The following is a 60,000-nucleotide window of genomic DNA, read 5'->3' on the forward strand; positions in this document are numbered from 1 at the left end:
TATTTTTCTCTTCTCACATATGCATCCCCTGCATTTAGGGGGTGATTGGTAGGCCGAACTAGGCCGTCCACGCACGGTTTACATGGTTGTCCTCATTCCAGCGCTGTGTTTGGTTCCCTCCTCACACCTTTTGTCTGCTCGGTCTCATCCCTCCGCCCTCCTCCATCCCGCACACCTCCATCTTCTTGATTTCCACTTCCCTCTTGATGCAGGACGCCTCGATGCTTAGCTGGAACGATTTGGGCGAGCACGGGAGATGCCATTGTTCGGGCGATAAAAGGGCGCGCACGGTTGTCGACTAGGGTTACCACCCCCCCTCCCATTTTGCGCCTCTTGTTCCTCCATAGCTCTGGTGCGCCCTTTTCTCTTGCTCCCCCTCGATCTTGGTTCACCGCCCGAGTCGACCTCCACCGGCGGATTTGTGGTGGTCCTCCAATGCCGCGACAATACATCTCACCTACACCTATCTCCTCTTCCCTCTCAGTGCGGTGCTTTTCTTGATTTATGTGCAGATTTTGTTTCCGTTGTGCTATGATTTTAGGGTTCTTGTTCTTACATACTTAGATCTATGAGCTGCTATTGCTGATCTACTTGTTTCTAGTTGTTTCCCTCTTGTTCCATGCTCAGATAGGTGGTACGGCTAACTTTTTGTTGTTGTACATATGTGGTTTACTCTAGATCTTGCACATGATGATGTCTATTTTGATTTATAATCTGAGCATAGTGCCTAGGTCGATGATTTTGATTTTGTAACCCTAGGCGCTGAAGGAGCACCCTTGGGTGTGGCAGCCGCGTCTAGTCTAAGATAGTAGGTCTGAATTTTTGCTTGCTCCTTAGTACACACCGCAAATGCATGATCCCTATCTAATGTTACCCTCCAACCTGTTGGTAGGGATGGACTTCCAAGCTAGGCATAGGGCAGCCGCTGCTGTGGTAGTTGCAGTGGTTGCGTGGTTTTTCATGTGGTTTAGGAGATGAGCTGAAGATGCCTACTCAGTGACCTATGGACCCATGGCAGAGAGGGACCAATAGAGGATGAATAACCTGAGATACATTTATGAGTCTGATGATACTCATTGTGTCAACCTGCTTAGGATGAAGAGGGTACCTTTTTCCAACTGTGTGACCTTTTTTGTAGTAGACAATTGGTCACTGACAGCAAACATGCATCTATCAGAGAACAAGTTGCAATGTTCTTGCATGTTGTTGGTCACAATGAGAGGTTTAGGGTTGTTGACCTGAGTTTTAGGAGGTCAAGAGAGACTATTAGTAGGTTTTTTTAGAGAGTGTTGTATGCAGTAGGGTAGCTGAGGAATGAATTGATTATCTCTCCTCCTACCAATGTCCATCCTAGGATCCTTGGGAGAAAAACATGGTACCCCTATTTCAAGGTTGGTGTCCCATAACTTTTAATGAGGTCATCATTAATTATCCCATATGTTAGTGACAATATTCACTATCACTGATGTGTTTGTTCATCTAGGACTGCATAGGAGCAATTGATGGGACACATATATTAGCTAGAGTGCCTATGAAGATGCACGCTATCTTTAGAGGCAGGAAGCACACCATCACACAAAATGTGCTGGCAGCAGTGGACTTTGACCTGAGGTTCACCTATGTTCTTGCTGGTTGGGAGGGATCTACACATGATGCTCTTATCTTGTCTGATGCTCTGGAAAGAGCTGATGGCCTTAGAGTCCCACCAGGTATCATCCAAACCACACATAGCCATTGCACATTAAATGATCCTAAAACAAACTACTAAATCATGTCCATATCTTAAAATTTCTAGGCAAATTCTATCTTGTGGATGCTGGATATGCAGTGAGGCCTAGTTTCTTGCCTCCATTTCATGCCAGCAGGTACCATTTGAGGGATTTTGGTTCAAACAAACCTCAAAACCAAAGAGAGTTGTTCAATCTGAGGCATTCCTCTCTTAGAGTGGCAGAAGAGAGGGCTTTTGGAGCATTGAAGAATAGGTTCAGAATTCTGGACAACAAACCTTTTCACCCAAACAAAACCCAAGTAAAGCTTGTTCTTGCCTGTTGTATTATGCACAATTAGATCCTCAGGCATGGGCAGGATGAACATGTGCCTGCTGAATCTTCCTAGACTCCTAACAACAATGGCAATGCCATAGAACCAGATCATGTCCCTGACAATGGTACCTGGGCACAATAGAGGGATGCATGGGCTGCCCAAATGTAACAAAATAGGGGAAATTCTAGAGTGTAGTCCCTATCTATGAACTATGTTTGCATTTGTGGTATGTGTATTGAGGCTGTAGCATTGATGGAACTTGTAATAATTTCTGAGACCTAAGGCACTTGGCAGTGATGTCATTCCTACTTGTTTGTTCCTGCTACTATTTTTATGCATATGTTTGTTCCCTTCAATTTGTTAATTGCATGTTCCTGCCATGGTATGTTAAATGTTTGGTTGGTTGTGGATAGGAAATGGAGAACTTGGGTGACCAGGTTGTTGACATTGAGGATGGTGAGGAGGTTGTGGTGGGAAATCATGGTGGGCTACCTGTTGCTGAGGATGCCTTTCCTGCAGCCCCTCTACCCAATAGCTCAATGCAATGGACTCCTGTCTAGTCTAGGTTCATGCTAAGGAGGTTCCATGACCTAGTTGGGCAGGGGGTGAAAACTGACAAAGGCTTCAAGGAGGTCCATGTTAGGCAGGTTGCTAGCATGGTATCTGAGTTTCCTCAAGTCAATGTGACCACCCAGCAGATTTACAATCACTTGCGCAAATGGAGGACAAGGTGGGTTAAGATTGTTAGGTTGAAGGACCTCAGTGGTGCTCTCTGGGATGAGGACCACCACATGATAGTCCTTGATGATGAACACCTTATTGGCCACACCAAGGTTAGGCCATGTCTGCCTACCACATCCCTGCTTGTCTTTTGCTTCTCTTTGTCTAATAGTTCTATCTATTTCACTACCTAGGACCACCTAGCTGATGCTAAGTTCTTAAACACACCTTTAGAGAACTATGTTGAGATGGAGGCTATATTTGGTGGTAACCAGGCCACTAGCAGGTTTGCAATGGGCTCAAATGAGCCATTGGGCATAGCAGCTGACCTTGGGCAAGGTGATGTAGATGGTAAGGAGGACATCACTGAGTTGGGTGGGACTGAGGCTAATTCTAGCAAGGGAACTGACACTGGTATGTAGAGCTCTAAGGGATCTGATGATAAGAACAATGAGGGAAGAGGTGGGAAGAGGAGGAAGCTAACCCAGGAGGAAATTGACCTCATGAGTAGCATGACAGAGGCTGTAAAATCTGTTGCTGAGGCCTTGAAGGCTCCTCAGCACAATGAGGTCCATGAGGATCTCTATGGCTGTGTCATGAGTTGCCCTAGCTATGCACAGGAGGCACTCATGTTTGCTCTTGTCTATCTGCTAAATAACAAAGCAAAAGGGTAGTGCTTTGTTCAAATGACAGAGGCTCATAGGATCTTATAGCTCAGGACCTACTTGAGCACTACCTACTTTGCTTAGATGCAGCTGAGCTTGCCTCTCCACTTTTGGAAATAGCCATGCTAACTATCTTATGCTATAGTTTATTTTTGTGGTGTAGCACTAACCTATGTTGGTGATGACAGACCCCATTTGATGCCTGACCAAGGCAACTGATATTTTTGTATAGCATAGGGAACATGGTGATGGATGTGAGGCAATTTAATGTGTATGGTGTAGACATGAACACCTGATATTGTGGGCCTATGTAGTTGTCAGTGCGGGACCCATGGGATATCCCGCAAGGAAGAGAGAAGACCTAGTCTGATTAGGATTTTTCTCTCTTGTAATCTTAGTAGCAGTATTACTCTGTAATCCTACTAGGAACTCTCATTGTAAACCGACTAGGACTCTGACCTCCTGACTATATAAAGGAGGGCAGGGCTCCTTAGATCGGGAGTTCAGACAACAATTGTACAACACAACACTTTACAATCAATCCAACACAAAGGCTAGTGCTGACTGGACGTAGGGCTATTACTCGATCTATGATCGAGGGCCCGAACTAGGATAAATCGACTGTCTCTTGCGTTAACCGTCGAGTTCTGCATATGCTGAAGCCTGAACATACTGCCCTGGGTACCCCCATGGCAGGCTATTGGTGGTCAAACATCGACAGCTGGCGTGCCAGGTAGGGGCTTTCGGCGACTTTGCATCCGAGAGCTCGATGGACCTCGACGACATGATCTTCTCGGAAGGATCGACCTTCATCTTTGGTTCATGGATCTATGAGGCAGACGACGATGGCAAGCTCCAAGGCCATCTCCTCGAAGATTCAGATCATCATCAAGACTATCCTATTTTGGTGACAACGACAAATCAGCTTGCCAGAAGATTCGCACAGCTCGTAATGTCCAATCCGACTCAGTTTTTGTGACTTCATGCATCCGATCCAAACTCTAGTTCCACTTCCGAAACGAAGTCTTATCTGAGTTCTTTCGGAAAACTGAGTTCTTTTCTGACAAAGCTCCGGAACATGACATCAACCTATCAAGAGTACTACTCGGAGTACACCCAGAGTACTTCAAAGAAGTCAGGTCCTTTCCCATTTGGACTCCACAACATGGCAACATCTTATCAGACATGGCACGAAGGATCCACTATTCCCATGCTTAGAATGCCGCCGAGGGGAGCCCAGGAAGGTCTCGTTTTAACCATCACATCTCAAGACAGCATCACTCACTGGCCAGGTACCGTTCCTGAGGATGACAGCACTCAACTAGTCGATGATACGACAATAGCAATTCTACCCTACCAAGAAGGAGATTCCATATTTGACTTTGAAACCTCTACTGAAGTTATCAACAACTTTGGCAGCACGGAAATCAACGACGATGGCAGAACAACTCACGCTAGAGAAGTATTCATGATTCGCCGTCCTCGATCACCCTTGATCCCCCTGGAAGTACCTGACGTGAGGTCTTCAGATGAGTCCGAATCCAACATATCACCATTTATCCAGGGGCACGATGGTGAGACTGAGAGTCAGAGGCAAGCGAGAGAAAGAAAGAACAAATTGAAACAAGGACGACAACGCCGTGCAAAATAGCGAAATGACACTTGGATAAAATATGAATCAGACCTAGCCAAGTACAAAAGAAGGAAATCAGAACGAGAGGTTGAAGAAGGACGAGCAGCGAATACACCCTACGATAAGATCCGAGAAGCACTAGAAGAACTCAGGGCGACCTCATATCCCAATGAAAAACAAGAACAGCTCCGAGATTTTCTCCGATCAACAGTCTTTAGAACAAACGACGGAAGGGTGACATCTCATGAATAGGAAGATCAAAATCAAAGAAAGTCCGCTTTTGAAAGACTTGGACCAAGTGGAAGTCACAACAGAGAGAGCCAAAGAAATCACAGTCAAAACAACCGAGTCGAGCAACCAAGAAAGGCCAGAAGAAGAGCACCTACTCGGACAGCCACATAGAACTACTCTCACCAAGACGACAGTTGGCAAGAAGGGGGCGCAGAATCAGAATATATAGAAGCCAGAACGCACGATAGATTCCCATGTTTTGCAAACAGACTTGCTTCAATACGACTACCTCACAAGTTCAAACCATCCAACCACTCCAAGTACGATGGCAAGACCAAACCAAAGCAACGGCTCAAGATTTACTCACAATCGAATGAATTAGCTGGGGGAGACGATGACATCAAAACCTTATTCTTTCCCATGGCCCTAGAAACCATGCCGCTTCAATGGTTTGACAAATTGAATCTAGGATCAATCAGAAATTAGGAAGACTTGCAAAGAGCTTTCTGTGAAAATTTCATGGGAATTATTACACACCCAATCACCCACGTAGAATTAAAAGGACTCAAGCAAAAAGGAGGTGAAAGTCTCAAAAATTACTATCGATGATTTGGCGAACTACGAGCGCAAGTACATGACATCACACAACGAGAAGTAATCGAAGCTTTCTCTCACGGAATTATGGCTAGGTGGCAATTTCAAGACTTCTACAAAGAAAACCCAAGAAACAATGAAGAATTCAGAAGAACAGTAGAAAAGATGATTACTATAGAGGAAAAAACAAGAGAAAGATTCCCGGATAGAAATAATAGAGACAACCCGGATAGGCAAAATCCTCGAAACAACAGACATCAGGAGAGAAAGCGAGGTCCAGACAATACAGTAGCAATGGCTGACAAATCAAAGAAATTTGCCAAGCCTAGAAGATATGACGACATTGAGAACATACGTTGCCCCTTGCACCCCAACGGAAAGCACACCATCAGAAATTGCTACACCTTCAACGAAAGATACACTAGAAAAGATAGCAAGGGAAACAATAAAGAAGACAATCAGAAAAAAAGAAGACAATCATGAAGACAAGGGATTCCAAAAATCTAGAGGGACAGTGGCAGTAATCTTTGCCGGGGTTCCAAACTCCAGAAGCAAACATCAAGAAAAACTAGCGTTACGAACCATCATGGCAGCAGAACCTGCTACACCAATATATCTCAACTGGTCAGAGTATCCAATCCAATTTTCAAGAGAAGACCAATGGACCAGCGTAGGAAACGCAGGCCATTACCCATTGGTTTTAGATCCAACCATTGCCGGTATAACTGTTACGAAAGTACTAATCGACGGAGGAGCTGGACTCAACATCATTTTTTCACAAACTCTAAGGAAGATGGGACTACAATTCGCCGGGATGATCACACCAACGAGCACACCTTTTATGGCATAGTACCCGACAAGGCAGCAATGCCACTTGGACAAATCACTCTACCGGTTACATTTGGGACCCCTCGAACTACCGCACAGAGTTCATCAAGTTTGAAGTTGCAGATTTCGATTCATCATATCACGCAATCCTCGGACGCCCAGCACTAGCAAAATTTATGGCAATACCGCATTATCCATACCTGTTGCTTAAGATGCCAGGGCCTAACGGTGTTCTTTCTCTTCAGAGTGATTTAAAGCGTGCATTTGACTATGACATACAGGCAATCCAAATTGCAGCAAAGGCACCGACAAACGATGGAAGAAAAGAAATAGCCACTATCGCCGTAGCAATAAGCCAAGAAGAACTAGAGATACCGGCTAAAAGACCAAGCATCCTAGCACCACCAAAAGAAGCCGACGTCAAACAAATCGATCTAGGCACCGGTGATCCCTCAAAAACGGCAACAATCAGTGCCCACCTATCAGCAAAATAGGAACTCGCACTCACCAACTTTCTTTAGGACAATAAGGATATCTTCGCTTGGAAGTTGGCTGACATGCCAGGGGTCCCAAGAGAGTTAGCTGAGCATAGAATTGATGTTAATGAAGGCTCCAAGCCTGTAAAACAACGACTACGACGATTCTCTCCTGACAAGAAGGCATCAATTAAAAAGGAAATTACAAAACTAATGGCGACTGGATTCATCAAGGAAATTCTCCATCCAGATTGGCTAGCAAATCCAGTTCTGGTATAGAAAAAGAACACGGACGAGTGGAGCATGTGTGTTGACTACACAGATCTCAACAAACACTGCCCAAAGGATCTGTTTGGGCTATCACGCATAGATCAGATAGTTGATTCAATAGCAGGATCTGCCCTATTATCCTTTCTTGATTGCTATTCCAGATATCACCAGATCGCATTAAAAGAACAGGACCAAAGCAAGACATCTTTCATCACTCCGTTCGGCGCCTACTGCTACAGGACCATGTCGTTTGGACTTAAGAATGCTGGAGCCACTTACCAAAGAGCCATCCAAACATGCCTTGGTGATCAGATCGGTGAAAACATAGAAGCATACGTGGATGACGTGGTTGTAAAAACAAAGAACCTGGATACACTAATTGAAGACTTAAAACAAACCTTTGAGAATCTAAAAAGGTGGAGGTGGAAATTAAACCCAAACAAGTGTGTATTCGGAGTTCCTTCAGGACAACTACTCGGATTCTTGGTCAGTCATCGCGGAATTGAAGCAAGCGCCAAGCAAATTTGAGCCATAACAGAGATGGGCCCTCCTCGAAATGTCAAAGATGTACAAAAACTAACAGGCTGCATAGCGGCACTCAACTGTTTCATATCAAGACTCGGCAAAAAAGGGTTGCCTTTCTTTAAACTACTAAAGAAGACAAATAAGTTCGAGTGGACAGAAGAAGCCAATGAAGCTTTCAATAAACTCAAGGCATACCTCACCTCCTCGCCAGTCCTCACACCTCCAAAGAAAGATGAAGACATGATGTTATACATTGCAGCAACTTCTACTATAGTCAGCACGGCGATAGTAGTGGAAAGGGAAGAAGAAGGGCGCGTGCATAAAGTACAACGTCCAGTATACTACATCAGCGAAGTACTATCAGAATCAAAAATCCGATACCCGCATGTGCAAAAACTACTCTACGCCCTACTGATCACTTCACGCAAGCTTCGTCACTATTTTGAAAGCCACAAGATTACCATGGTGATAGATTTCCCACTAGGAGACATCTTACACAACAAAGACGCAACAGGACGCATATCCAAGTGGGCGGTTGAACTTGGTGCTCTCATCATCGATTTCACCCTACGGAAAGCAATTAAATCTCAAGCCCTTGCTGATTTTGTTGCCGAATGGACAAAAATTCAACAACCCGTGTCAAGCGCCATCCTTGATCATTGGAAGATGTACTTTGATGGATCACTCAAGGCAGAGCCGGTGCAGGCGTCCTCCTAATTTCTCCGGACAGAAAACAGCTAAAGTACGTCCTTCAGATATTATGGCAAGCTACCAACAATGAAGCAGAATATGAAGCTCTCATACACGGGCTAAGAGTGGCTATTACCCTCAGAATCAAGCGACTACTCGTATACGGCGATTTGGCAGTAGTCATCAACCAAGTCAACAAAGATTGGGATTGTACCAAAGAAAACATGGGTGCTTACTATGCTGAAATCCGAAAACTCAAAAAACATTTCCAAGGATTAGAAATTCTACATGTCCTGCGGGATTCCAACATTGCAGCAGATGTTCTTGCCAAGCTTGGATCTAACAGGGCAAAGGTCCCACCTGGCGTATTCATAGAGGAGTTATCAGCTCCTTCTATCAAACAACCTAGTGAGACAACCACTGAACTCACAGCCAAAGGCAACCAGATTCTGGTGATCAACACTTCATGGACACAGGTTTTTATTGATTACATCAAAGAGAATAAGTTGCTAGCGGAAAAACAGGAAGCCACATGAGTCGTTCGTAGAAGCAAGAATTATGTCCTAGTAGGAGACAAGCTATACAGAAGAGCCGCATCATCAGGAGTACTCCTAAAATGCGTCTCATTTGAAGAAGGCAAACAAATCCTAGACGAAATACACTCAGGTTGATGTGGAAATCATGCCGCTTCAAGAACACTAGTCGGCAAAGCATTTCGCACTGGTTTCTACTGGCCAACGGCTTTGAAAGACGTAGAAGAACTCATTAGAAGATGCAAAAGTTGTTAGATGTTCGCAAGACAGGCTCATGTGCCAGCCCACAACCTCATCTGCATCCCACCCGCTTGGCCTTTCTCCTGCTGGGGGCTGGATCAAGTAGGACCTCTCAAGAAAGCAAAGGGCGGTTTTGAGTACATCTTTGTAGCAATTGACAAGTTCACCAAGTGGATCGAATACAAACCACTCGCAAAATATAGCGCAGCCAAAGCAGTCGAGTTCATCCAAGACATTATGCACCGCTTCGGCATGCCCAATCGAATCATCACAGACTTGGGTTCTCCCTTCACAGCTACAGAATTCAAAAGTAGGGCACAGGATTGTGGCTTTAGCATTGATTACGCATCAGTCGCACATCCAGAAGCCAACGGACAGGTAGAAAGGGCTAATGGACTCATACTAGCTGGATTGAAACCAAGACTGTATGAAGAACTAGTAGACTATGGATCAAAATGGATTGAAGAATTACCCAAGGTTGTATGGGGGCTACGAACTCAAATAAGCAGAGCCATCAGATACTTACCTTTCTTCCTAGTATATGGATCAGAAGCCGTACTACCCGCAGACTTGATCTGGACATCACCAAGGATAGAGCAATACGACGAAGGAGAAGCTAAACACACACGAAGATTAGAACTCGATAGTACAGAAGAAGTCAGAGTAAACACTACCCTACAATTAACAAGATACCTCAGAGGACTAAGGCGCCACTACAACAAGAATACCTAGTCTCGATCATTACAAGTTGGAGACCTAGTACTAAGAAGAGTACAAAAAACCGACGGACACCACAAACTACTCAGTCCATGGGAAGGACCTTTTATAGTCACAAAAGTCATCGGACCAGGCACATACAAGCTCATAACTGAAGATGGAAAAGAAGTCAACAATACATGGCACAGCCAGCTACGAAGATTCTACGCATAAAAACAACTCAAGGGAAAATATGTATACAAGACACAAGAGATCAACGTTCATGATCAACAAAGATAGCGCTATGTATCATTGTAACACATCAATATTCATGATCAATAAATATGATTATCTCTCGACAAACATATGTCTCATGGCTCTCCCCGAGTTGTTTCTTAAATGCAAAATGGCTGAAAAGACGCCTGAGCATCCCGGCCGAGAGCAAAATAGCTTAAAAGACGCTTGAGCCCGCCGATGAGGGTAGCTAACAAGCTAACACCCAAAATAAAATGCAAAATGGCTGAAAAGACGCCTGAGCATCCCGACCGAGAGCAAAATAGTTGAAAAGACGCTTGAGCCCACCGATGAGGGTAGCTAACAAGCTAACACCCAAAATAAAATGCAAAATGGCTAAAAAGATGCCTGAGCATCCCGGCCGAGAGCAAAATAGCTGAAAAGATGCTTGAGCCCGCTGATGAGGGTAGCTAACAAGCTAACACCCGAAATAAAATGCAAAAATGGCTGAAAAGATGCCTGAGCATCCCGGCCGAGAGCAAAATAGCTGAAAAGACGCTTGAGCCCACCGATGAGGGTAGCTAACAAGCTAACACCCGAAATAAAATGCAAAATGGCTGAAAAGACGCCTGAGCATCCTGGTCGAGAGCAAAATAGCTGAAAAGACGCTTGAGCCCGCCAATAAGGGTAGCTAACAAACTAACACCCAAAATAAAATGCAAAATGGCTGAAAATACGCCTGAGCATCTCGGTCGAAGCAAAATAGCTGAAAAGATGCTTGAGCACGCCGATGAGGGTAGCTAACAAGCTAACACCCAAAACAGAAAAGTACTCGACAAAACTAAGCCTGAGCATAGACTAGAGCAATTTCAAGACAAGACCCTCCAGCTAATTGTTCCAAATAGCAAGAGGCTCGGGGGCTACACTGGAGATACCCAAGAACACAAAGACCTACATATAACGAGTTGTTTACATGGCACGGAAGAAGGCCAGACAAGCACTCGATAGATCATGAAAGGTTGTCAGCACAAAGATCTATATATATAATGAGTTGTTTACATGGGACAGAAAAGTACTCGACAAATCAAGAAAGTTTGTCAAAATAGCGCGTAGAGTTGTTTACGAGGCAAAGATGAAAGCAAGACAAAGTACTCGGCAAGTCAAGTAACTCTGACCAATCGGACAAATTATCCAAGGAATAAACAAGGCATCCAGGCAGAGAAGACATCAACAAAAATCTTCATTCAAAAGAAGCATAATGTCATGTTACAAGGCATGGGCATAAAGGTCAAATACAGCAAGCCTCATTATCAGGAGGAGAGATAACAATATTAAGATTATCTACTATTCTACCAGCTAAGTCTTCAACCTCAGGCTCCATCCTCTCAACGGCATCAATGTATTCTTGACTATCAGCTTCCTCTGTTATCTTGGACAAAGGAGCCGCTGGAGCAAGAACCCGGACCTGGGCCAGGACATTATTGGTACACAGTTGAGCGCACCTCTTCACAAACTCTTGGAAACGAGTCGGAATTCGAGGAATCAACTGAGCCCAAGATTGCCCATCATCCGCTGGAGTTCGAAGAATGTCGGCTACTAAACGAAAGGATTTCCACAAAGCCTTCTAGTTTTCAGTAGCCGTCGCCAACTTGCCAGACAAGTCTTCAATAGTCTTTTGGGCCTGCACAAGATCTCTATCAGCTCCACGCCTAATCAACTTAGCAAGCGTGAGTTCCTCCTCAGCATGAGTAATTACCTCCTGAGCCTTGTTGTGACTTGTACGAACAAGAGTCTTCATTTCTTCAACGCCCTCTGAGAGCTTCTGCTTTTCAACCCAGAGAGCTAGACAAGATAGCAAACAACAAGTTAGCAGAAAGGAGAATTTGAATGCAGAAAGAAACAAAAAGAACCCTCAATACCGTTGCACTCCTTCACGGCCTCTAAGTTCTTCATGGCCTCTAAGTTCTTTTGAGCCTCCTGAAAAGTAGCATCCCTCTACTTCTCGGTCTCAACAACCCAGGCACGAAGAGATTTCTCCTCATCCTGATGCATTTGACGCTCAGCCTCCATCTCGGCCCGGAGGAGGTCAAGATTAGCTTTCAGGGCGCTCACTTCGGAAGACAACTTTTTCTCGTTTTCGGATGAGAAAAAGAAGCCGGTATGATCGTGAGAAAAGGACTGAGCAGAAAGAGACAAAGAAAAACAAAGCATAAGGACAGAAGAAAAGCAAACATCCAAAGAAGGAACGGCGGAAAAACTTACCTAGAGCTTTTCTCCAAAAGAAGTCTCAAAGGACGATAAGCTTCTCCAGGCAGCAGTTAACTCCGATAGCCGATGAGTAGCATCAAACTGCTGCACCACATCATCGGCAAAAGGTGGACCATCGGAGGCAAGAGAAGGAGAAGGAGAAGCCGGCCGAGGCGAAGAAGGCATGACCAGAGCAATCTCCCGGGAAGTCGAGGCCAATCCTTCAGAAGGACCCGCCATAATGGCCACGGTCACCTCTGGGCCAACCAAGTCAGCAGCGGCATCACTGCCAGAAAGCCTTGTTGCCCCCACAACCACTTCACCAATAGTGTGCTGCGAGTCCTGAGGCTCAGTACTCAGTGGCACAACGGAGGGCTAAGAAGAAGTCGACGGGGGGACGAGAGAAGACGAAGGCCTAAAATTTGATAAAAGAACTCGCCAATGAGAACAAGAGAAAAGGAAAACAGAAGCAAAGAGACAAAATAGAATCCACTCACCCAGCTATCTTCTTCTTCGCAAAACAAAAAGAGGACCTCACAGGGGGGACCACGGCGGCAAAAACGTCCCCGCCACTTAGCGGCAGCAGCGGTATAGCCGGTACCGAAGCCCCGGAAGAAGCTGGTACCGGAGCTCCGGAAGAACTCGGTACCAGAGCTACCAAAGAACTCAACACCAGAGTGATCAAAGAAACCGGCGTAGGAGCTTCAGAAGAACCCATACCCGACGTCCGATTACTACAAAAAGATCAAGACTAAAGTCAAAACAAAGAGGAGGAATTCAACGGCAGGAGAATATGAAAACAACTCACCGCCGCATGATAAGGGGTACTTCATCATCCTCTTCCTCCTCGGTCTCGACCAAGGCCACCAGGGCACCCACTGAAAAAAGAGCAAAAGTACTCGGTTCAAGATAAAAACAAGAAAAGAAAGGGACAGAGAGTATTAATATGCTCACCTAAGAGCATACTAGCTACAACTGGAGTACCTGGGCGAGTACTTGGTTTGTGAGACTTCTTGGAAGCAGGCAGACCAGATGAAGAGCCATCTGTTCGCCCTCTCTTCGGGACACTACGAGGACCTCGAGGGACTGGACGAGGAACATATTCTTCATATACATCAACAACTCCAGAAGAAACTCCAGGAAACGATGTGGTGATTTGGAACTTACTAATTACAGAAGCCCCAGCAGGATCCTCCCCAGTATTCACCACAGCAGGGAGGACATCAAGGGGGATTGGGTCAACAAAGTTGTGCCCCAATTCCTACAAAGAAGAGTAAAACACCCAGATGAGAAAGATTAAACAAAGGTGGAGACCACAAAGGAAATTCAAAAAGTACTCGAATAAAGAAAAACAACTCACAGCAGGAGGAGGGTTCTTAGCACAATACTCAACAACAGCGTAAGGAACGACGTTCACCCCTTTCAGCATCTTCCGAAGACGTTCGAGCACCTCCTCGTCGGTCAACTCAAGGGCAGGGACCATACGAGAAGGATCCTCTGCCCCAGAGTACTCAAAACCAAAGTTTTCTCGCTCCTTAAGAGGTTGGACTCAATGGCGAAGAAAACTAGAAATAATACCAAGGCCGGTCAAACCTTGTTGTTTCAGAGTACTTATCCTCTCAACAAGCGGCTTGATCGCCTGGTTCTCATAATCCGTCAAGAGTTTCTTTTCCCATCGATCGTTAACTGTGGGACCAGAAGAAGAATGAACGGAAAGAGGAGGAATCATGTTGGCGAAATAAAACCACTAGGAACGCCAATCCTTCACAGAGTCAACTAAGTCATAATCAAAAAAATTAATTTTGAGACCCTGACGGAACTGAATCCCACACCCACCAAGAACAGAAGTGTCATCACGGCGGGGTTGTGGTTTCAGATGAAAGAAGAAACGGAAGAGGGAAAGAGAAGGAGGAATTCCAAGAAAGGTTTCGCAAAGATGAACAAAGACAGAAAGATGAAGGACAACATTGGGGGTAAGATGGTTCAAAGTAACCCCAAAATAATTAAGGAATCGATGGAGGAAGGTAGAAGCGAGAAGGCAGAGTCCAGCACGGACAAAGGAGACAAAGAGGACGATCTCACCAGGACCAGGAGCAGGGACCCGATACTCGCTTGGAGCTCTCCATTCAACAAAGTCCTTGCTCTGGATCAAGCCGTCGCTGACAAGCTTGTGAAGCTGCTCTTCGGTTGTTGTCGGAGCTGGCCAAACCTTCTAAGCAGCCCTCATGGCCACAAACTCTTGGTTCTCGATCAAAGAAAGTGATGATTCCTCGTCCATGAAAGTTGACTGGGACTTGCTCATGGTCTTCTTCTTACCCATGTACTAACAGAGGCAAGAAAGAACTAGGGGAAGAGAGGGTTTGGACGGCGGCGCTAAGATGGCGATGGCAATGGCAATGGCGGATTTCTGAGAGCTAGGTTTCAAGGCAAGAGAAGGGCAGTAAAGAAAAAGAAGATGAAAGGTCTTTAAATAGATTTTACAGCGATAAAAACGGCCCACCAGGCCCGTTAAAGCACCGTGTGAGAACGCAACGGTCCATTTAGTGACGTAGCTAAAATGACGGAGGGCACAAATCCACACAACGGTACAATTCAACGGGTAGATTTCAGACTTATCCATCCAGCACTACTGCGGAGTTATCAGATTACTACAAAAACAACCTATCAAGAAAAGAAGGGCTGCCTCACAAGGAACATAAGAACTCAGTTCTTACGGAAAGAACTCGGGAATCTCATGAACAACCGGAACTACAACAGAAAAATAAATGACAACTCAGAAGACAAGATTTCTTTCCATTACAAGCGACTTCAAAAATAGAAGATTACAAATCTTACAAGACCCAATGAACTTGGTACCACGAAAAGCAAAGTAGCAAAGAGGGACACAGACACGGCTAGGCTCTGGAATGACTACGTGTCCCAAATTGCTACTCGGAAGGACAAACCGCCGTCAGCTACACTGTTTTCTTCAAAGGACGGACGCAGTGCATCCAAGGCAGAAATCAGCAGCACGACAGGACAACATGGAGCAGAGAAGGCTGATAGGCATCTGTCTACCCAAGACCGATGTGATGCTAGATATGGTCTTCATCTGCACCGAACAGTCTCAAGACAGGCGACGAGGATCAACCCAGAACTACCAGATGAAGGAACGAAGCCCATATCATAAGACTTCCTCCAACTACCACCTTGTACATCCTGGTACATTGCTGCTGCGGGATTAGCCTACCCCTAATCCCTATCACAAGACTTCCTCCAGCTACTATAAGACACACAGGAACTACAAAACACGCCCGGGGGCTGCTCTACTCACAAACTACCATGTTCATGACCATGAAGGTTTTAACAGAATGTTCAATGGATGAAAACAAGCACTCCGGGAGGGTATTTATAGATCAAAGGAGCAGTGCACATGGACTAGGAGTACCAACAAAATAAGCCTGACAAAGGACACAGTGAAAAGATAGGACTCAATAATGGAAGACTTAGGCGAGAGGGAACAGTACTCGAAGACGAGCATATTCGGAAGAATATACCAACACAGTACAACCCGTGAACAAAAGGCATTCACACTCAACCACCACCATACAACTACATCTGACAACAACAGACTACCAGAGAATACGCCAAGACTCTGCATCCGAGTTCTTCCTGAACAAAACAACCCGGATATATGCTCGGGGGCTGCAAAAGGAGAGGTATACAGTTCTATCGAACAACTCAGATTCAAGACCCTCCAACTTTTTGTTCCAAATAGCAAAAGGCTCGGGGGCTACACTCAGTGAGTACAATTTTTACAAAAAATTGCACCCACCGAAAAGGAACTCGGAGCAACCAAGACGACCCTCTAGCTTCTTATCCCAACAAGCAAGAGGCTCGGGGGCTACACTCAGTGAGTGCACTTTTTTCTTCAAAAAAGCGCACGTCACCTAGAACACTTCTTCAAGACAGATGACTTCAAGGCCACAAGATAAAAAGAACCCGGACATAGCTATATCCGAGCTCTTTCTAACAAAAAGAACTCAAACACAGCTAAATCAGAGCTCTTTTCAACAAGGAAGTCGGGGAACCTTTCAACATTGAATCAGGAAGATTTCAAGAAAAGACCCTCAAGCTCCTTGTGCCAAACAGCAAGAGGCTCGGGGGCTACATCCAAATGGGGGTACTTTTTTCTTCAAAAAGGTACACACCACGCAAAGATCTCATGAAGCGCTACACGGTTTCGCTCAAGAGAGCACTCGAACGACGCTTGTTCCCGCTCGACGAGACTTGAAGGAACAAGATGAGGCTTCCAAAACTCAACCATGAAGAGCTCGGGGGCTTGTCGGTGTGGGACCCATGGGATATCCCGCAAGGAAGAGAGAAGACCTAGTCTGATTAGGATTCTTCTCTCTTGTAATCTTAGTAGCAGTATTACTCTGTAATCCTACTAGGAACTCTCATTGTAAACCGACTAGGACTCTGACCTCCTGACTATATAAAGGAGGGCAGGGCTCCTTAGATCGGGAGTTCAGACAACAATTGTACAACACAACACTTTACAATCAATCCAACGCAAAGGCTAGCGCCTACTGGACGTAGGGCTATTACTCGATCTACGATCGAGGGCCCGAACCAGGATAAATCAACTATCTCTTGCGTTAACCGTCGAGTTCTGCATACGCTGAAGCCCGAACATATTGCCCCGGGTACCCCTGTGGTAGGCTATCGGTGGTCAAACATCGATAGTAGTGGCCAGGGAACATGGTGATGGATGGTACTCTCTGTTTATTGATTTTAGTTGCCTAACTTGATTCCCATACCTGATATTATTTTGTGTTGCTGGATTGTTTGGGTTCCTATTTGGCCAATGATGCTATCTTAAAACAAAACTCTAAGGTGGCTAGTTTTTCTGTCATGTTCTTGTTTCTCGGGACTTACATTCTTTTGCCTGTGATGTCAGAACTTGTGATATTTTGATGATGAAGCACCTTATTGGTGAGACATTGTGGATCATCGATTTGGTTTCATTCAAACTGAAGATCTTTAATGTTGTACTCATGTGATGTTTCTAGTTCTATGATAGACTGAGGTTACTGAACTTTGCTATTCTTGTCATGCCTATGATGATAACAAAATTGCCATGTCTACTGGATTACAAAGACCTTATGACCTTGAGTTTGTGAGGTACTAGAACTTTGCTCTTATTCTTTTGGTTTCCCAGTTGCTATATCTTGTCAGGTGTTTGGTTTGTTGTTTGTTGGTTTATTGGTTTCTTATGCTCCAAGCTCAAGGTCAGGTGGGGAAGCAAATTTATCTAAGGCCAATGTATTCCATAATATTTCATTTACTAAATAGTTTATACTTGGTTTTTCTATGTTATTTGCAAAGGCACATGGCATGGTATGTTGTATACCACGGCAGGGATCCTGGGGTGTATGCAACCTAGGCTACATGCCATGCATATGTAACTAGTTTTCCAAATTGCTGCTATAAAAGCTTCCCCACCAAGGAAGAGGCAGTAGCATCATACATGGAGTTCAAGGGTTCTGAAGATGAAAAAGTGTTTGTGAAGCCTCCTACAGCGATCGTTAGCAAAACACATTGGTTATTTCTTCTTTGTATGGTTCAGTCTTTTGTGTTGGTGGTACTCCTCTTTTTCATTGTTTACCGTGGGAAGAAATGGCCGTGATGAGTCCCAATTGCCATGTACTCAGCTGATGTGCTTGACCTCGTGAGGTACTGTGAACCTTTGGGGTTCACAACTAGGAGCTTGTACTGTTGTATCGTGTTTATTTTTGCTGGTGCTCCAAGGTCAAGTGCAATGACTAGGCAATTTGATCTGAGGCTACAATGTGCTTTCTCTAGTTTGCTACAAACGGTGGTAAGCTCACCAAACTCATACATGGGTACTTAGACCTAGGGCAATGCGGCCAACAAAACAAGACCTAGAATCACTAGTTCATACACCAAAACGGTGCAAACGGGGAACCAAACACGATGCAGGTCATCTGGTATCCTGTACTCAGATGCAACCAAACACACCCACTTGCATGCTTCCATCATGGCTGGGAAGAGCCTGCACAGGGCCCTCATCCTGGATCACCAATGCCAGAGCAACCAATCACGCCCTTACAGTAGTACGCTTCCTGCCCTTCTATCCAGGTTGTATTTTTTATGTCATAGAATTGATGGTGATTCTTCGTTTGTTCCAGAACATGATTCATGTCTGGATTTGAATAGATTATTGAATAATATAATGGATTCAGCTTTGAAGAGAAAGAAAAATAGAACAGTTAGCAATAGAAAAAGATGGTGGCGGTTTATATCAAAGCAGTTTTTTGGTGCATACATGTTCAACATGTAATATCCTCACCGTCCAACACTGCATCGAGATATGTGCAATCCAAATCAGGAATGTGAAGTAGTTGGGGAGTGTGAAGCAGCACGAATCTCAAAGCAGTATTCAACGGTGCAGATAGCACATGCTGAGCATGTACATGTTGCAATGTGTTTCTGGGTTTATATGTACATGGGCAATTGAATGAATGCATGTTCTTTACATTCTTTGACTTGGTAGTGAATTGAATGGCTTGGAGATACTACGTAAGTGTGGTAAGTAAACACAGATATTCTACTCCATGATTTAAGGAAGAAGTGACTGACAAATTTTAAATCCTGTGTCAGTTTCACGCCTGTCCGCACCATCGCCCACCATCCGTGCTGCCGCCGCTGAGCTCGCCGCTCGTTGTCGTCGGATCCAGGTTGATCTAGGCTACTGGCACCGCCCTCGCGCAGATCTGAGCTAAGGCGCCATGCTCTCATCCACAACCATCACGCCTCACCCTAGGCTATGCCGGATTTGCCTTGCCTGCCTGTGTAGAATGAGGGGCCGACGATGGGGAGGAAGAGGAGGGGCGGTGGTAGGGGAGGAGGGGCAGAGAACAAGAGAGAGAGAGAGAGAGAAAGAGCCGACGTGGCTGGTTGTGGGTGGAGAGAGAGTCATCGAGTGTGGGTGAGGGAGAGACAGAGGCGGCTACAGTTTAGGCCATACTTGAGGACGGTTTATATATTGAACTGGCGGTGAAAACTAAGTCGGTTTTCACTACCGGTTCAATCCACATAGCAGCGGTGAAAATCATTATCACTGTTGGTTCTATTGTAAACTGCCAATTCATAATGAACTGGTATTGAAATAGCATTGGTAAAAACTATTTCTGTAGTTGTGTAAGAAAAAAAACTAATGTGGCAAGAGAGTTAATGAGCAAAGAGAAGAAAACAAGAATGAATCATTTCTCAACTAAGACTGTCTCCAATAAGGAGATCCAAACCCAAACCCAAAATGGGTAGCAAGAGATCCAAAATCAGCCTCCAACAGAGTACCTATACGGGAGACTTATTTTGGGTTGTCTGAGAGGCACAACCAAAATATGAGTATCCTCTCTCCTGGAAACCCATTTGCAGAAAGGATTCTCTTTTGGGTCTTGTTGTTGGAGATGATGCCGAATAAGTATTGAACATTTTGCCTATAGCGCTACCCAAAGGACGAATAGATCTTGTATTTTAGATGTTGTTGTTGGAGATAGCCTAAGAAATAAAGTCGACTCTCTGTCCCACGAAGGAAGAAACCACATGTTTTGTATTGGGAGGAAACAGGCAGTTTTTTCGACGTGGGGCCTGCAATTCGACTGCTCATGCCTGCACTGTGCACCAATTGTCGGCAGCGCCCAGCGCTAGGCAATCGCACTGGCTTCCACTTGCTATAGCCATGTCGAGCGCCTGCACCACCCTCCGTGTTGCCACTTCTAACCTAGCCAGCGCCTGCATGCGCTTCTCGCAGTAGCTCCCCAACATCATCCTTGTGCCTAGCCACACCCGCCGTGCCGGCAGTACGTGCTTGCAACGTGGCGACGCGGTTGCAACATGCTGGCCGCTGCCCCACCCCTGGCACCTGGCACCACCATTGCATAGCGATAGACACACCACTGCACGCCGACACTGGAATTGCCGTCAAGCCGCGCCCACATGCCAGCAGGCTGCTTTGTCGTGCCACGCGTCAGCCCTGCAGCGCAACGTGGATCCGCCCACTCGTGCCACTACCACACTCTCGTTGCTCTCTGTGCCGTTCATTGCCCGCTCTCCAACCTTTACACCGCTGCGACGTGCTGTGCGGGGTCGTCGAGCTTGAGACGCCGGCGGTCGTGTGCCTGTGATGTGAATAGGACAAGAAGAAGATGTGGTGAGACCATGGGAGAGACAACGTGAATGAATGACAAAAATTTATTAGGAGCAGACAACAACATTGTATGTAGCAGTTTCTAGCTGCAGTGTCTTGCTGATGTGGCAGCTATAGAGACAATCTGATGGTTTCTGGCTTTGGACTATCGTCACAGGTGCTTTGTATAAAACAAGACTTAGACACTACTTCCGTCAAGAAAGGAACGCAATTCTAGTACTCTACCAAATTAGAGTGTCTTGGGTTTGATTAACTATATATAAAAAAAAATATCAATATTTGCGATATCGAATAAATATTATTATATTTGTCATGAGATATCTTTTTATAGTATATGCATTTGGTATCACAAACATTAATATTTGTATCTACATATTTGGCCAAATTTTAGATACTTTTGTTAACAAAGAATGCATCTGAAACTGCATATTTTTTGGGACGGAGGTACAAAACATTATGTACAAGAAGATTCCATAGATGTTTGGGAAGAATGAGCGCGGGAACTACAGCTGGGCATAAGTGGGCTAGACAGTTCTCTTGGGTAACAAGGAAAGGTTAGATGCACGTACGAGGGATGGATGTGTTGTCTCCGCCGGTAAGCAGCAACAAGGTTCCATGACAATATAATGTGTGGGAGAAGAAAGAAACGCCCAAAGCTGTGCCGCGCTCAGTCTGTGCGTGGGATCGTCATTGATCTACCGTGTTCATCGAGGTAGATAGCGTGCGTGTGTGTTCCTTCTTAACCAAAAAAAAAAAATGTCGTCGTTCAACGACGATGAAGAGCCTCTTCGGAAGCCTGGGCCGGCGGTGAGTCTGACGCAGCGAGTGCAGCTGATCAAGTACCACAGCCCGCACGCGCCTCTGGCCCCTAACAACCAGAAGGTGGTGCTGGATCTCAAGGGCGCCTCCTCCGCCGCCTCCAGGGCACCCCTGGACCTCGTCACGGTCATCGATGTCAGCGGCAGCATGGATTACGAAGGCAGGCTCGACAGCGCGAAGAAAGCCCTCCGCTTCATCATCCGCAAGCTCACCGACGACGACCGCCTCAGCATCGTCATGTTCGACCACGAAGCCACCCGCATCTGTCCGCTGCGCTGCGCCACCGAGGCCGCCAAGGTTGACCTGGAGGCCCTCGTCGGCAGGCTCGTGACCCGTGGCGCCACCAACATCCAGGCCGGCCTATACACCGGACTCAGCGTCCTCAGCCAACGCAGGTTCACCGCCGGCCGCGCCGCCAACATCATGCTCTTGTCCGACGGCGGTGAGAACATTGGCGACGCCAGAAGAGTCGATCCCGGCGACGTGCCCGTCCACACCTTCGGTTTCGGCTCAGACCACGACTCCACGTTGATGGGCGCTATCTCAAGGAGGAGCCTCGGCGGGGTGTACAACTTCGTGGATGAGAGCAACAAGCCCACCATCCTGTCGGAGACGTTCTCCCAGATCCTGGCCGGCCTCGTCACCATCGTCGCGCAGGACCTCGAGCTCACCGTCACGCCGTTCCTGGACGAGGCCACCATCAAGGCGGTGGAAGCCGGGACCTACCCACGGAAAGCCGCCACCGACGGCTCCTCCTCCGTCGCCATCCAGTTCGGCACCCTCTACAGCACGGAGGAGCGCAAGGTCGTCGTCGAGCTCGCTCTCAGAGACCACTCCTCCTTCCGCCCGTACAACGCCGACGTCGCCAAGGTGCAGTACAGGTTCAGCTTCGAGGGCCAGCAGTTCACCTCTAACACCGAGCTGATCACCATACACCGCAGCAAAAGAGCGCCGGCCGGCACGGCTGGCGCACCGCCGCCGCAGGTGCAGGCAGAAGTGGCCCGGCTGAAGCACGCGGACTCCATCAAGGCGGCGATGGACAAGGCCGACGGCGACAAACTGGAGGAGGCACGGAACGTACTGGCGGAGGCGCTGAAAGCGCTGGAGCGCTTGGTCGTCGACCCCATGGTGGACATGCTCCGGAAGGAGCTGGAGAAGCTGCTGGAGCTCTTCAGGACCAAGGAGATCTACCAGAGGCAGGGCCGCCCCGCCGCCATCTCCTCGATCGCCTCCCACGACCGACAGCGCTTCACGGCCAGGGGCGACGCCGAGGACATTCGCATCTTCGCCACGCAACGCATGGATACCTACCTCGAGCAGGCCAAGCAGGGCGAAGATAAGCCAATTCCGACCGCCGATGACGACATCAAGGAAGAGCTGGAGCCGGAGGCGGAGGCCGAGGCGGTACCGAGGCCGGAGCCCGTACCGCAAGACGTGCCAGCTGCGCCCAAGCCCAAGGCCTGGGAGGGGAGGACGCTGTCGCTGGGGCTTCGATCCGTCACGGCGGTGCTCAGCCTGGTGGCCTTCTCGGTTATGCTCAGCGCAATGACGTCCACGTGGGACGGCGATAGCTACGGCCCCTACGAACCGTACAGGTTAGTGACCACTTTGCCTGCACGCTGGCCTTTTCCTTTTTCTTTTGCACCCGCCTCGCCTACCTCACTCAACATCGGGCAGGACGTCATGCATATGCTGGTCCATGTCTCTAAGAGCATTTCCAGCAGCCCCCAACAAGCCACCAAACCAGCGGCGGATCAAAAAAAAATTTAAGGGACTAAACAACACATACCTCCGACTGCTGCTTAATCTTAAGTCTCAGTCCCCCACACTATAAAAATTTATCTAAAAATTCATAAAGGCTCCACAAAAATTCCACTGCTGTAGTACAGGTAGGGGGCTCGAGCCCCCCTGCACCACCGTTGCATCCGTCCCTGCCCCAAACTAAAATTTAAGGTCCGGAGCCAAAAACACAGCTACAACAGAGCCCCTAGTCAGGCCCCGAAATTTGGGTGGCCCAAAAACCAGACCCCTCGGCCCCCATTCTCGCTGGCGTCCTCCACGGCCCCATCCGGTAGTTGGCCGGTATCTTCCGCGTGGGCTTTTCTTCTTCCTCCTCGTCACGGTGCAAGGACTTCCACCGGCGGCGCCTTCTCTTCCCCAGATCCGGCAAGGCCCCTCCCCGTCGCGGGCAGGCGAGGCCGGATCCGGCGGCGCCCCTGCCATCTCTTCCACCGGCGACCTCGGCCAGGGAAGAAGCCACCCCCAGATCTCACGCCATATCTCCACCTCCTCGCGGTCACCGGAGAAGCCCGTGACCTCCTCTCCACCTCCTCACGGCCACCAGAGAAGCCGCCCCCAAATCTCGCGCGGCTGTCGCTCGTGGAGGAGAAGATGGGTCTTGGCAGTCGCGGTCTTCCCTAGATCGACCCTCGTTGCTCTTCCCCAGCCGTGGTCTCGGCAGCTCCTCCTAGCCACGACCCCTGTTGCCGCTCGTGGAGACCACCGCTGCCGCACGTGGAGAGGACGTGGAGGAGAGAAATTTCGCTCGTGGGGAAGACGGGGAGGAGAGGAAGGGAGGTGCGAGCGGCTCTGCTCGTGCCCGCTCATGCTCGTCAGTACAGATAAGATTGAGGATGAGAAAAAGGAGAATGATAGGTGGGTTCCTCCTGTCAGTGTCTATTAAAAAGAACACGAGGGCTTATTTGGGGGCTTGTGTTGGAGTAGATGCCAAAAAAAATTAGGCCCTAAAAAATGAGGAAGAGCTCCCAAATCAAAAGTAAAGGAAGCCGTGTCGTCGGAGAGCTACGGCATACTCGGCTTGCTACTACGGTTCAGGACAACCATACCTTGTCAATCTCATGCTTTAGTCCACTATATGTAAAAAAAATCAGTTAGGGTCCATTTGGCCGAGCTCTCGCTGGCTCTGGCTCTGGCACTGTGTCGGGTACCGCGAGAAGGGGTACCCCAAGCAAGACCCAAAAAAGCAACTGCTTACACTTCGTAAAGATCGAAACCAGCTAAACGCTGCCGGCCTCGGCCGATTCTCCGACTCGCCCGAGGCTCCAAGGGCCTCGGCCGATTCTCCGACTCGCCCGAGGCCCATCGCCGCAGGCCTCGGCCGATTCTCCGATTCGCCCGAGGCCCCCTCGCTACTGACCCCGAGCGATTTCCCGCCAAAGGCCACGGCCGGGCCACCGACCCTCCGTCTCGCTGCAAGGCAGGCTCGGCAGGCACTCCGCCGCCTCTTCCTTCTCCCGTCCCTCTGACAAAACGTCGTGTCACATCAACTCAGCCAACTGCTGCCCCTGACGACAACGGCATGCTCACCACAGTACAGCAGAATGGCCAATGGGACAGGAGGCAGGACTGGGCAGGGGTTACCCGCCACTGTACTATCCACCGTGCGCATGGTTGACGCCCATGCCGCACTGTGCTGCCAACTCCTGCTCCGAGGACAACGCAGCGCAGGAAGCCACGTCTGGGCTACTGTGGCCTCGGAATCAGTATCCAGGACCAATAATTCCCTCCGAGGCCTCGGCAGTTGGCTTCAGGGGCTCGGCAGCCCAAGGATCCATGTCCGCCAAAGCTCTCCACGATGTCTTGGCCTCGGCACCCATAGAACCACGGCCCCCTACGACGTCATCACGCGATGACCTGCACGTCCCTTGGACTGGGCAGGGGTTACCCGTCACTGTGCTAACCACCATACGCATGGTTGACGCCCATGCCGCACTGTGCTGCCAACTCCTGCTCCGAGGACAACGCAGCATGGGGAGCCACGCCTGGGCTACTGTGGCCTCGGAATCAGTACCTAGGGCCAATAACTCCCCCAAGGCCTCGGCAGTTTACTTCACGGGCTCGGCAGCCTGAGGGCCCATGACCGCCGAGCCCCCCACGATGGCTCAGCCTCGGCATCTGCAGAGCCGCTGCTCCCTGCGACGTCATTACACGGTGACCAGCACGTCGCCCGTCATGTCCTGCATCAAGCTGTACTGGAGCCCCACGACGCACAAGATCGAGTATGACTGGCGCGTCACTTCTGCACGACAAGGACACGACAGGGACGGGGCCACTCCGTCGACCATGCCACAACAGTGGCCGGCTACAGGGCTCGGACACGCCACCCCCCGTTTTTAGAACGCTATGTAGCAACATATGTAGGTTCCTGGTTCTCCCTTGGAGTATAAAAGGGAAGGACCGGGGCCATTTCAGGGGGGACGGACACACCAATAGAACTAGACACTTCCACTACGCTGCTTGAGGACAACGCCTCAAACAGCCCGCACGACCCTCGCCGAGACCTGGGGCTAGCCCCCTCTCCCACCTAGCTTGTAACCCCCTGCTACGAGCACTCCGGTGCAAGGAATACGAGATCAATCTCTCAGACTGGACGTAGGGCCTCGATTGCCTGAACCAGTATAAACCTTATGTCTCTTTGCATCACCATCCGGGATTAGGGGCACGCAGCACAAATTCACTCGTTGGTTGAGGGACCCCCGGGTCCAAAGCATCGACAACACACGCTCCTAAAATTCCTGTCACATTGAATGTTTAGACATATGTATGGAGTATTAAATATAGACTAATTATGAAACTAATTACACAACTTGCGACTAATTTGAGTGACGAATCTTTTAAGCCTAATTAGTCCATGATTTGACAACATAGTGCTACAGTACATGTGCTGATGACGGATTAATTAGGCTTAAAAAATCGTCTCGCAAATTAGCCTCCATCTATGTAATTGGTTTTATAATTAATCTATATTTAATGCTCTTTATTAATATCTAAACATTTGATGTGACATGAATTTTAGGAGCGACGGTAATACGCCCTTTACTTTTATGATGCAGATTGATTTTCTATTTAATAATGCGAAGAAAGCTTGAATCGTTCAAAAAAAATTCCATTATGGGAATCGGGAATAAGGAAAAGCAAAATCAGAGAATAAAAAATTCCATTATGGGAATCGGGAATAAGAAAAAGCAAAACCAGAGAATAGCTTTAGTAATTAGCCTGTTCGTTTGGCTGGATTGGTTCGTTGCTGGTTCGTGAAGAAGTACTGTTAGCTGGTTTGTGTGAGAAAAATACTGTTTCGGCTGAAAATTTACGATCGTTTACTATCGTTTCACTCCAGCCGAACAGGCTGAATGTCACCGTGTTCGGCTGGGGCTGGTTGGCTGGCTGGGCTGACCAGCCCCCTCACATGGACACTGTTCCAATGAACCAGCCAGTAGTACTTCTCTTTCACATAAACGAACCAGCAACGATATGAACCAGCCAATCGAACAGACGGTGTATCCAGGCGGTGGCCCAGCTATTGGTTATTGGTCAGAGGCCTCCTCTATCCACTCGAAACTGATTCCAACCGAACACCCCCTAAAAATTGGTTGTTTTGTCATGACAGGAGCATGTTGCAGCAACTGTCGCTGTGTTCGGCTGGGGCTAGCTGGCTGGCTGGGCAGGCCACCCCCTCACATGGACACTGTTTCAACGAATCAGCCAATAATACTTCTTTCTCATATAAATGAACCAGCAACGATATAAACCAGGAATAAGCTAACATGTCTGTGTCTGTGTCCTGCAAGTTGCCTGCACAGTGGTAGAATGGAAGTTTGCTACTAGAAAACAAGGTGCCATCCGTATTATTGCTGTCAAGTGTCGAGTGACGCGGCACCGGCACGCTAGCGACTCCTCTCCTACTAGTATTCAGCAGCCTCACAGTTTTAGGCAGTGTTTGTTCTGCCACCTAAATTTTAGTCGTTGTCCTATTAAATGTTTTGATATATATATATATATATGAAGTATTAAATATAGATTAATTATGAAATTAATTACATAGCTTGCGACTAATTTACGAGACGAATCTTTTAAGCCTAATTAGTCCATGATTTGACAATATTTTGCTACAATAAATATATGACAATAACAGATTAATTAGATTTAAAAAAATCATCAAGTAAAGTACCGACAAACTATATAATTTTTTTTTTATTAATATCAAACACCATATACAACGTCCTGCCAACGCACCTTCTCAGTTTTTGTCACCGTAACCGAACACCACCTTATAAGCCTCAGCGTGGCCACCCGCCACCGCGCCCACATCACCGTCGAACTCGTCGTGCGCACCAACCGCCCCGCCAAAGCACAACCATGCCGCCGTCCGCGTCCGACGCCGACATCGACCCGCGCAGCGGCTACTGCGCGTCCACGAAGACATTCCACAGCCTGCGCACGCCGGAGCCGCCGCTGCCTTCACCGGACCTCCCGCTCTCCTTCCCGGCCTACGCCCTATCCTTCCTCCCCTCCCCACTACCCGCGCCCACGGCCCCGTCCCGCCCGGCGCTCGTCGACGCCGGCACGGGCGAGTCCGTCCCGTTCGGGACCTTCCTGTCCAGGCTCCGCGCGCTCGCCGCCGCGCTCCGCTCCCGCGTCGGCCTCGCCCCGGGCGACGTCGCGTTCGTGCTCGCGCCGGCCGGCGTCCACGTCCCCGTGCTCTACTACGCGCTCATGTCCGTCGGCGCCGTCGTGTCCCCCGCCAACCCGTCCCTCACCGCCGCCGAGGTGTCCAGCCTGCTCGCGCTCTCCAACCCGTCCGTCGCGTTCGCCGTCGCGGGCACCAGAGGCAAGCTCCCTCCTGGCCTCCGCACCGTGCTGCTCGACTCCCCGACGTTCCTCTCGTTCCTGCTGCACGACGAGCCCGAGGACGACGCGGCGGTGGTGATCGGGCAGTCGGACCCGGCGGCGGTGCTGTACTCGTCGGGCACCACGGGGCGCGCCAAGGCGGTCATCCTCACCCACCGGAACCTCATCGCCTCCAGCGTCACGCGGGCGCCCGCGGCGGGGGACACGCTCATGCTCACCGTGCCCCTCTTCCACATCTACGGCTTCACCTTCTGCCTCAGGGCGGCGTCGCCGGCGCACACGCTGGTGCTGCACACGGCCAGGGGCAGGTTCGACGCCGCGGCGGTGCTAGCTGCGATGGGGAGGTTCGGCGTCACGCGCCTCGCGCTGGCGCCGCCGGCGCTGCTAGCCATCGTGCGGGCCGCCGAGGAGGAAGCGACCGCGGCCGCCCGCGTGGCCACGCTGAAGACGGTCAGCTGCGGCGGCGCGCCCGTCGCGGCTGACCTCATTGCGCGCTTCTCGCGCATGTTCCCCGGCGTAAGCGTTGCCCAGGTTGGTTTCGCTGCTGCAAGTTCATGCCTTTGGATTCTTAGTTCACAGATTATCGTAACTAGTACTAGAGTAGTTCATACAAATCACTTGCAGTTGTGTGTTCATCATAGCATAGAGTGCAATCTGGTGCTCAATTGGTCAGTTAGAATAATCTGTGAATTGTATATTATACTAATTGTTATTACATATTTCCAATTGGCAAAAGGGGTATGGTCTTACAGAGACTACATCCGGTTTCTGCCGTGCTGTTGGAGACGAAGAAATCGCGCGAGTTGGATCCGTGGGCCGTCTTTCGTGGGGCGCTGAAGTGAAGATTGTTCATCCAGAAACAGGGGCTGCCCTGCCTCCTGGTGTGCCAGGGGAGCTTTGGGTCCGAGGCCCTTTTGTAATGAAAGGTAGTAGGTCCATTCATAACCATGCAATTAGTCTATCTAGTAGTAAAACAATATGCTACTAGTATCCACTTTGCTCGTATGAAATAATAACGTTGCTTTTAAGAGGACCATTTCCTGCTGATAGCTATAGTTTGAGTGAATCCACAGGGGTATTGTATATTCAGATTCAGATATGCACGCACCTGTGTCGTTTTCATGGAATTTTGGTATGGCCAGACCAGCAATGTCCTGCAATAGTTTTATAATAAGTTGACAAGAGTTTCAGCTTTTAGAGTGTCTAGATTTGCTTCTTCAGCCACCAAAGAAAATATGTTACCAACCTTGCATCTATTTACAGAATATGTAAACTTCACAAAAAGAAAAAAAAAAAAAAGAATTATGTTGGCATTCCTGTGTGGTCCATATCCCTTCATGTGGGGAATATGTTCTCGTTTAATTTGAGGAGCTATCTCATTCAGTATCAGTGTTCCAACTTTGCTAGTGCATAATGTGATGCCTGTTCTTGCTCAATTATTTCGCCATCACCTTGACATTAAACTGAAATTTCAGTGACACTTTGTCCCTTTTGGGCACTAGCGTAGGTTACCTTGGCGAGAAGGATTCTACATCTGCGATTCTGGACAGTGAAGGATGGTTGAGGACAGGAGATCTTTGTTATATTGACAAGGACGGATTTGTTTACATCGTTGACCGTCTGAAAGAGTTAATTAAGTACAAAGGCTACCAGGTATCTGCCATAGTTTTCTACAGCCTGTTCGTTTGGCTGTGGCTTGTCGTAAACGATCGTAAATTTTCAACCGGAACAGTATTTTTCTCTCACACAAATCAGTCAGCAGTACTTCTTCACGAACCAGCAACGATACGAACGACCTAGCACTCCATCAGAGCATCTGATCTGTTACAGACTTGCAGTGTCAGCTTGTCTTCTCCCCTGAATCCTGATGGCATAGTATATGTTTCATTCAGGTGCCTCCTACAGAACTCGAAAGCCTGCTTCAGAAACACCCAGATATTGTTGAAGCCGCAGTTGTCCCGTAAGTACACTTACACCCAGAAGACATGAGAAATCAATCATTCAAAAAAAGATACTAATGGAATATTACAATAACTATTCTTCATAATACAGATACCCTGATGACGAGGCTGGAGAGTTGCCAGTAGCGTTCGTCGTGAGACGCCCAGGAAGTCACTTGCACGAATCACATATCAAAGAATTCGTCGCCAGTCAGGTTTGCCGCTGGCTCAACACAACAATTTTGCAGGCACAGATGTTTCTTTTCTAAGAGACAAGAGGGAGTTTTGTTGAGTTGCTTCAACTATAACCGTTATAATTTGTCATGCAGGTTGTGCACTACAAGAGAATCCACCATGTTTTTCTTGTGGATTCAATACCAAAAAATGCGGCGGGTAAGATTTTACGCAAGGACCTGGCCAAGCTAGCATTGCGGCGTATTAGCTCCAAGCTATAGTATGCTGTTGCATTGTATGTGATGTCATTTTTTTGTTGGATAAGTAGGTAGATCAGTTGCAATGTGATGTCAGTGTGTCACGCCCTCACCATGACTGTATAAAAGTTCTAGCAGATATCATGTTTGTAATCAGTTTAAGACAATGAGAGTAATTTAGTAAGTGTGAATTTTAAATTACATGCATTGTTTAAATATCTTTACATTGAGATTATATCAGGTACTCTGATGAATTTCTACCCTGGAGTATTACTCATAGCCACTGCAAATGTATCTCCAATCTGATCATAATTTTATTTTAGTAGTGGAACTCCAAGCATCAAAAATTAGATTCAGATATTTTGCACATCCACCAATATTCGTTCAGGATAGGGGCGAAACAACACTGATAACAAATTTAGGTAAGAAAGGGAGAGATGATATGGAGCTGAATGCATAAAAGTCTAATAGGAACTGCAGAGTGTAAGTTCTTCATTCAGTTCAGGGTTGGTACTCTTCTATACCACCATCTTGAACTCCCCTGAAATGCTAAGAACTAATTTTAATTAGCAAGCGCAATGGTGGAAAGGATAGGGGCAAAACAACACTGATAACAAATTTAGGAAAGAAAGGGAGAGATGATATGGAGATGAATGCATAACAGTCTAATAGGAACTGCAGTTTGTAAGTTCTTCATTCATCTCAGAGTAACAGGCCACTCAGAACTCTGTTCAATGCTCTCCAATGCTGCAATGGTGGAACTGAACTCCCTACAACAGGCCATTCAGAACTCTGTTCTCATACCAACTCCTGTCCGAGAGCGTGCGTGCTGCTTTGAAGACAGCTCTCATAAGCTGTTGACTGCCCAAATGTACAAGGCTTCCACCCAACAGGAGATGAACAGGCCTCTATTCCAATTCATTTGCCGCAACTACGCCACCCCCCAAGAGTTAAATTCTTCGGTTGGCTAATGGTGCAGGAAAGGATCCAGAGCAAAGACAACCTTCTACAGAAGAAGATAGTTGAAACAGCTGATCACATCATCAAACCATGCCCTTTTGCCACTGCCTTCTGGAACCATATTGGAGGTGCATCGATCCATATTTCCCCTGCAAACGAACTGTGGACCTCTACCCTCCCGCCAACACTGTCATCACAGACTGCTAGCACCTTCGTACTGCTCTGCTGTTGGGAACTTTGGGGCCGTGCCCTTAAACTTAGCTTGATCTGCTTCTTTTTTCATTTAAAATAGTATTTTTCTTTCATAAATTTCTCCAGCATTCTTCCAAACCATCCAAATTCCTCCAGAATTCCTCCGAGTGAATAGGCCTGGAAGCATGGGAATGGTGTGGTTTTTCGCCACGACCAACCTCATCTACCACGTCTGCTGGCGAACTTCAAGGAGGCAGCTGCAAATTTGCGCTGCAGAATCCCGCCAAGACTCCGGCCTGCTACTATGTTGTGGAGTAATGTGTTCTATACGGGGTATTTGGATCCATAGTCCTTGTCGCATCGGATGTTAATACTAATTAGGAGGACTAAACATAAGCTAATTATAAAACTAATTACAAAAGCCGTGACTAATTCCCGAGACGAATTTAAAAAGTCTAATTAATCCAAAATCATTATCACATGTTTACTGTATCATCATATTATCAAATCATAGACTAATTAGACTTAATAGATTCGTCTCGCAAATTAGTCTCAATCTGTGCATTTAGTTTTATAATTAATTTATTTTTAATACTCCAAATTAGTGTCCGAATATCCGATATTACAGGGATTAAAGTTTAGGAGTAGGAATGCAACACTCCATGTGTATGGTTTGGGGACCAGGTGGGTTGAGTTCGGTCCAACCCAGTTTTTTGAGATGAGATAAACACATCTCGTATTTGATTTGAGGGTTAGAGCCATTCTAGTTTTTTTGTTTGGTTCGAGAGATGGAGCGGGTTGGGATAGATAATGGTGCTGTAAACTCCGTTAGTTGCTATGTACTCCCTCCATCCAGAAAAGTGCAATTATGGGATCCGTGTCGGTCAAATTAGCTCAAGCTTGACTAAGTTTATAGCAAATAGTATTAATATTTATGTTTTCAAATAAATTTATTATGAAAATATATTATATGACTAATTTAATGATGCTAATTTTGCATCAGGAATGTTAGTATTTTTTATATAAGTTTGGTCAAAGTTCAAACAGATTGACTTGTCGGGAAGCGAGAATTGCATTCTTTTATGGACGAAGGGAGTATGTGGCACCCAGATGTCAGTGACTTCTCACTCTCTTCTTTCACCTCCCGTTGTAACGCACCACCCCACCCCACCAGCGCGCCCCACCCCGCCCCGGCGGTCAGCGCGCTGCCCTGCCCTACCTCGGGAAGCCCCGGCGGTCCGTGCTGGCTCCGCCACGCCGCTTCACGACGGTAGCCCGGGATAGCCGTGTTGCGTCGCCCCATGCTACCCCTGTTGCGCTGCCTCGCCCCAATGCTTGTGGCCCGCGAGACGGAGATGACACGGCGCCACCTCCTCGAGCTAGAGCTCGCACGTGCCAACCGCCACCTCCCTAATCTCGTGCTCACCCGCCCTAGCCGCCACTTGCCCGAGGTCATTCTCGCCTATAAGGAAAATAGACCCTTGGCCTATTTACTTTGGATTTTGGTGTTTGATGACCAACACAACCAAGTTGGACTAATAAATTTGCAAGTGATTGTTTTGTAGTTCAATAGGATGCAAGACGTGACTTAGACAAAGGCGACGTGATGATCTGATTATCAATACCTCAAGCAAGACCTCAGAAGCACAAGAGAAGACCCAAAATATCAAGCAAAGTCCAAGCATGAAGATAGGAACCAAGCCATATGCAAGATCGCGAAGAAATGAGCTCACAAAGGTGACCGGACGCTGGAGGAAAGTGACCGGACGCTCCAATCAAGAGGCTCGGCAACAAGCCGAAAGGTCCTTATGTGGTTTTGATAATTGAGTGACAACCTAGGTGGACTAATTGTGTTTATATAAGATACACAGGTGATTAGTCCACAAGTACATATGTGTGAGCAACATATGCCATGAAGGTGAAAATGGCTTGGAGATGTTGTAAAGCTCACACATGTGATGATGAAGGAGCTCATTGCACATGAGACATGACATTGAGTCATGTGATCAAGGTGGAGAAGATCAAGACAAGACTTGGCTTGATGGACCGGTTGCAAGCGTGAAGGGCAAGTCGGAGGCTTTGGAGCGATGGACCGCGTGGCGGTGAAGCTTGAGCAAGACTTGGCGCCGATGGACAAAGGCAATGGTGAAAAGTAAGTGAAGTCAAGATCGATGAACCAATATGATCACGTGATGATATGAAGTGGATCATATCATTGTTGATCGTGTTGGTGCATGTGCTGCATCGACATTGGAGGAGATGAAATGGAATGCGCAAGGCAAAGGTATAACCTAGGGCATTTCATTTTACCGGTCATAGGTGTGTAGAGAAGTTTATGACCGGGTTTAGGATAGATGGCCGTACTATCAAGAGGGGCAAACTTGTTTGCATATCGGTCATCTAGTGCCACTCGAGTGATCTAACTTTGCATCGTCGCTAGGATTGAGTAGCGTGGCAAGTTGAGTGGCTAATCCTTTGGAAAAAGATTGTGAAAATGCTAACACACATACACATGGTGGTGTACACTTGGTGGTGTTGGCACATTTACAAAGGAGATGAAGTTGTAGTTGATGTGGATCAACTCGGTGATGAAATGGAGGCGAGAAGGGTTAGGAACTCCATTGGCGGAGTGTCTGTCCGTAGAGTGCGGACAGTCCGACGGTGCCACCGGCGCCCTATACAAAAAAGATAGGGTCTCATAGAGTGGACTGGACTCTGGTCACGTAGTGTCTGGACGCTGGGTTGCAGCGTCCGATCAGTGGTGGCAGACAACGTGCAGCATCGGTCAATTGACCGGACGCTGGCTCTAGAAGTGACCGGACGCTGGCTATGTACGTCCGGTCAGGGCTGACGTATAGTGACATAGGCAGAGCAGAAGCTAGAGAGTGACCGGATGCTGGTGCTGCGTCCGATCGCGATTGACCGAACGCGTCTGGTCGTGAAATGTCGTTTCTGGAACCTTACTAGAAACGACCGGACGCTGGAGGCTCAGCGTCCGGTCAGTTGAAGCTGCTGCGTCTGGTCGTCAGATGACCGTTGAGATCAGATGAACATCGTTTGAAGGAAGGGACACGTGGCGAGTATCGTGTGACCGGATGTTGAGGTCCAGCATCCGGTCAACATGACCGGAGCGTCCGGTCATCCTGACTTTTGCCCAGTGAAGGGGTAACGGCTCTATTTGTTCATGGGGTTATAAATAGAAGCCATGGTCAACCTTGGGCCGGTAGCAGAGCACACTAGAGCCTTAGTGGCTTGTGTGGTAGTACTTGGGAGCCCTCCATCTCACACATACTTGATAGTGATCATCCGATTGTGTGAGAGAGCGATTCTAGTGTGATTGCATCGTGAGGTTGCATCGAGTGGCACTAGGTGATCGAGTTGCAAGCCGATGGTGCTTGTTACTCTTGAAGGTTGCCACCTCCTAGACGACTTGGTGGTAGACTCCATCGAAGCCCGCAAAAAGCTTGTGCGGTGCTCCAGAGAAGAGCTTTATGAGGGGTATTGTGCTCGCCCCACGGGAGCCGCGAAGAGCAACTCTAGTTGAGCGTGTCATTGAGCTACCCTCACTTTCAGGGTAGGTTCTTGTGGTGCCTGACGTGCGGGCTTAGCGGGTGATGCCAATTAGCCGCCGAACCACTAAGTGAGCGGTCGACACAACGGGAACTAGCGTGTTGGCAAACACGTGAACCTCAGGAAAAAAATCACCGTGTCAACCTTGTTCTTTCCGTTGGTTTGCATCCTTGTTACATAAGCTTGTATTTACTTTCATATACATTGTGCTTGTATAGTTGCTCTTGTAATTAGTTAGCTTGTGTAGCTCACTAGTTACCTTCTTGTTTATGTAGCATAAAAGTAGCTCCCTTGCGTAGCTAATTTGGTTTATGTAACCTTGTTAGTCACATTGCTTAGTTTGTGTAGCTAAGTATTTGCGCTCTCTAATTTGGCATTGGTTGCTTTGTTATTGAGCATTGCTAGTGAGCTTAGGTGGCTTTATGCTTTTGCTTACTAGCATGTGTAGGAGCTCCCTTGTTGCTTAAAGTACTAGTGGTATAGGTTTATGTGATATTGCTTCTAGAATTGGTTAGGTAAGCTTTAGCTAGCCCGACACCTTTGTTGCTTAATTAGTATTTTTGAAAGGTCCTATAGAACATAGTTAGAGGGGTGTAGTTGTAACACCCTCGGTGTTACGCTTTAATCAAAATACTAAACCATGTCATGAGCATCATGTTTATGTATTATTGCATGTGGTAAAGGAGAAATTAAATTTTAATGCACTAATTCTCAAATTGAGCTCTAATTTATTCCTTGTCCAAGTTGTCCTTCCAGCACGTCATCTCTCTCCACGTGAGAGCTCCATAGCCACAAAGTCAAATGATAAATTATTGTCATTCACTAATTATTAGCATACCACTTGGCAAGATTTATATCTCCATCAATCTCGCAACGCGCCGCTGTCATCTCTCGTTGTTCTAATTATCCCGCCTTTACTTCGCTTGCTAATCACCTTTCTAAATTATCAGTGCACGACGCGCTGCCACTACCATAGTGTGTCGCACACGCTACGCATTAATCTCACGCACAAGTTCAGCCCGCTGAGCACACCGCTCGCTCACTGCTCTGCAAACGCAGTGCACGTACCCTTTTCATTACGCCAGACTGCAGCAGTGCAGATTTTCCTCACGCCAGACTGGAACAGCGCAGGTTTTCCAACCGTAGCACTGCAGCAGCATAGGAACCACTGTTCACTCGTAGAAAACACTGTTCACTCGTGGAAAACACTGTAGCTCCGCAGAAACCACTGTTTATCCGCGTCACCCTGTCATTCCCGCGTCGCTTTATTACCTTTAAGCAAGCTAGTTTAGCCACTGACCTTACGACGCGTCGCTGTCGTGTCTTTGCTTCTCCATTCCTGCGTCTCCTGTCTTTAAAAGAATACGCCGAGCTATTTCACTCCGCTGCTCACTTGCTTCTCTCAAATCAAGTTTCTCTGTTCTTACACATGAAAGCTGCGTCTATCGATTTCTCCCGAGCTGCAATAATCAGCTGAGGTAGCTAGTCTATAATTGATCTTCTCATTCTCTAATGTTTCCTTGACCTGTGGTCTCCTTCCCCATTAATTCCTTGACCTGCATAAATGAACCAGCACCCCACCACCAAGCACGTTTAGCCCAAAGCACACTCCAGTCCTTATGTGCTCGTAAGTCCAAGGCCACTCAAAGTCCATCATTTGAATTAATTCACTCATGACCAAGACCTCACCACCGCACACGGCATGAAGCCAGAGGACAACCCTGCCAACTCATTTCGTGCTTCCTGACTACCTAGCTTGTCATGACCACCCACGACCAGTGCTATATATGGTTCTGCTCCACTCCACGCAGGGCAAGCATTTGCTAAGCTCCCTGGTGTCTCTCCTCTTGCATTGTCTCCGTACATCGATCACCGTAGGTGGCACTTTATTCAATTCCGATGTAGCTAGCCTGCAAGAATTCCTTCATCCTCCTTCTCTATTATTTTCTTGACCCACGGTCTCATCTAGTAGTTCTAGACCCACAGTCATGTGCAAGTCAACAAGTCCAATAGCATGATCATCCTTCTCCAATAATATCATTTTCTTCAACTCTAGAGCTCATTTGAATTTATTTATTTATTGTGAAATAAATTTTGTTAGATTCTTAAATTCATGATCTATCTGTTAGTGTAATTAGTTCGTATAGTTCAGTGATACCTTTAGGATTACTTTATTATTTCAAGATGCGTATTATTATTATGGTTATTTAGAGAATGAATTTTTATGATGCATTGGTAGAAGTGCTAGCCCTAGAATTCTTTTACAGTAGCTTCATTGTATTATTATGTGCTCACTGTAATTTTTGTGGCCTTAGAATAGGTTGATAAATATGGTAGCTAATGCACCTTGTTTTATCATATATATAATAAATTGATATCAGCAATAAGGATGCCTTTAGTTGCTAAGATAATACATGAAATGTTTCATACCTGTTTAGTGGGAATAATAGGTAACTTGCGTATTAGTCATTAGAGTTAGCTTAGTAGCTTGGTAGATGTATTCTTATTTTAAGAGTTGTTGTTGCTATATTACTAAGCATTGCATCATCATCACTGCATACATATAGAGAACGCGCCACTGGAGATCGTGACCTTCAACGAGCAGGAGTATGACGAAGTCATCGAAGAGTACGAGGAGGAGATCCTCGTGCAGAAGGACGTTCTGGAGCCGCCCGTCACTGACTTTGCTGACACCGTGCCCGCTGAAGGCAAGCCCTGGTGCATAACCCTTATTTTGAATAATAATTGAATATATATCTATGATGTGCATTTACGTTACAGGCATTTTATGGAAACTACATGCATAAATATATCTACCTATGAGTCCTACTAGTACAGGTCGAGTAGCTGCTATGCTCAGGATCTCGGTAGCGTGAGTAACCTGCCGTTACTCACAAATAGGTGATAAATATGATCACTCATGATAAAATGGTGGAAAGGAAAATAGTGATCGGGCAGGGATATGGTTGGGTTCTAGTGGGTGTAAAGGGTTGTGTCCTGCGGCCAACAGGGCATAGCTCAGTTACACTTTTTCTCTGTCTGTGTCAATTAAGGACCGGTCGTTGCATATGGCTCTAGGCAAGTCACAGATCTATTGTCCCAAGTACATACTTGGGTATGGGCGTAGGAAAGACTTGTTGCTCTCTTATTGTGGATCCGGCTCTTTCCGGACCGACTGATGGGAAGAGGAGGTGGTGGAGGTCCTTGCACCACACTGAGTCCGAGACTCAGGATGTGGGGGCTTGGAGTCCAAGTTTGGATGGGGACCTGGACACCCGGGACAGGAGAGTAATGGGTTAGTCCTGCTTGTGCCTGGGGTACAAGCAGGATGTGTGTCTTTGGGGCACCTAGCTGGGCACATTGATTCGCGAATCGCCGGGAAATTCGGTAGGCTTGTCTGCGGTTTAGCACCGTAGTAAGAACTGAAAGTTGAAAGAAGAAGAAATGGAACTAATTGCTCAACTCTTGCTTGAAAGTAGAATAGGTGCTTATATAGACTGGCTAGATGATAAGTTAATACGGCTGATAATAATAATACATAAATAAGGACTCACTATTAGTATTATTTTCTGCTAAAGAAAACCAGCGAACCATAAAGCTTATCATATTCCTTTGAGTTGGGAAATTATTCCCACTAGTCGGATAAGTCTTGCGAGTACATTGTGTACTCAGGGTTTATTTACCCCTGTTGCAGGTGATGCTTGAAGAGTACCTTTGTGTGGAGGATCCTTCTGGTGGGCTCAGACGGAATCCTCGCCCCTTACCGCTAGATGTTATTTTTAAATTCCGCTATTATCATTCCGCACTCTGATATTTGGTATTGTAATAATGTACTTTTAAGAAACTCTAATGTATGAAATGGTTAAGTATTGTAACTTGTTCTCATTATTGGATCCTTGGGAAAAATGTGGATCTTTCGGGTTCTCCCTTGGGGTGTGCCCGACGGATACCATCCGCTGTAGCTTGCTTTCGAGGTGCTTAGTGTCTGGTGGAAGATGAGCGCCTCCGTAAGTATGCTATTTTGGGCGGTTCTGCCACAGTAGTCTTGGCTAGACCGATAACTTTAATTCCGCACTTGTTTCGGTTAGCCGATGCGGTTTATTTTAGAAAGGACTATTCACCCCCTCTCTAGTTCGCCATCTCGACCTTACACAAGCATGATTGGACGCTGGACCGAACATTGGTGACAAGTCGACCGGACACAGGACAACAGAGTCCGGTCGAGTACAGTGAGGTTCCAAAGCGACGAAACTACGACCGGACGCGTTCGGTGGCAGGTGACTGGAGGTTGGCAACGTCCGATCAAGTGTTCACGGCTCCAACGGTCGGGACGACTGGACGCGTCCAGTCAGGACGAGTTCAGCATCCGGTCAGTAGCAGAAAAGCGGGATTTCGTCTCCAACGGCTACTTTCTCAGTGGGGCTTATAAATACAACCCCCAACCGGCAAAATAAGAGGTGTGGAGCTGAGGAAACATACCAAGGGTGTTGATATACCATTTTAGTGATCTCCACTTGCATAGTGCTTAGTGATTCATCAGGTGATTAGCATAGGTGCTTTGCGAAGTGCTTAGGTTGATTAGACCATCGCTCATGCGCTTGCTCTAGGTTTAGGCCTAGTGTTTAGTGAGGTTTGTATACCTCTTACCACTCGGTGCTTGCGCGCACCATTGTTGTACATCGGAGGGGCTTATAGTCTTGCGAGATCACATCAACCGTGTTTGTGGTGTGGCTGCCACCATATACCGGAGGGAACAAGGCCTGTGGCGTTTTGGCCGGAAGCTTGATAGTGAAGACAGCGGGGAGCATCCGGGAGAGGCTTGCCGAGAGGCACATCGGAGACCCACTTGTACGTGGGGAAGGCCCGAGGCTATCCACAGAGTTACCCGACCGGGAGCTTGACCCTTGCGAGGGATTCCTGGCGAGGGGCTCCAACGAGGACTAGGGGGAAGCTTGTGCGCTTCTCGATACCTCGGTAAAAATACCGGAGTCGTCGATGGGAGTTTGCATATCTCTACCTTGCTCTTTAGCTTCCACTTTTACTTTAATTGTATTACTCCTTTTATGGTAGAGATATCAACACACTAGTAAAACCGTAGTTGCACATTTAGATAGTTTAATTTTTGCATAGGTTTTGCTAAGGTTAGAAAAAGAGGCCATAGTTTAGAGTTAGTTTTTTTAAGTTGCCTAATTCACCCCCCTCCCCTCTTAGGCGTCACGATCTCTTCAATTGGTATCAGAGCCGGTTGGCTCAATTTGGACCTTTGGCTTAACTGCCATTGAGCCAACATCATTTAGAGTGGTTAGGATGGATACCTCTAGGCCTCCGCACTTTGACGGCACTAACTTTCCTTATTATAAGGCTAGAATGGCTTGCCACCTTGAGGCGGTTGATTTGGGTGTATAGAGAGTCACTCGTGACGGGATGAAACCCATCAAGAATCCCAAAAAACCCACAAAGAATGATGAAAAAGAAATGCATTTCAATGCTAGAGCCAAGAATTGTTTGTTTGAATTATTTAGCATGGATGTGTTTAACCAAGTATTCACTTTAAATACGGCACATGAAATTTGGTTAAAACTCTAGAGCTCCATGACGGCACAAGTAATGTCCATGAGCAAAAACATTGTCTGGCTAAACAAAATTATGATTCCTTTAAAATGAATGATGATGAGCTTGTTCGTGATATGTATTCACATTTGAATCTAATTATCAAAGAGCTCCATTCAATAGGATTAATAAAGCTAGATAATGCAGACATCATGAGGAAGATCATCTCCATGCTACCACAAAACAAATATGCAAGCATCATCACCATCCTTCACAATATGGAGGGCTTGAGCACCATGACTCCGGGCATAGTCATCAGCAAGTTAGTGGTATTTGAAATGTCACATAAGATGGGTCAAGAAGAAGCTTCTTCATCAAGCAAAAGCAAAGCTCTCACATGTAGCAAGAAAAAGAAGATGAATGACAAGCAAGTTGAGACAAGCTCAAGCTCAAGCTCCTCAAGTGAAGATGAAGAAGAAGATGAGGACGACGATGATGATGATGAAGATTCAAGTGATGATCAATCTTCCTCCTCCACCTCCAAGCTTGATGAAGAATCAATCAAATTAATCAACAAAGTGGAGAAAATGATCCAAAGACTCAATGTCAAGGGTGTGCCCATCCAAATTCAAGATCTCATTTTCACAAATCAAAGAAATGAGCAAAGAAAGAGAGGATGCTATGGATGCGGCGAGTTGAGGCACTTTGTGGAAGTTTGTCCAAACAAGCCCACACCCAAGACAAAGAAGAAGGCATGCAAGAACCAAGCCCTCACCTCAATAAGATCATGGGATGATTCTTCAAGTAAAGAAGAACACCATCACAAGAGGCGAGGCCACAAGCACTCATCATCAAGCTCTTCTCATGTGTGCCTTATGGCACGAGGTAACGAAAGCTCATCCTCTAGTGAGAATGATAGTGATAATGATATGCCTTCTTATGATGAAATTGTACAACAAAATCTTAATTATGCTAAAGTTTGCACTAGTCAACAAAAGAAGCTCGAAAAATAAAAAAAAACTAGTTAGTTCACAAAAAGTATACAAAACTTTGCTTGAACAATATAAGAACTTTGCTAATCTCAATATTGAACTATCTACTAAAATTGAGCAACTTAAGGCTAGTGCAACAACAAATGCATGCACAATCAATAATGAGGAACTTGTAAAGAAAAATGAAAAATTAAAAGAAAAGTTAGCTAGCTCACAAGATGCTTATAAAAGTTTGTGTTGATGCAAAAGTGATCTGCAAACACAAAGGGCTAATACCCGAATCGATATCCAAAGCGTGCCAGTCGATTTGACCTGCTAATCGACAAGGATGAAGAAACGAACACTTTGGTCCTGACAACAGCGATACGCCCGGAAGTCACGGCCAAGAGGTGCTCACGCGGAACTCGAGAATCGCCGAAGATCGCACTGAAGCGATGCAGCTCGCCGAATCAATGAGAACTCGTAAAAAGGAAAATATGCAAATTGACGAAGTCGCCGAAAAGTAGATGCAAATAGGAGTAAAAGTTGGTTTTGATATTGATTGATATCTTCTATTACATTGCCCCTTACTCCATATTTATACCCTGATCTAAAGAGACACGACCAAACACAACTAGGACACCAATCCCATATCTAAGGAAACACGTGACTCTTACACGAATCATAACCTAACAAATACAGAAAAGGAAATCAACTCCTATCTATTTCCCTGTCCGCCTCAATTACGATGGAAATCTCACTGTCCTCCTTCCCATCGGCATACTCCCTATTTCATCGGCAGTAGGCTTCAAGTCTTCCTTCATCGGCATACTCCCTACTTCATCGGCAGTAGTCTTCAAGTCTTCCTTCATCGGCATACTCCCTGTTTCATCGGCAGTAATCTTCCAACCTCATCGGTAACGCCCGAGTCCAAATCAACCTTTCCATCAATCATCACCAGCTATCGGCAACTATTTTTACAAACTGGCTTTCATTGGCTATCAAAGTATTCAATAACTTTCCCCTTGCCGATTAGTCCACTCCGATTATTTTGACACGTGCAAAAAACGGTGTCAACACATGCCCCCCAATTTCGGAGTATAAAACCACTAATGCTCCGAAATTTACTCCAGATAACGCTTGCCTTCGCCCAATTACCGTAACTCATTCTCCAAGCCAAAACTTGATTCGTTATCAAATCCAATCAAATCTAATCTTGATTCACGCACTTCAGTAAATATCGCACAATCGCCAACCACTCTTACCTTGATTATGATTGAGATACCAAAACAATAACCCATCGGCAAGATCTTAACATGATAATGCTGCCATTTTCAGAATTAAAATATCATGTATCGATATCCCTTCCAAGTCATGATTACTTGTTATCAACTCATCTGTACAATCCCCTGATTATCGCGCGAATAGTTACCATATCCCTCTGCACCGCCTTGACCTATATGCGCGCGTCATAGAGATAAGTCCAAAATACCCTTATTCTGGGCGGCTTATAAATAGATTTCTCCGGAACCCTCATTTTCTATCTTCAGCCTCCAATCCTTGGCATTCTCTCTCTCCGGCGGCGACTCCGACGAACAACCGCGCGACCTCAACCAACAAGAACCCTTCTCCGGCGCTAACTTCAAGTTCCCGGCTCGTATCTCCACCTTCCTCAAGACAATGGCCATCAACTTCGACGTCCCCGCGGTTCGCTCCACTTCCATTACCTTTTACTTTGATCTTTTTGCAAATTTATTCAGTTGGTGATTTTTCCTTTCTTCTGTCTTCTGGATTCCATAACCTTAGGAACTGCGCAACAAATTAATTATCCCAACCGATCAGCCACACGTCCAATGCCTTGGACCAATGGGCAACCCAGATCCAACCGATCTGATCAACGCAGAGGTTAACAGAATCCCCTTTAGAGCCCAAAATTTCTCTCTGAACTTGTGGAAAGACACATTCCGATCTTGGCCCAAAACCACCAAAGGGTGGAAAGATTGGTATTTGAGGGTTAATAGATCGATGCAAGTATACTGGGCAGAACGAAAGTTAGACCAATGTATCAGGCTCTCTATTGCCGATATGCAGAAAAATGAATCAATGATAATTGCAGCTGCTTATTTCTGGTCAGATACGACCAATACTTTTATGTTTGGACATGGCCCAGCTACCCCTACCCTTGCCGATGTCCACATGCTTACTGGCTTGGACATCTCAACTACCGATGAAGGCTCCATCTATGGTAGAAAGCCTGAATATAGAGTGAATACCCGTAACATCGGCGGTTGGACAGGATATATTCAAGAATACTAGAAAACCGGGACACCTAGCCAGAGGGAACATGCCACATTCCTGAATATGTGGTTAGAAAAATTTATCTTCTGTGGTCGATCAGTAGGACCAACCAATGCCTTCCTCCCTGCAGCTGAACTTCTGGCTAATGGCGTAAGGTTTCCTCTTGGCCGATACCTTTTGAGCTCCACTTATCATCTTCTTCACCAAGTGTCTCAGAAACTTCTGCTTGGCGAACCCATCGGCAACCTGGGAGGCCCGTGGTGGTTTATCAACATGTGGCTGAATGCCCATATGCACAAACGTTTGCAATGGGACTTTTTTGCTCAACAATTCCCACGAGAAATTGCTGAAGATTATGTGCTCGGGGATGATGAATCGGCAACACGCTCACCCCTCAATTTTGGTGAAGCCATAATTGTCCTTCCTGGAACAGAAGCCAACGAAGACCAAATCGGCAGATTCTTTCAAAGCTTCTATAATGGTCTTTCTCGTGATCATAGGGCCTGGGTGCCTTATATCGACGAAGAAAACAGATTCCCCCTTCTTTTCAACTTTGCCGATGACACTCTGAATCAAGATAATGAGCTCATGATGGCTATCATCACTCCCAGGGCAATTCCAGTAAACACATTCGGCAGCGGGAAAAACATCAACATTACATATGAATTTTACAACCCATCGGCAGTATCCCGCCAATTGGCTTTTGGGCAACTGCCAATCAAACTCTGCTTTGCCGATGTGATCAAACCCAGGGAAACAATCACCTGCGGAACAGACTGGAACAAGGTAGTACAACTTTCTCCTGATGCCGATACCACAGATGTTGATATATCCACCTGGACACCAATATCTTTCATCACCGAGTCATACAAGCAATGGTGGCGAGAGTGGAAAGAGCAACTGTTCGCGACTTCTGCTCACACATATCGGCACATGATCGACTCTGAATATGCCATCCCTGACGACGCGGTAAGTTTCCTTGAACTCCCTTCTGCTTTTCCTTTCATTTATCAGTAACTGATTCCCTTGTAACAGGTTAACAACCCAGCACCATCGGTGAGCAAAAGTGGGAAACCCTTCAACCTCCGGCCTGTTTCCCCAACATCGCCGATCGGCTACAACGCTCCCACCTTAGCCGCTTTGACCCACCAGAAGATTCGTACTAAGACCATCACTTCTAAGTCCAAATTGGCTACATCCAGGGCTACCCCATCGGCCGCTGCTACAACCTTGGTCAAAGCCTTTAAGGTAACAACCTTGTTTATTTTCACTTATGCCGATCACAAACTATATTAACCTTAATCATCAGGGGGTAAGAGCTGCTACGGGATCGTCATCGGCAATTCCGCCGATATCAAGCACCACTCCTTCAGAGGTAGCTTCTTGACTTTACATTTTATCTGTTAAATATCATATCTTACACTTGTTTTGCAGCAACAATTGGGTACATCGGCAAACGTACCAGATGCCCAAGCTTCACAACCAACAAGTGTCGATGCCCCCCAGCCAATCGTTGCCGATGTCCAAGCAAAGCGCAAAGCTTCAACAGATACTGAAGCACAGCCAAAACGACAAAGGTCTATGCCGATCCCTACATCTGCCCCAATGTCATCGGTCATCATACCTCAAGAGCCCACCACCGATGAAGTCACAGAGGATATCCCATCGGCAAGCTCAGCCGATCCACACGACATACTCCAGGTTGCTTCCTCCAGTCAAGCACAGGAAATTGCCTTGAAACAGGTAAACCGATCAACCTATCTGATTTTACAATACTCATACTTACCCCTGATTGATCTCCTTGTCTTTCTCTCAGGAACAAGATTCCCCGAACAGCCTATTTTCCTTTACTATTGACATTTCTGACGACGATGGAGAGGAAACAAGTTCTTCCCTTGCACTGGGAACAATATCGGCAGAGACTAAATCCAAGTTGGAAACCCTCCTGAACTTGCTACAGCAAGGTACCGCCCAACTGGTAGATGACTCGGACCCCGCAAAGGCAATTTTCAAAACAATTCGTGGCCAGGTCCCTGCCGATGTTGAAGAAATACTCTTCCCAGCAGCTCACTTAGAAAGCCGTCAACTGCAATATCAACGGGCTGCTCAGCGCATTGCCGATAGAGCAGCTCAAGCTCAACTTAAAGAAGAGATGCTACAACTGAAACAAATCGCTGATGAGAAGCACAAGGGCATTGTCAACTTGCAGACTTCGGGTGCTGCACTTAAGCAGAAAATCTTGGATCTATCGGCAAGGAAGGCAGCTCTATTGGCCGAATTGAAAGAAATCGATGCAGCCTTAACTCATGCTCAACAAGAAGAAAGCCAGCTACCCAATGCCGTCAAAGCCCTTCAGCAAGAAAGAGATATCCAAGCTCGCAAAGCTTTAGCCATGAAGAAGAAACTCAAGCCTGTGGAAGGTGCTGCCGATGACGACATCAAAGAAATGGAAGAAGCCGACCAGATTCGCCTGCGTGCGATATTAGCTATCCAATTCTTGCTGAACGTGTAATCTTATTTATTGTATCGGCACTTTATGAGACATTGATACCCTTGCATAATTCTAGCCGATAGTACTGTTATCGGCACTTATACTTTTATGCATCTGTCCAGATACTAGGGTAATATTTCTTTAAATATTTTCTATTTAACGCTCTGGGAAACACAACCCCTTCGAGGGTTTCTAAAATATATGCATTACCAGGAATAGACTGATTTATCCGATATGGACCTTCCCAATTAGGAGACCACTTTCCAAACTTTGAACTTTTAGTCCCAATCGGTAAAATCAATTTCCAGACCAGATCTCCATCGGCAAACTCTTTTACTTTCACCTTCTTGTCATACCATCTAGCTACTCTTTTCTTATTTTCTTCAATACTAACTAAAGCCCTTAACCGATGACCCACCACATCTTCCAACTCATCCTTCATAAGAGTATCATAATCATCGGTTGTCAGCTGATTTTGAGAACGTATTCGTCTAGAGCCAACCTTAATTTCCCAAGGCAATACTGCATCGTGTCCATATACTAACTGATAAGGCGTTACTTTGGTTGCACCATGATATGACATCCGACATGACCACAAGGCTTCATTTAATACTGTATGCCACCTCCTAGGATTTTCTTCAATTTTGCGCTTAATGAGTTTGATGATCCCTTTGTTAGAAGCCTCAGCTTGACCATTAGCTTGAGCATAATATGGAGAAGAATTTAAAATTTTAATTCCCATACCTACAGCAAACTCATCAAATTCTCCTGATGTAAACATAGTACCCTGATCGGTAGTGATAGTCTGAGGAATACCAAATCGGTAAACAATATGCTCTTTCACAAAATCAATCATATTGACCGATGTCACCTTCTTTAAAGGAATTGCCTCAACCCACTTTGTGAAATAATCGGTAGCAACCAGAATAAATTTATGTCCTTTACTCGATGGCGGATAGATCTGACCAATGAGATCAATAGCCCATCCCCGGAACGGCCATGGTTTGATTATAGGATTCATAGCCGATGCAGGCGCTCTTTGAATATTACCAAACTTTTGACACCCCTGGCATCCCTTAAAATATTTAAAACAATCTTCAAGAATAGTCGGCCAATAGTACCCATTCCTTCTGATCATCCATTTCATCTTGAAAGCCGATTGATGTGCCCCACATACTCCTTCATGAATTTCACCCATCAAGCTTTTCGATTCATCATTGCTAACACATCTGAGTAAAACTCCATCTATAGTTCGATAATATAATTCATCATCGAGGAGCACATATTTGGTAGCTTGGAACCTTATACGTCTCTCGACCTTTCTACATGGATCCTTTAAATAATCGACAATCTCTTTCCTCCAGTCATCGGTATCAACTGCCGATGTTAGCACTTCCTGAATAGGCTGATACCCTGAAGCATGCTGAGCTAGTCGATTAGCTTCCTCATTATGCAATCGAGAGATATGTTCAAGACGAAAATCTCTAAATCCTTTCAACAATTGCAAACATCTTTCATAATACGGAATCAAAGCTTCACTTCGGCATTCATAAATTCCAGCTAATTGATTTATAACTAGCATAGAATCGCCAAAGATTTCGACAACATCGGCACGTATCTCCTTCAGCAATTCTAACCCCTTTATCAAGGCTTGGTATTCAGCTTGATTATTTGTCGCTGTAGCAACAATCGGCAACGAAAATTCATACTTCTTTCCTTGAGGTGAAATTAACACAATGCCGATACCCGCTCCTTCACCACATGTGGACCCATCGAAGAAAAGTGTCCAGGGAGCAATCCCCAAAGAATCCACCGTATTACAATGCTGAGTGACAAAATCAGCCATCACTTGCCCTTTAACTGCCTTAGTTGATTTGTAGCGTAGCTCAAATTCTGATAATGCTAAAATCCATTTGCCGATTCTACCACTTAATATCGGCATCGACAGCATATATTTGACCACATCGTCTTTGCATATGACCATACACTCGGCAGATAACAAATAATGCCTTAATTTGACACAAGAAAAGTATAAGCACAGACACAATTTCTCGATAGCCGAATACCTCGTCTCAGCATCCACTAATCTTCTGCTCAAATAATAAACAACACGCTCCTTCCCTTCAAATTCTTGAATAAGAGCTGAACCGATAACTGTATCATCAGCTGACAAATACAACCTAAAAGGCTTCCCATGTTGAGGTGGAACTAGCACTGGAGGATTTGATAAATATTTCTTAATTTCATCAAGGGCTAATTGCTGTTCAACTCCCCATACAAATTCCTGATCAGCTTTTAATTTAAGTAGTGGGCTGAAAGCCTTGATCTTACCCGACAGATTAGATATGAATCTTCTAATGAAATTAATCTTACCGATCAAAGATTGCAATTCAGTCTTATTGGCAGGAGCAATCACCTTGTTAATTGCATCAATAGACTTCCTACTGATTTCAATGCCCCGTTGATGCACCATAAAACCCAAGAATTGTCCTGCCGATACACCGAATGCACATTTATTAGGATTCATCTTCAATCCATGCCTCCTTGTGCACTCCAGTATCTTTCGCAGATCGGCTAAATGTGCTGTGATATCTCCAGACTTAATCACTACATCATCAATGTAGATCTCCACTAATGTGCCGATGTACTCATGAAAAATAAAGTTCATAGCCCTTTGATAAGTAGCACCGGCATTTTTCAAACCAAACGTCATGACTATCCACTCGAACAACCCCACATGTCCTGGACATCTGAAAGCAGTCTTGGGAATATCCTCCTCAGCCATGAATATTTGATTGTAACCTGCATTACCATCCATGAAGCTAATAATTTGATGTCCAGCCGTAGCATCAATCAACAAATCAGCAATCGGCATTGGATAGCCATCCATCGGTGTGGCTTTGTTGAGATTCCTGAAATCAATACAAACACGAAGTTTCCCATTTTTCTTATAAACAGGAACCACATTAGAGATCCACTCTGCGTATCGACATTGCCGAATAAACTTTGCTTCAATTAATTTAGTTATTTCGGCCTTAATGTCAGGAAGTACATTAGGGTTACATCGGCGCGCTGGCTGCTGATGTGGCCGAAATCCAGATTTGATAGGTAACCGATGTTCAACTATCGATCGGTCTAATCCAGGCATCTCAGTATAATCCCAAGCAAAACAATCTTTATATTCTTTTAACAAATCTGTTATTCGCTGCTTACACTTGGAATTTAACTTAGCACTAATAAAAGTAGGTCTTGACCTATCACCATCACCGATATCTACTTCTACTAAATCATCTGCCGATGTGAACCCTTGACCTAATTTTCCATCATCGGCAAACCTATCCATTAAAACTCCTCTTCAGAACCGACTGCTTGGATCGGTGGAATTTCATAATCAGCAACTCTAAGGAACTCTTTTTCCCAAGCTTCTCCTGATATGCATTTAGTTCGCTCATAAGTATCTGATTCTGCCGATGCGATGATATAAGAAGAATCACCAGGGACGACCTCAATCTTATCCCCAATCCATTGTACGAGGCATTGATGCATTGTAGAAGGAACACAACAATTAGCATGAATCCAATCCCTCCCTAGAAGCAGATTATATGCACCCTTGCCGTTGATAACAAAGAACGTTGTTGGCAAGGTTTTGCTGCCGATGGTCAATTCAACGCATACTGCCTCTTTAGCCGGTGACACATTGCCTTCAAAATCTTTCAACATCATATCGGTTTTGGTCAAGTCTTGATCTCCCTTACCAAGTTTCCGATACATCACGTAAGGCATAATATTAATCGCAGCCCCTCCATCAATAAGTACCTTAGACACAGGCTGCCCATCAACTCTGCCCTTCACAAATAAAGCCTTAAGATGCTGTCTCTCGTCATCGGTAGGTTTCTCAAAAACAGCCATCATTGGATCTAGCGTTAGCTGAGCTACTTGATCAGAGAAAACAACTTCTTCCTCATTATCAGATAGTGCCAGAAACTCCATCGGCAACATGAATACCATATTAACATCTGCCGATGGACCCTTATTTTTGTGTTTTACCTGCCACTGCTGATGACCAGGCCTTTCATTGGAGGAATTTTCCTCCTGGTATAAATCCTCCTGACGCTCACGTTGCATCCTCCTTCTCTGCGTCTTTGTCAGACCCTCTGGGCACCATCGAGGAAACTTGGTTTTCCAAACCGGCTGATAACAAGTCCTAGTTAGTTCTACACGACGTATATTAGGGTCCCTGTAGAATATCTCCTCATCGGGAACTCTTGCGTTTGCCATTTCCTCAAGCTCCTCTTGATTCCTTGGAAAATATCCAGCGCGTTTACCAAGCCTCTCATGTACACTAAGTCTGCCCCCCAGCCGATCATGCACTGATGCTCTGCCTTTGATCGGCTTGTTGATAGACAAACCCTGATTACCACGTTGAAACCTCCTTTCTGAACGATTGACTCCGTAATAACCATTACACTCAGGGCAATTTTCAACAGTTGGCAATTTAATACCTTCTTCCCAGCAATGGATGAAGAACGGACATCTCCAATGATCTTTATGTCGATTCCACTCTTCCTGACGTCTCATTTCTTGCTGTTGCCGATATCGGTCATTACGTTGATGCCAACCCTCCTGCTGCCTTCGATGAGTAATCACAATGCCAGGTCGAGGAGGTTTTTTGGAACTACTGCTTTCCCCTAGCAAACCCTTACTCTTTGCATCATCGGTAGTTATCCGATGTTGGGGGTCTACTGACGCGTTTTTCTCAGCAGCCTCTGACGTCAATACCTTGGTCTTTCCTTTGGCATCCAACATATTTGCTGGAAAAGGGTGTTGATCAATTTTCATCGGCTTCTGGGTCTTGGAAGTACCAAACTTAATTCTCCCAGATTCAATAGCCGATTGTAACTATTGCCTGAATACCTTGCACTCATTTGTACTGTGTGAAGTTGCATTGTGCCATTTGCAGTACAAAATCTTCTTCAACTCTTCTGCCGATGGGATCACGTGATTAGGTGACAGCTTAATTTGGCCCTCTTGAAGCAGAAGATCAAATATTTTATCGGCCTTGGTGATATCAAAGGTAAACTTTTTTGGCTCTTTTTGACCAAAGGGACATGATATCGGCTTTTTATTCTTAACCCACTCAGCTAAGCCGATAACTGGTTCTTCATCAGAGTCAGAATCTCCTACTTCTTCAACAAATGATACCTTTTTACTCCAGTTCTTTTTAGGTTCAAAAACCCTAGTATCTTGATCAGAGATCCTTTGCACAAGATGACTGAGGCTTTCAAACTCCTGAGAAGCATATCTGTCCTTAAGATGTGGCAATAACCCCTAGAAAGCCAAATCGGCAAGCTGCCGATCATCCAGCACCAGGCTGTAGCACTTATTTTTTACATCTCGTAGCCTTTGTACAAAGCTCTCTACCGATTCATCATTACGCTGTCTCAATTTTACTAAATCGGTAAGCTTCTTTTCATGGATTCCAGCAAAGAAATACTTGTGGAATTGTTTTTCTAGATCAACCCAAGTAATAATAGAATTTGGTGGCAATGAAATGAACCATGTAAATGCTGATCCAGACAAAGACGATGAAAATAATCGAACTCTTAATTCATCTCTGTTAGCTGCCTCTCCACATTGAATAATGAAGCGATTGACATGTTCCATTGTTGATGTATCATCTTGCCCAGAGAATTTAGTGAAATCCGGTACCTTGTACCGATTTGGGAGAGGAATTAAATCGTATGCAGGAGGGTATGGAGTCCGATAAGAATAAGTATTGACCTTGGGCTTTATCCCAAACTGATCCTTCATAATCTCTGCTATCTTATCGGCCCAAAAAGCATCAGCCTCCTGCTGACGAACTGGTTGAATTTCTACAGGAGGTGCCTGCTGACATCCTTCCACATATCTTTGTGGCCCACGATCTCCAGCAATCGGCATATTTGCCGCTACTTGTGGTCCATTAACCTGTTGGAAAGGATTCATCGGCTGGGCTGCCGACGCTTGATTCTGGAAACCAGCTTGCATATGACCTTGTTGAATCCCTGCAACCTGCTGATTTCGCTGAACTGTATGTTGAACAGGTAACTGTCCTGACCAATCATTATTAGAACTCATCGGCACAAAACTTACCGATGGCTGGTAATTTGCTGATATTGTTGGATAATTATAACTGGTTTGAGGCATGAACTGAACCCCAGTTTGACTCATAGCAGGGGCTTTCTGCTGCATCGGCAGTACGCTCGCCGATGGACTTGAATTGAATGTTTGAATCATAGGCATCTGGAAACCTCCTGGAGTTGGTTGTACAGAAGTAGTTGCGGCATATTGAGGCACTTGAGCCATCGGCGAAACGGCCGATGATATAGGCGCTCTTCCTGCTGCATCAAATACTTGAGGTAATCTAGGATTGAAAGCAGATGACTCTGGAGGCATGCCATATCCCCACCAATTAGTAGGAATCTGGTTATTCTGAGACACAGGGCCTGACATAGCTGATGCCGATAGATCTGTATTAAGCTGAACTCGCCCTCCTGGTAACACCTGATCTGATTGTATCGGTGTAGATTGTATATTAGGTGAGCCTGCCAATACTGGAGGGGAAGTAACTTCTGTACCCACAACGGCCGAAGGAGCCGATGGAGTTTTGACAGATGCCGGCTCTGGTTGATGATAGGCAGGCCCAACGTAATATGGTGCCGCTTGTCCTTCTTTGAGAGTTCGAACCACAGCATTATGAACAGTATTGGACAGCACATTGGAATGATTAATCAAAGCATGATTTACTGCAGAATTAACCATCTCTTGAAGTTTACCAGGATTGGAGTCAAAGGTAACCTGCCGAGGCAACGGCAAATCTTGCTTCTGGATGACTTGTCCACTCTTGTTCAAGCTAAACGATCTCAGACAAAGCTGCTTGTATTCTTCTACAGCCTTTTCCATAGCCTGCCTCTGTTCTTCCTTGAGATCTTCTTCTGATACTGCGATAATGTTCCCTGGATCGATCTCGGAGTTGAACATATTGGTTGAAGCGTCCCACCGGGCGTGCCAAAAGATGTGTTGATGCAAAAGTGATCTGCAAACACAAAGGGCTAATACCCGAATTGATATCCAAAGCGTGCCAGTCGATTTGACCTGCTAATCGACAAGGATGAAGAAACGAACACTTTGGTCCTGACAACAGCGATACGCCCGGAAGTCACGGCCAAGAGGTGCTCACGCGGAACTCGAGAATCGCCGAAGATCGCACTGAAGCGATGCAGCTCGCCGAATCAATGAGAACTCGTAAAAAGGAAAATATGCAAATTGACGAAGTCGCCGAAAAGTAGATGCAAATAGGAGTAAAAGTTGGTTTTGATATTGATTGATATCTTCTATTACATTGCCCCTTACTCCATATTTATACCCTGATCTAAAGAGACACGACCAAACACAACTAGGACACCAATCCCATATCTAAGGAAACACGTGACTCTTACACGAATCATAACCTAACAAATACAGAAAAGGAAATCAACTCCTATCTATTTCCCTGTCCGCCTCAATTACGATGGAAATCTCACTGTCCTCCTTCCCATCGGCATACTCCCTATTTCATCGGCAGTAGGCTTCAAGTCTTCCTTCATCGGCATACTCCCTGCTTCATCGGCAGTAGTCTTCAAGTCTTCCTTCATCGGCATACTCCCTGTTTCATCGGCAGTAATCTTCCAACCTCATCGGTAACGCCCGAGTCCAAATCAACCTTTCCATCAATCATCACCAGCTATCGGCAACTATTTTTACAAACTGGCTTTCATTGGCTATCAAAGTATTCAATAACTTTCCCCTTGCCGATTAGTCCACTCTGATTATTTTGACACGTGCAAAAAACGGTGTCAACAGTTTGCTTGCTAAGATGGAAACCATGTGCAAACATTGTGATAAGCTAACTAATAAAGTTGCTAACCTTGAAGCCGTTAGTTCAACCCCCACCAAGGCATCTAAAAAGAAAAGTTCTAACTTTAACATGTCTAAAAATGATGTCTCTACTTCTTGCAATGATTTATGTTTAGACTCATCCTTATGCAACCAAGTTTGTGTTGAGAAAATTGTTGTAGATACATGCACATAAGAGGTTGCAAAGGAGAATGAGCAACTCAAGCAAGAAGTAGCTCGCCTCACCAAGGACTTGACTCAAGTGAAGGGTAAGGCAAAGCAAGCCCAACTTCATCAAGATAACACCGTTAAGGGAGTGAAGAAGCTTGATGAAGGACAAACCATGGTTTCCTACGTGTGCCACAAGGAAGGTCACAAGTTTGAGTGTAAGGTGAAGAATGGGAGAGGAGCAAAGAAGAAAGAGAAAAACAAAAAGCAAACAAGCAAGCTCTTCAACACCTACACGAACAAGGTGGATAAGAAGGCATCCACACCTTATCTCTTGAAGAAGAAGAAAAATGACAAGGTGGTGGCCATCAAGGTGAACAAGCAAGCCAACAATGGGGTCAAATGCTTTTGGGTGCCAAAGGAAATCATTTTAAATATGAAGAGTACCAAGAAGGTTTGGATCCCAAAAGGGAAGTGAGGAGTCCATTTAGACCTCGGGGAATTTAGAGACTTAGCAAAGTATGGATGCATTTCATGGGGTGCATCATGATGGAAAGATATTGCCAAGTGGGTTAGTAAATACTATGGACCCAAATTCCCCTTCCCATGTTAGGTAACTAGATTCAATTTATTTCAATTGGTATTTGATTTAAATTTTCCTACATTTAGCATCTTTTATCATCTAGTTACTATTCATGCCTAGGTTTGCATTTGCATACTTATATCTTTTGTCATGCATACACTAGGTATTTCATATGGTAGGCTTGCTCGGTTTCATTCTTATTCCTTGGAGCAATCCTACATGGTTTAAAATTATTTAGAAGCACGACACATAGCTTGTCTTACAATTATTCATCTAATATGTGCCAAAGTCCAAATTGTAGATAATCTCTCCCGAATATCATCTTCGAAAATGATTCTCACATTGATGAGATGTCATCTTTCAAGTGATATTTGATTCTAAAATCAATGTGCATGATTCCTACAAGTATTCCACGCTTGTGTGCACAAATTTAGGAGGAGATTACTCTACAAGCTGGATGTTTTGAGACTAACACCTTTTTCAAGCTTATCACGTGTATAGTAGTCTCATTGCAAGGAAAATGGAGTCCCCGGAGCAAAGCATCATACTTCAAGTATCCACCACTTATTGCAAGTGGTAGAAATCAAAGTGGTTTCCACATGTGGTATTTCTAAATCAATATCATCATGTTGATTTCATTTTGATATTTATATGCTTTCTCCATGCATTATATAGATTAAATTCTCTTGTGCAATAAATCGCTAATTATGCATATACTTTTCCTTCTATCATATGTATGCATATATTTAGGGGGAGCTTAAACTATATAATGTGAGAGTCAATTTTTATGATCTATTCCACTCTATATGCAAAGGATCACAAAGTTTGATCCTCCCTTGTGCTACTAATGTCTTCCTTTTCGGTGTTTGATTCCAAAGGGGAGAATTTAGAGAACCAAAAGCAAGCATTAATTTGTAGTAATGGTCCGAGAAAGGGAGGATAGTGGATTATGGATTAGCCTATGTAATGGGGAAAATGTATAGGAAGCAAGGCTTAAATCCATAATACCACATGGGGATTTTTGCAAGGGCAAGATAAGTTTTTATATAGTCTTACAATTAGTATCTTTTAGCATCATATAATCTTGCCTCTTGCATTGCATCCTAGCAAGTAGGTAGTTTTTAAACTTCAAAATTTTATTATTTGCTTACTTTGGTCGTGTTGTCATCAATCACCAAAAAGGGGGAGATTGTAAGGAAAATGGACCCTTGGCCCATTTACTTTGGATTTTGGTGTTTGATGACCAACACAACCAAGTTGGACTAATAAATTTGCAAGTGATTGTTTTGTAGTTCAATAGGATGCAAGACGTGACTTGGACAAAGGCAACGTGATGATCTGATGATCAATACCTCAAGCAAGACCTCAGAAGCACAAGAGAAGACCCAAGATATCAAGCAAAGTCCAAGCATGAAGATAGGAACCAAGCCATACGCAAGATCGTAAAGAAATGAGTTCACAAAGGTGACTAAACACTGGACCAGACGCTGGAGGAAAGTGACCGGACGCTCCGATCAAGAGGCTCGGCAACAAGCGTGACCGGACGCTGGTGGCAAGTCGACCGGACATAGGACAACAGAGTCTGGTCGAGTACAGTGAGGTTCTAGAGCGGCAAAACTGCGACCGGACGCGTCCGGTGGCAAGTGACCGAACGCTGGCAGCGTCCGATCAAGTGTTCGCGGCTCCAACGGTCGGGACAACCGGACGCGTCTGGTCAGGACGAGTTCATCGTCCGGTTAGTAGCAGAAAGGTGGGATTTCATCCCCAACGACTACTTTCTCAGTGGGGCTTATAAATACAACCTCCAAGCAACAAAATGAGAGGTGTGGAGCTGAGGAAACATACCAAGGGTGTTGATACACCATTTTAGTGATCTCCACTTGTATAGTGCTTAGTGATTCATCAGGTGATTAGCATAGATGATTTGTGAAGTGCTTAGGTTGATTAGACCACCGCTCATACGCTTGCTCTAGGTTTAGGCCTAGTGTTTAGTGAGGTTTGCATACCTCTTACCACTCGGTGCTTGCGTGCACCATTGTTGTACATCGGAGGGGCTTATAGTCTTACGAGATCACACCAACTGCGTTTGTGGTGTGGCCGCCACCGTGTACCGGAGGGAACAAGGCCTGCGGCATTTCGGCCGGAAGCTTGATAGTGAAGACGGTGGGGAGCATCCGGGAGAGGCTTGCCGAGAGGCACGTCGAAGACCCACTTGCAAGTAGGGAAGGCCCGAGGCTATCCACGGAGTTACCCGATCGGGAGCTTGGCCCTTGCAAGGGATTCCTTGCGAGGGGCTCCAACGAGGACTAGGGGGAAGCTTGTGCGCTTCTCGATACCTCGGTAAAAATACCGGAGTCATTGACGGGAGTTTGCATATCTCTACCTTGCTCTTTAGCTTCCGCTTTTACTTTAATTGTATTACTCCTTATGCGGTAGAGATAGCAACACACTAGCAAAACCATAGTTGCACATTTAGATAGTTTAATTTTTGCATAGGTTTTGCTAAGGTTAGAAAAAGAGCCCATAGTTTAGAGTTAGTTTTTTAAGTTGCATAATTCACCCTCCTCTTAGGCGTCACGGTCCCTTCATCGCCCATGCCGACCAGTCGCTTGTGCAAGATGCATGCGAGACGGAGCAGAACGACGTCGATGTGGGTCGAGCTCGTCCGCTCGAATCGAGGGGACCGTTCCAACCTGGACCTAGAAGGGTATATTCCCTCCTAAGTCCGACCCAAACCCACGCAACCCTCAAACCAAACACACGATTAACCCAGACCCAATCAGCTATTGCCTTCCGCCACCGGTTTTCGGCTGGTATCTGCGCTTAATATATTAGGTGGGGACTCCTCCGTCAAAAAACTAGCAAGCGCATAAGCAACTAAGACCCTGTTCGCTTCTCTTATAATTTGTCTTTTTCAGCTTATTTTTTCAGTCGGAATAGTATTTTCTCTCTCACAGCAAATTAACCGGAACAGTGTTTCAGCTTGTTTTTTCAGTGAAGCGAACGGGTCTAAATAGTGGAACTCTAAACAGAAAAATTAAACTCAAATATCTACCATGTTAGTCGATGACTGGAACCAAATTTGACAGATCTCTCCATGAGAGAAAATCTACCATTAAATCAAGAACTTCAAGAAAATAGAAGCAAGTGGCATTCTCTGCAGCAATAAATCATCAACTGCAAGAAAAGAAAATAGAAGCAATCAGCATTCTCTACAGAATAGATGTCGATCCTAAGCTTTTCAATCCACTCAACCCAAAAGCATAATTTCTAGAAAAGCTGGAAGTGCCCGGGTATTCCGGATATTTTCCAACCGTGAGCAGAAGCCTTTTTTATATGTCTATAGCTCACCCATGTGAGCCGTCACACGATTTTTTTCTCTCATTCAGTTACTGTTCATCTTCCTCCTCCCGCTGTCCACTGCCCACCGCCCTGCCGCGGCGCAGACGCGCAGTAGGGTCTCGTCGGAGCTCCACGGCTACGGCCGCGTCCACGGAGCTATGGCGAGACCCTATCGCGCCCACGCGGCCTCCCTCTTCCCCTCCCCTGCTGCTGCTTTCTTCTCTAACTCCAGCGAACGGCCACGACTCCCCCGCTCTGACCTGGCCCGGCCGCCTCCACCGCCGCCAGGCCCCGAACCACCCGCCTCCATCCCCACCATCTGGCCTACCTCCTCCCGGCCAGTCCTTCTAAGCCTGCCGGACTTGGAGAAGAAAGAGGGGGAGAGGCTAGATTTAGAGAAGAGAAAATTCGAGCGATGGATTCCTCCAACTCACACAAGTAAGGGATAGCTTTTACCTTTTTTTGAGTTTGATGAGGTCGCTAACCACGATTTCCACGCGGTCTAATCATGCTAGTTTTTTTCTTCTTCTTCTTTTTGGCTATCGTGGCCGGTGGAGCCCTGCGGGTGGGTCTCTTGGACATCAAAATTCAGCAGCGTCAGCGTCCAGCCGCGCCACCCCGCCCACCTCGCCGTCGTACTCGCTTGCACCAACCACCCAGGCGAAGCATAGCACCCATGCCGCCGTCTCCGTCCGACCCCTACATGGACCCGCGCAGCGGCTACTGCGCGGCGACGAGGACGTTCCACAGCCTGCGTTCGCCGGCGCCGCTACCTCCGCTGGACCTCCCGCTCTCCTTCCCAGCCTTCGCACTGTCCTTCCTCCCCGACCCACTGCCCCCGTCGTCCCGCCCGGCGCTCGTCGACGCCGGCACCAGCGCGGCCATCTCGTTCCCGGCGTTCCTGTCTAGGACCCGCGCACTCGCTGCCGCGCTCCGCGCCTGCGTCCGTCTCGCCCCAAGCGATGTCGCCTTCGTCCTCGCGCCAGCGGGTGTCCACGTCCCCGTGCTCTACTACGCGCTCATGTCCGTCGGCGCCGTCGTGTCCCCCGCCAACCCAGTGCTCACCGCCGCCGAGGTCTCCCGCCTGCTCGCGCTCTCCAACCCTCGCATCGCACCATAGCGATAGCGATGATGATGATTCACCTTCATATGATGATTTTGTCAAAATACTAAGAAAATACACTAAGATCATTAGAAAGAGTAGAGCTAAAAATGAAAAGCTTGATGCTAAAAATGATTCACTCTTAGCTAAATGTGATACATTGGAAAAGACTAATGATGAG

At 46.2% G+C, this 60,000-nt stretch overlaps 3 protein-coding genes across 3 annotated transcripts; all 3 read left to right on the forward strand.

Annotated features, from left to right (window-relative positions):
* Nucleotides 1-21,338: 21,338 nt before the first annotated feature.
* LOC136532259 (uncharacterized) lies at nucleotides 21,339-26,548 on the forward strand. Its single transcript, XM_066524859.1, has 2 exons — nucleotides 21,339-23,254; nucleotides 26,476-26,548. The coding sequence occupies exons 1-2, from the start codon at nucleotides 21,597-21,599 to the stop codon at nucleotides 26,546-26,548; spliced, it is 1,731 nt and encodes a 576-aa protein (XP_066380956.1). The 5' UTR covers nucleotides 21,339-21,596.
* Nucleotides 26,549-27,632: 1,084 nt separating this feature from the next.
* LOC136532261 (4-coumarate--CoA ligase-like 7) lies at nucleotides 27,633-30,901 on the forward strand. The gene is made up of 6 exons (XM_066524861.1): nucleotides 27,633-28,838; nucleotides 29,044-29,233; nucleotides 29,815-29,960; nucleotides 30,200-30,267; nucleotides 30,360-30,462; nucleotides 30,577-30,901. The coding sequence occupies exons 1-6, from the start codon at nucleotides 27,816-27,818 to the stop codon at nucleotides 30,700-30,702; spliced, it is 1,656 nt and encodes a 551-aa protein (XP_066380958.1). The 5' UTR covers nucleotides 27,633-27,815; the 3' UTR covers nucleotides 30,703-30,901.
* A 28,492-nt stretch (nucleotides 30,902-59,393) lies between these two features.
* LOC136532260 (4-coumarate--CoA ligase-like 7) lies at nucleotides 59,394-59,837 on the forward strand. Its single transcript, XM_066524860.1, has one exon. The coding sequence runs from the start codon at nucleotides 59,394-59,396 to the stop codon at nucleotides 59,835-59,837; it is 444 nt and encodes a 147-aa protein (XP_066380957.1).
* The last annotated feature ends 163 nt before the right edge of the window (nucleotides 59,838-60,000 follow it).

The sequence above is a fragment of the Miscanthus floridulus genome, unplaced genomic scaffold, assembly GCF_019320115.1.
Source record: "Miscanthus floridulus cultivar M001 unplaced genomic scaffold, ASM1932011v1 fs_565_1_2, whole genome shotgun sequence".
Classification (NCBI taxonomy): Eukaryota; Viridiplantae; Streptophyta; class Magnoliopsida; order Poales; family Poaceae; genus Miscanthus; species Miscanthus floridulus.

Bases quoted from the DNA above. Each gene is read 5' to 3' on its own strand.
- LOC136532261 (XM_066524861.1), top strand. From the start codon at position 27,816: ATGCCGCCGTCCGCGTCCGACGCCGACATCGACCCGCGCAGCGGCTAC. The intron at 29,234-29,814 runs GTAGTAGGTCCA...GCACTAGCGTAG, and splicing joins AGGCCCTTTTGTAATGAAAG to GTTACCTTGGCGAGAAGGAT. The intron at 30,463-30,576 runs GTTTGCCGCTGG...TTTGTCATGCAG, and splicing joins AAGAATTCGTCGCCAGTCAG to GTTGTGCACTACAAGAGAAT.
- LOC136532260 (XM_066524860.1), top strand. From the start codon at position 59,394: ATGCCGCCGTCTCCGTCCGACCCCTACATGGACCCGCGCAGCGGCTAC.
- LOC136532259 (XM_066524859.1), top strand. From the start codon at position 21,597: ATGTCGTCGTTCAACGACGATGAAGAGCCTCTTCGGAAGCCTGGGCCG. The intron at 23,255-26,475 runs GTTAGTGACCAC...CATGAATTTTAG, and splicing joins GGCCCCTACGAACCGTACAG to GAGCGACGGTAATACGCCCT.